Source organism: Camelus dromedarius, chromosome 6 (genome assembly GCF_036321535.1).
Source record: "Camelus dromedarius isolate mCamDro1 chromosome 6, mCamDro1.pat, whole genome shotgun sequence".
NCBI classification, from domain to species: Eukaryota; Metazoa; Chordata; class Mammalia; order Artiodactyla; family Camelidae; genus Camelus; species Camelus dromedarius.
This window is the reverse complement of record NC_087441.1, coordinates 47,054,477-47,126,321: the sequence shown is the minus strand read 5'-3', so window position 1 is coordinate 47,126,321 and position 71,845 is coordinate 47,054,477. Positions and strand designations below refer to the sequence as shown.

Here is a 71,845-nt window from a genome sequence, read left to right as displayed (position 1 = left end):
TAGCAGCCTGCAGCTTCTCTGCACAAAGCAGGCTTTCCAGTCCTAACCTGTATCCTGTGGGCTCAGGTACTGTCGGAATACATATCTGACTGAAGGAGCTCAGAAGGTTATCTCTTTCTTATGTTTTATAGTTAGGAGAATTATCATTAACTTGCATTTCATAAATTAAGAATAAAAACTCCATTTTTGATGTTAACATCATGGTGTGTGTCCTTTGTTACCTTCTCTACTCATATAATTATAGAGGAACATAAAGATATACAATATTTTCTATCATTGGTTTTGAAAAATCAGGTCATATTATATATCTTACTTTTCTTAATAAATGGATGGGGGAACCCTTCTAAAACTATATTACAGATCCATCTTCTATTTAATTTGTGCCTGGCAGTCATTGTCATGGCTGTTCTACAGTGTATTCAACCTTTCCCTGGTAATAGGCATTCATTTGGTTTCCCATTTTTTCCCCACTATAAACAACACAACATGCTAGGAGAGGTAACAGTAACAAGGATGCTGATATTGAACTACTTGGATTAGACTCCTCTTAATACCACTGACCAACTTTTTGATCTTGGGCAAATTTCTCAGCCACTCTCTGCCTCACTTTCCTCCTTCCTCAATGGGAAGAATGAAAGGATTTGCCTCCCATATCTCTTCTGCAGCAAAGTTGAGCACTTGCCTAGCCTTAGGACAGAAATAATTCAGTTCACCTGTTCAGCTCTCTGGTTGGAAAAAGGGGTCAAGATAGACCTTCAGGCTGTGTCATTCTTGAGAGGAAGGGATGGGCTATCCAAGGATCCTGTTTGGAGCCTCAGGACTCAGAGTTGGGTGTGTTTGGGGTCAAATGGGGATTCCAGCCAGATTTCCCCAGGCCTTTCCATCCAGGTCTTACCTTCAGAGAGGCAGAGCCCAAAGCCTCCCTTCCACCATCCAGCCTGCCTCGCCCCGGCAGTTGCTCCCTACTTGGATTTGGGTTGAGAGGGGAGGGCAGTAGGAACACTGCAAGCCACCATCTTCCCTAAATCCTGTCCAGAAGAAAACTATCTACCTAGACTTGGCTTCATACAAATATATTTTGCTGCTTAATAAATTAAAAAGGAATCATCTCCTTTCAATGCTGGATAATTCAATCAGAATAGACCTTGATAGTTATAAAGTTGTGGTAGCTAATTCTTGTAATACTGTGCAAGGCCTTGGATTGCTTGCACATGTGCTAGTATCATCAGAATAGATGCTTAATTACACAAGAAACAAGAATAGGAATGTTTCTTCTGTTGCATTTTGTCTCTCCTCCCCACCAGGTCTTTTGAGCTGGCATCCCCATTAATGTTACTATATGTCTCTGTTACTTTTCATTGTTGTTGTCCATTTGAGAGAATCTTCTGGATGACATAAAGTCTCCCCCAGGAGACTATCCTACCCACAATGATACTGTATTTTCACACTGCTGAAAGTTTAGTATTTCTGGCCAGGAGCAGAATGAGTTAGTTGAGGAAGATTCTAAAATTTAAAAACATATGAAGCACATCAATCTCAAATAATGACTGAGTACAAAGTCATTGTTTAGTGAACTACCGTTTACTATATTGTTCTTTTATTTCCATTACTTCAAATTGCATGTTTTTTCCTGAAAATTAAAGCATATATGCTAATTGTAGAGAGTCTGGAAGCTACAGAAAAGTATAAAGATTAAAATAAACCATCAGGTGTGGCTATAAAGGAATAGCATGAGGAAGTGTTTTTGGCATGATGGAGCCATCCTGTAACTTGATTGTTACTGGAATCTATACATGTGTTAAAATTCATAGAGCTATACATCCCCCAAGAAGGTTCATTTTACTGAATGGTAATTGAAAAACAAAATTAAACAAAAAATAGAACCGTCTGTAATTCCTCCACCTAGCTTTAGTCATTTTTTTTTAACTGAACTATAGTTGATTTACAATGTTGTGTTAGTTTCTGGTGTATAGCATAGTGATTCAGTTATACATATATATATATATATGTCTTCTTTTTCATTTTTTTATCATTATAGGTTATTACAAGATGTTGAATATAATTCCCTGTGCTCTACAGTAGGACCTTGTTGTTTTAGCTGTAATCATTTTTAACATTTTGATGTATTTCCTTCTACTAGCTCTCTGACTGTAACTACAGATTCATTTCTCTTTTACAAAATTGCTATATATGCTTATGTATATACTGATTTTAAATATCTTGAACATTTTTGTATCATTAAATATTCTTTTAAAATATTTTTATATAGTTGGATAATACTCCATCATAAGATGTAACTAATTAATGAACTGTTCTCTTATTATAGTATATTTTCACAACTGAGTGTGCAGCAAAAATTGTTAATTTAAGAATCAGTGCTTAACTTTTACTGGAAGAAAACCTGTTTCCCACTGAGAGCCACAAAGATCTTCCTGCTGCCGCAGCCACAGCTCCTGTCACTCACCCAGCCACAACTGGGGCCGTTCAGCCCCTAGAACTCACCGCGTGCTTCCTGGGCTTGGAGTGCTGGGATGCTTTTCTTCTTTCCATCCAACCTGGCCTCCTCCTTGGGCCTCCCCCTCCCTCTCCAATCTACACGGCTGACACCTTTCAGCTTCAGCGTAACGGGCCCCTCACAGAGTGGTCTTCCTGGAGCGCCCAGTTCCCCACTCATCCTCCCATCTCTCATGCAGCACCCTCTCCTTTCCTCCTTTTCTCTCACTTCCCACTTTCTCACTTGGTGATTACATCTTTACATTTTCTTGCTTCGTGTTAGTCTCTCTCTTGATGATAAGCTCCTAGGAGGGTAAGGACCATGTCCGTCTTGCTGACTGTTGGATACCCACTGCTTAGCACAGTGCCTGGTACCTCGTGGGGACTCAGTGAACCGTCAATGGCTGGCTGGCTGGCTGGTTGAACTGGATGAAGAGCTGTCGTGCTCTAGTAAGACACAGACCTAATGGCTACAGAGCTTACATTCAGATTTAAATATTTTTAATCAAATTAACTGCAAGTGGCATTGAGACTGGTTAGTGACCATCAGTGTATCTTACTTCTACATTGGAATGAGTATTTTACAATCTAAAGTGAGACTTTTTCTCACTCATACTTGTTTTCTCTGTTAATTTTGTGCCCTGCTCTCAACTTCTACTCTCTTCCACACACGCATGCACACACAGATTTGTTTGCCTGTGTGTATCTGTATCTATTTTTACAATTACCACTGCTTTTACAGTTCACATTTTTTTCTTTTTGGAAAAGGAAATCTTTCAGTTCTTTTTGTTTCTTCCCTTTTCCTTCTTTCCTTTTTGTTGTTACCTTTTTCCTATTGTTTCACACCCCCCCCCCCACCAAAATCTGTCAAGACTCATCTCTCTTCCTTTGAACTGTTTAGAAGATTTGAAGGTTGTAATTAAGTTGAATTACTAGGTAAACTTTGGCACTAAGTTATTGTGTGTGGGTTCACTTGTTTTGTTGTTGTTGTTGTTGTTGTTGTTGTGTGTTTAATAAATCACTTAGTATTTTTGGCCAAAGGAAGCCAGAAGTGAACCATCACTGCAAAGGATAAAGTCAATCCTTTCCAGGGCAAACATTTGGGTGTGCAGGGAGCAGTGTCTGATTCAAATCATATAACCTGTTTCTATCCTTCAATTCCTTTAATCTTTTACTAATGCTTCCTAGAAAAATCTTAATTGTCTAACTCCAAGGGGATCAAAGACCTAGAGTGAAATTCCTGCTGCTTTCCAAGCAGGTGAATGGAGTATTCCCATTCTTGTGATTGTGAAGCCAGGTATAAGCTGGGTAGTCATCAAAGACAGAGATAAATCAGGTTCCTTCTCATAGGACAGTCTAGCCACCTAGATAAGGTAAAGGAAAGGAGAAAAGATCACTCTGCTTTCCAGTGAGAATCAGGAGATAACGAAAAGGCAATGGACATCATTTTTGCTGAGGGTTTCTTTTTCCCCCTCAAAATGGAAAATATGGTGAATACATAGATGCCTTCAGAAACTTCACTTTCACTTTAAAGTGACTAGGAAACCAAATGGCTAGAAAAGTCAAATCCATGTTAACCCTTAAAGATTAGATAATTGGATACATTGTAAATGAAAAATAATGGCATTAGAATATATTTTAGGTGATTTTTAAAGAATACTTTTATCTGTCTGGTAAGTCACAGTAGCTAGAAAATGTAATTTCTCAGCTGTCGTACCAAGGTTCCAACTGATTCAGGAGCTATCCCGATAAAACGCCATCCTAATCACGACATCGCTCAGGTGAGTGAGAAGAGCCGTGTCGGTCCCCAGAGCAGTGGCTGTTGCACAAGTGGCAGGAGGGAGATAGCGAGGCTATTGGATTCAAAACTTGGATTAAGGGTCGCAAGTCCATGCCTTTATTGCTTTCCTTAAGATACGTGGTTTAAAAAAAATTGGTTTCGTATTAGACTGCTTAAAAAAGCAAACAAACTTTATTTAGTTTGGGAGATTTTCTTCCTGGTATGTGGAACTATGCCCTCATTTATTGTGGCTTATTCAAAACAGCATATTTTAAAGCAATAATTATAGTACAGATGATCAACCAGGCTAAATATATGTGCCATGCTAATCTCTGCACGCTGTTCTGAGAAGCCAGTGTTGTTCTCTTTTATTAGTGGCTGAAAGTAGTTAAGAGATATTTTCATTAAAACCTTGTTGACATTCAAGGTATTTCTATTCTAAGAAACAACGGAAGGGCAGAGGATCAATCTCCTCTGGCTTTCATGTGGTTATCGTTGGTTCTCTAAAATGTGATGGATAAAATAATACAGAGACGCACAAATCTATTTCTTTGTGCTTTAGTCTGATGAGGGTATGGGGTAAGATTTAAAAGAACTTGGATTTTTAAAACTCAAACTAAATGTAGTATTAACTAAGCAAAGGCTAAACAAAACCAATGTTTGTGTTCTAGACAAATGCTCTAAATGACAACCTCTTCTCCCCCACAAAGGCCCACAAGATAGAGGCAGAGCCTACTCCAGATCCTCATGGGTGATTTTATTACAAAATACACTCCCACATCCATTGCCACCAAATGTCTGATTTGTTTTTACCTTAGGCACGACTGAAAAAAAAAACAAAAAACCCACCATTGTTAGAGGAAAGGAAAGTATTAGTCTTGATCCTAGCAGAGCTGCTTTAGTGACGAAAACACACCACACACACACACACACACACACACACACACACACCCTTGGTAGGATGCTAATCAGGCCTATTCAGAAAAGCCCTAATTAATGTAATTAAAATCTGTCAGATCAAACTGATTAGCCTGATACTCAAGCTGGAGTAGAGGGAGCAGGGCTCATGGGAGGAGGGGAGGCAGGCACCACCGAGATGGGGTTAGTTTTCAGTAGAAGGAGGTGGTTGGTCTCCAAGGTGATCAAAGCAACTTGTCTTTCATTTCCACGGGATAAGGATTGTGGGCTCCTGGCCTCAGATCTAGTTTCCGGCATCTCTATTTCCTGGCACGTCCTTAACTGTTCAGGTGGAAGAAGCAGGTCCTTCCTGGGCTATGATGGAAGGCCAGGGAACAGGCTGCTTGTCTCCCCTCTTTGACAGCTAGAACACACACGTGAAGCATTTTTCATCTCTTGGCAATCCCCTCTGCAGTCTTTGGCCATGACCACTGACACACCGGCAGGAAGGAGACAAAGGCCATGTCATGTGATCGCCCCAATAGGGCTGTTGACACAGGCCTCTTTTGCAGAGCCACATTCTCAGGTGGGAGGGCTGCCAGTGGCCTCGGACCGGCCCTGGGACGGAGAGCTCTGCTCCCAGCGGCTCTTTCAGAGGTCCAGAGGAGAATTCCAGGCCGCTTGAGTGGAAAAGTGAGTATTTCACCAACAGTGGGAGAGGGTCTTACTTTAGCCAAATTAAAGAAGAATGAAGAACAAGTAAATTCAGGGTTAAAAAATTCTCTGAGCTTGTAATTGTGTCCTGAGAATAGATTCTTTCCCATAGAGGGAAAATGACATTCTTCCTCATCACAATTTTTCTGAAGTTTTGAGCAGTCATTCTAGGTACTTTTCACTTTTTTACTGATTAGGAAGTTTGAAAAGCAAGACTCACTTAAGAGACAGAAGATCATCAGAGGAAGTGACTTCTATGGTCCTTCCTGGTTTCTTAATAAATGAATAAATGCAGAGGACCAACTGTCCTAGGTCTTCATAATTCTCTGTGCACATTGCATCTATTTTGATTTCTCTGCTAACATCTACATCACAAATACTAGGAAAGGAAAAAAAAAACTAATGGAGGTGAGGGAAGAACTTGGAAACTTAATTTGTTTCCTTAATCATAAATACTACACATAGTGTACCCTCATTTTAAAATCACAGTTTATGCAATTTCTTTCGTCTTTTTTTATTTATATATTTTATTTATTTTTTCAGGGTGGGAGGTAATTAGATTTATTTATTTATTTATTTTTAATGGTGGTGCTGGGGGTGGAACCCAGGGCCTCATGCATGCTAAGCATGCGCTCCACTGCTGAGCTGTACGCACCCCGCCCGCAGCAATTTCTTTAGTTTCTGAGGACAGTGAGAGAAGTAGTTAATTTATGGACATAGTACATTTTAAAAATAGTCTTTAGTAGTGAAATAGGTCTTTGGTGGAAATGCCTGCAGAGAGACAGACACATGGATAGTCAGTCAAAAGATACATTGAGAATTGCCTGTCTCCTTTTCATTGTGTGTGGCTTAGCTAATCACACAGGAGTGGGATATAAGGAGGGAGATCTTTGTGATAGCAAGTTCTCTGGGCCTTTACAAGGGGAAGATGTGTACTAGGATGGCCACTTCTGCTACCCTTACCTTCACAGTTACATTTTGCTACAATCTCTAATAATAGTTGCAGCAAAGGAATAAGAATTACACAAACTTCTTTAACATAAAATTTAAAGACTAATAAAGAAAAACCTATTTGTGATAAGGGAGAGAGTAAGAGACTGGAGTTGAGAACCCTGGATGGTGGTCAGTTTTTGCTGTTGGTTAGCCAAGTGTGAGCAAATCTCAGTCCTCTCTGATCCTTGGTCTCCTCAGAGCTAAAGCACAGGAGCTGGCTGTAACAGCTGCATGGTTGTACAAGTCTGGGACGTTTTAATAAATACATTCAAAGTAGAGGGAGAGCCGGTTTTTAGCTACAAAACTTCAGATTTGGCACTTAAACAGCTTACGCCAGAGATTCTAAAATGCGGTGACAAACAGTAAATGAGTATTCTGTGTTTGTTTACATTGTATTTGGTATGAATAACTAGAATTTGGGAAATGCCTCTCCCTTTTCCAGACTTCTGACGGTACGAGTGGGTTCTGCATATCTCAAAAACATCTCTGGAAGAAGCAATGCGTGAGTGACAAGGGTAGGACCGGGACACTCAGAACTGACCACACTGCCTTATCATGATGTCCACAGCTTAGCCCTCTGTCCACAGCTATACAGATCAGGCCAGGCCAAGCCTCTGTTTGGCTTAGCCCACTTTTCTCGAAATTTCACAATTTTATGGCTCTTTGGGTTGCACTGATATCCTTGAAAAAGACAGCCTAGTTAGTTAGTGAACCTGCAGTAAAGTGTGGTTGCCTGGTCAGCACGGGGTCTTATCAGGAGGGAAATGTGTTTTATGGAATCCTGAAGGCCAGAGGGGTGGGAGAAAGCTCTTCTCTCTTTCCTTGGTGTTAACTTTGTCTTGCTTCAGAGTTAACCTTTTCCATTCCTTAGTATCTTAGAGCTCTGTTTTTCTAAATGTCAGGGAAGAGCTTTCCAACTTTATGTTGGCATTTAGGGGGTGGCAGAGTACAGGGAAGGACGGGGTGGGGTGGGTGAGTTGTAAAGACATTGATTCTAAAAAATAAACTGGATGCAGCCCTGAAAGGTGATGATTTCCACAGAGGGCTTGGCAACAACCGTTGAAATCCATAACCTCCTTTTACCAACATCTCTTATGTGGCTGATCTGATTTTATATATCTTATTTCTAGAAGGCTGCATCTTCCTTTCATCCCTTTGGTAAATAAACACATCCTTTACTTCCCAGTTCTTTACCCCAGTCTGAAGCCTTGGTCTTCACTTTGTCTCCTGGCTACATCTTTTCTCCCTTCTCCCCACCCCTTCAAAGTCTTGGCCAAAGTAACTTTCCAGACATACTTCCCACACGTCTGTAGGAGGCCTTCGTTTCAGCCAGAGAAGACGGGAGAAAGGACTGCACCCTGCCCTTTCTTTCCACCTCTGCTCTCAGCCTTGGCTCCTGGGATCCATCCTAGGCGTCACCATCCCCCAGCGTAGTTTTTGAGGCTCAGCTTAGATGACACCATCTCCGTCACCCTCTCCTGGTCACCCGTCCAATATTGCGCTTTCCTCTCTGCCTCTCCTGAATAGCCTTTGTAGCAGCACATCCAGCCTAGGGCGCATGCGCACGTGCACATGCGCAGTACCTTGCCAAATCGGAAACTTGCACACAGAAACAATGTCCTAAGTTATCTTGGCATCTTTCTCTGTACCTGGCACCAAGTCTGTGATAACTGCTGTGTGAATGAATATAGGAAAGAAGGATGAATGACTGCCTTTACCCTTCAATTCAGTTTGCATCCTCCTTTTCCTGATTCTCTGTCTTTATTTCTTGCCCTTCTGACCTTGGTAACCCAAATTGAGGTGATCAGGAATTTCAAACACACACTTCCCTCTCCCCTCACACAGTAATCTTTGTGCCACTTCTTCAGTTCTCCTACAAGCGCAAAATAATGAATTATCTGAAATCCCAAATTGTTAAGATTTGGTGGAGAGTAAGTTAGGAGATGGCACGAGTAAAGTGTGGGCTTATAGTCTCAACTCTGATGCTGGTGTGATGCGAATTTGGAGAAGTTATCTAACCTTATTGGACCTCTGTTTCCACTTCTGTAAAGTGAGGGGGTTGGACTGATACACCGTGGTTCTCAGGTATGGGCCTTTGACCCTCAGGTTGCCATCTCAACCAGATTTCTGCTTTATCTGTTCATTTGTTCAGAGCACTGTAAGATTCCAGCAGGTTTAATAGGAAAAATGCTCATCAGTGGTGGCTCCACTACTAAAAAAAAAAAAAAATTGTTTGGATACTGTGATGCTATACTACATTAGCTCTAAGTTTCCATACAGAATTCTGAAGTTGTGTGATTAAGAGAGCATGAGAAAGCTTTATTAAAATTAAAATGAAAGCCTAAAAGAGAATTATTACACACAGGAAATATTTTAACCAGGATTATTTATGGTACTTTAAAGATATAAAGTATTGAGATTCCTTTAAAAATTTTTAAAATTATTTTGCAAAAACAGATAAGAAAATAATGTATATTCTTGAGCTGTCATCTTTCCATGCTTGTTAGGTTTTCTACCTTCATCCATTTCACCTACCAAGACAAAACTTCCCTCTACCAACATATGGACTTGCTGATTTTGTGTGATAAATTACTTTTTTAAAAAACTGAAGTATAGTTGACTTACAATATTGTTAGTTTCTGGTGTACAGCATAGTGATTCAGTTATACATATATCCTCTTCTTCATATTCTTTTTCATAACAGGTTGTAAGCTATTGAATATAGGTTCCTGTGCTATGCAGTAGGGCCTTGTTGTTGTTTATTAATAAATTTCTTACAGAGTTACACCTTCTAAAACATATAAGAGTCATTACATAGGTGGATTTTGGTCATTCATTCTTTCTGTTTTCTTCCTTGAGGTAAAATAGAGCAAACCAATATACTCACACCTAAGCTGTTGAGAGAAGCACTATTCTGAAGTTACATGTAAAGGAAAACACTTTTAAAAAGTCATATCCTTAAAGAAAGAATTGTATACTTTTTGTACTTATAATCCAATGATAAGTTGTACTCGGAAAAAAATGCATAAAAACATATTTTTAGAAAAGGTACACTCATAAAATCTTTGCATCTGATTTGTTGGTTTTACTGCTATACCTGTAGTGTCAGTTTTCAAAAAGATTTCTTGTTGGGGAGGGTATAGCTCAGTGGTAGAGTATGTGTTTGGTATGCAGGAAGTCCAGGGTTCAATCCCCAGTACCTCCATTTAAATAAATAAATAAATAAGCAAATAAATAAATAAACCTAATTACCTCCCCCCCCAAAATAAATAAAATAAAATAAAATAGATAAAACCAAAAAAAATTTTTAAAAAGAAACAAAATAAATAAAAGCACCGAAGAAGAAGAAGAAACTCAAGATTCTCAGTGCATGGCAAACCAGGTATAAACTTTAAAAAAAAAAAAAAAATTGAGTAAAATAAAAACAATTAAGAATCTTGTAAGTGATAATTTAGGTTCAGTGTATCAGTTAAGAATAGATTCAGCTGTGAATGACAGAAAACCTAAAATAACTTAAAAAAAATCTTTCTAGAAAATTCAGATTTCACCTGTCATAAGACTGCAAGGCTATCCATTCGGTTTGTGTATTTTTTTTTTTGCCTTCAGAGCCTTCGGGCCCAACTGAAGAGAAACTTAAGGAAGATCAGAAAACAAAAAAGTCTCCTTCATGATACCTGGGAGTCAAAACATGGGGACAAGAAAATGTGACATGTAATATGGCCCCTGTTAATCGTTAACTCTTTGAGGTGGACCCGGCTCCTTAAGCAAACATAACCATGGTGGGACGGGCCCTCTCTCCCCTGGAGACCCAGGCTTGTGGACCAGGCTGGAGGACCGAGGCGGCCTCTTCCCCAGGTTTAGAGAGTGGACTCGCAGCAGGAGGGCTTTCGCTGTCTCCTCAAACAGGAAGGGCAGGCATCATGTTACTTCAACTGCTGTTGTCACATAAAGAAGGCAGAGAAGGGGGACTGGCTCTGTAAACGTCTTTCAGATCAGAGGGGAGCTGACCTGGCTTTCTCAGCTGTTATTTTGCTTGTTTAACTGACCCGTTGTCTGAACAGGTGTGTGGTGCAGCGAAGGGTGGCTTAGGATAGCTGGTGTAACTTTCTTTTCCGGGCAAGAAGTAGACCACAACATGGCTTGTCCAGGAAGATTCTGGAGTCTGAGCCCTTGAAGGGCGAAGTGATGCTGAAACCCAAGTTTTCTTTATAGAAGACAAAAATTATTTTTGAAAAGGTGAGTGGGTGGCCTATGATGGTTATATTGTCCTCTGGGAATGGTGTCATCTTTATATTTTCCAGGTAACAAGTTTTTTTTTTCTTTTTCCGTATTGGATAATTAAGATTTACATTTTAAAAATTAACATTATGATAAGTGAAATAAGCCTGACACAAAAGGTCAAATAATATTTGATTCCACTTATATGAGGGACCTGGAATGGTCCAACTTATAGAGACATTAAGTAGAATAGAGGTTACCAAGGCCTGGGGGTAGAAAGGAATGGGGAATCGTTTAATGGGTTTGGGGAGCATGAAAAAGTTCTGGAGATGGATGGGGGATGGTTGCACAGCAATGTGAATGTGCTTAAAGCCACTGAACTGTACACTTAAAAATGGTTAAAATGGTAAATTTTATGTCTATTTTACCCAATTGAAAATTTGCTATTATCAATATTTCTGAACAATAAATATTTGAACAATAAATATTGTTCAAAGGCATTTTTATTATAAGAGATACCAAAAGACGCCTGTAAAAATTTGGTACAGTGACTTGGAGATTAACATGCTTAAGACATAACAAGTGGCTTGGTTTGGTTTGGTCTGGTTTGGTTTTTTGTGTGAACTGAGTCTTTGGGTAATATTTTTTACTCAGTAGAAGGTTTTTCACATCCTGTACGTTAAAGGCATGGTCTCCTTGAATTTCTAGTTAACCGATGCCTTCTATCTCTTTTATGCTTATGTGCTTTACATTTAACTAACAGTTCTAAAAACAAGTATCAACTTGATGTTAATTATATATATTCTACCTCATCATATGGTCATAGTAAAATATCCAGCATCTGACGTTCAACAATTATATTGAATCCTTCATTGGAAGATTCACAGTCTCCTGACTGTTAGCAATTGATGATGCATCTGGTGGGATGGCAGATTTACACCCAAAGACTTCTTAACTAGATGTGTTCAAATCATACAACTTCAAAGATTCATTGAGGGGAGGGTATAGCTCAGTGGTAGAGTGTGTGCCTAGCATGCACCAGGTCCTGGGTTCAATCCCCAGTACCTCCATTAAAGATAAATAAATAAAAACCTAATTACCTCCCCCCAAATAAAAATAAATTGATTTATAAAAAAATAAAATATTCATAGTGATCATCCAGAGGTTATTAAAATTTAAATAGTATAACATTATTATTTTCTACAACTTTACTTCTTCAAGTAACTGTTTAGAGTAAAATTTTATTTTAATTAAATTTGAGCTTTAGAATAAATGTATTCTTTTATTTTCTTCAGTTTAAGCAAACTGGACCCAATTTTACTCCCCACTTCCCCTTCTGATTTTATTTACACCAGTTTTAAGAGCCCGGAGAATCCTTTCTATACTCTCCCTCTCTCCCCAAAGAAGAAAAGGCTTTTTGCAGTCTAGGATCAAATAACCTAATTTGAATTTGTAGTCAAAACATCTTTGAACCTGACAGAAGTAAGGTCTCTTAATAAAAACTAGAACTCAATTGACGATTAAAATTAAAACAGCCAAATTAGGATGAAGCAGAAATGCTAAGTACTAAGTAATTTGAGTAGCAACTCCCCTTTATATGTGCTTTTTCCCTGCGTTTCATTTACAATTTAAAAAATAGAAAGCACTGTTTTGACCCATACTAAAGTATAAAAATATTCTATCCTATTGTATCCTTCTTCATTTAAATCTCGTAAATATACTTTTTATTAGCACCGAAGAATGCTGACAAAACTTGAAAATACCAGCGCTCTAAAGACTCTTGCTCATTGAGACCTAGCTTTTGAGTACAAGAGTTGAAGTTGAAATTAGGTTCTCTGAACTGAGAGAGGCTCCCTGAATAAAAGTGTCTTGGCTAATATCCTTTTTTATGGTTTATTTTAGCAGTAGCACCATGCCTCCCCCAAATGTTTACAATCCCTTGTTTGGGTAGAAAGTTCATGCCTTCGAGCATCCTTAGCCCCTGGCTTACAGAGTGGTGAGGTAGTTTGAATGAGTGTCTAGAGTACAAAGGTTATGAACTACTTGTAACAACTTCCAGAATAAAAGCCCCTCTGGGGTTTCACTGCAGAGCTTGATCATTGGGTTGGTCTCTTTTTTTCATGGAGATTGAATTCTTGGATCATAGGTCATCTGCTGGAGCATCAGTCTGCCTGCTGCTTGGGGAAGCAGCTGACCCCAAGACTGATGGTGTCTCCAGGTAGCTGTCATTATTTGATTGTAGTTGACAAATAGAGAACGAGATCATAAACAAGTTTTTACACAAACCATTATGTGTAGAGAAAACTGAAGGAAGATACAAACTCAGGTATTTCACAAAAGGGTTTTTAAATGCCTTTTGATTTCAAGTACGTGATGTACCTCTTATTCTTCTTATAAAGATCTTTTGTGTGTGTGCCTGGTTATATTTTTGCTCTAAATTTGAAATCAAATTGCTACTTGTTTCCTTCTGTCTCTCACTTAAAACTAATTCTGAAGTGTGTGTATTTGGGGTGGGAGGGAAGCATGTCTTTGGAGACATGCAGTTTTCTTGCAATATTTTCTTTCAAGAATATGTCAAGTATTTAAAAGACCATTAGATGGATAATAAGCCAAGCCCTTCAACTTTTGTGCTTTGCAAACCAATACATGAAAGACTTGGACATTTCAGCCTAAGAAGATCAGTGTCAGATTAATGTATAAACTTCAAGGAGATAAAGACCATGTGCATTTTAACTTCTTCAGGTATAGCTAAGAATAGCTACATGCAGCTTGATCAATTATTTTATGGTGGTTGTAATGAATCATAGCTGTAGTTTCTAAGGAGAAAGAAGAGGGAAGCTTAATTTAATACTTTTCAAACTTTTTTGTGCCAAGAAAAGAGATGCATCTCTCTTTGTGGGACTAGTGTATATGTGTTCCTTTATAAGCAAAAACACACTACTTACTGATCTTTTGACAGAGGGGACATATATTTTGAATTCATAGTGAAGATAGGGTTTTGACATTTACATACACACCCTTTTTACTCAAGATATCACTATCATAAATATTGGCACTTGGTTTATAGCCTGGGAACAAAATCTATTGAAATGATCCGTACTGCTATTGGATTTTTGACCTGGGTTTTATCTACTAACTAGCACTTCTCAGTGTGGTCTGCCCCAGATTTTCTGAGCCAAGGAAAGACATCATTCACGTTCAGCATGGCTCCACCAGGAGTTTCCCAATGATTAATGGACTAGGACTTGGTACACCACACCCAAACTGCTCACCTCCCCGGGGAGTTGGTACCTTTGCAGAAGGGGTTGTCATGAAGGATGACCCTTCCCACTCAGTACTTCTGGGTTCAAAACATGCCGTGGAGTTTTGACCCAAGACTGTTCAACAGTTAAAAATTGCCACCAATTGAACCTTCCTAGAACTTTGGCTGGTAGGAGACTGGGTGGACAGCCTTAAATATATATCCTATAATACCCTACTCTGCAGTTTGGTGAAACAAAAGGAAGACATGGCTTTCAGAAGAATATTTTTTCTTTGATTTAGTTATATTTGTGTAGATAAAATGCGGTCATTATATCGAGAGGATACATCTATGCCCTGCCTTACTAGATACCTGAGATGTGTTACTAACCTGGTTGTGAGCCTGGTATGTGGTTAGCAACCTGGTTCACAATTATAACTAGTTGTTCATACATCTTTTATGTTTTATTTACTTGTTAGAACATTTTTAATGGGAAATGTTTGTTATTTGAATGTCTGAAATCTTAAAAAAAAGAAAGAAAGAATGAAATGTGTGTCCCTTTGAAAAGCCTGCAGATTAGATTATCAGCACTGCTAATGCTTCAGGGACCTTGTGTCTCCCTAACTTGCCAATATCTATTTGTTGAGTGTTGCAAGAGTTTGCTAATTAAACAATTCGCAAGGTATTTTGAGCAGAACTTGTGGACATTTCACCAATTGAACAATTTATTGCTGCAGTTGAAAAAAAAGTTAGTTGGTGTTTATTAACTAACTTTCTTGCCATGTTTATGGAGAATTATGGGTGCAACTGCTGGCCCCTGACTATGTTTTTAAAGGGTTCATGGTCATTGTTGACACTTTAGTTCCCAGGGTGCCTGTTGTTATTCCAAGACACAACCGTTACTTTGTTGAATTTGCAAATTTAGGTTAAGTAAGAAGACTCTTTTGACTGAGAGGCCAAGTAAAATTGAATCTGTACCTATGGGAGGAGGATTGGGAGAGAGTTTCATTCTTAAGAACAGACATCAAATTTTTCACTCAAGGAAAAAACACATTGTTTCTGATATAAAGGTAGAAATTGAGGTATTTAAGATGAAAAGAAAACCCTTTCCAGCGAAGAATATCCATATCATGATTCTTAGCAGATGAGGCTACAAAGCAGTTTCATTTCATTAGTTAAGTGCAAACTTCCATCACCATCTCTTTGTTGTTAGCCCAGCAGGTTTTAGGGTGTTGGCCTTCCTACTCTGATGTCCAGTGAGTGGGCGCTCAGCCGTGAAGTGGAGGAAGCACAGGGCATTTGGACTGGGCCCCACAGACCCCCAAGGGGTAAGCGTGGTTCTGGTCTCCCTACCTTCCTGCCACCGCTCCTGTGCAGGTGATTTGACTCTAACTAATTGGCCATTCCTAAAGTGCAATTAGTAGGAATATTAATCTAGGCTTGACAAGAGTGGAAAAACTGTCTCACTCACAAGATACCGTATCTAATCTACTCCAAAATGTATAAACTTGCTTGGGCTTGAATCCCTCAGACCCAATAACCCGATTTATCAGCTGTAGACGAACCGCTTAGAAGCACCAAGAGAAGCTCCTGCAGAGGAAGTGGGTTTGAGTCTATTTGCTCTTTGTTGTGGTCAGTAAAGGAACTGCTTGTGCTTTTTAATTAGAAGGGTGGGACCAGAATTTTCTTAATTGCAATTGGAGCTCTGGTGTAAAGCATTGAAAGAAGAATGCTTTTTATTTAAAGAAATGCATTTGTATTCTCTCCTTTCAATCTCTTGCCTTTTCTTTGAATGACTTCTCACTTTTCATGTTTTACTCAACCCCTCCGTCAGAATATATTTGGCTTCCTCAGTTCTGAATACGTTTTTGAAGTTGCAACACTGCTTGTTGGTTATTTAGCTTGTGAAGGTGCCCAGAACGTGCTGAGCCCTGGCTGGTGAGGATGCAGGAAAGCTGGGTGTGCCCTTTGTTTTCAGGATGGGAAGTCAAAAGTGCCCACAGAATACAAATTCAGCAGTGCATGTTTAGAATAGCCAGAAAGGATTCATCAAAAATTGCAGACAGCTGCTTGTGCTAAGTGGGATTTATCCTTAGAACTAGACAAGGAAATTTGTATTTCCTGTTTTAATTAGAAGGGACTTCCACAACACAAGAATAAAAGGCATGGTTTGCCCCAGAGACACGCATCTGCTTTATATAAAAATAAATGCATTATAAGTGTGAGAAATTGCTTGAAGATGGCCATGATATTGAGAATATGCTGTGTATTTACTTTATAGTCATCTGAGGTTTTCTTTTCCAGTAAGGTTAAGAACCTCAAGAATTTTTATGAGTGGTTTAGAGAATAGCATGTTAGAGCACTCGTGTTAAAGTTATATTTGTACAGAAAGATGAAAAGAAGCTTTTTACCTCATACACCTGCCAAATATATTCACATAAGAGCAACTTTTTCTTGTAGACCTGGAAAAGAGGCAATGGTTCTTAATTTTTTACCACAATTGTTGGTGTGGGATGCATCCTAAATAGACTGTAAGTTGATAGGAATGTGTGTGTGTTCTGAATTTGTAGGGTAATTTACTGGTTTATTGCACAATGTTGATTTTTCTTTTCCATAAATCAACTTTACATATATCAATGCCAAATTCACTGTGCTCCAAAGAAAAGCATGTCAAAGAGACATCTAAAATTCTTTGGAGTGACAGGATTTCTACCTAAACCATAAATCGTCGTTTTAAATGAAATGATGTGATGATCATTCGGCCCTTGGTTCTTGCTCTAGAAAAAACTCAGTTTTCATTTCTGTGCCCTCTTACTCTAAAACAATGTGAAATAATTCTGTTTCTTTTTAAAGATAAGGGAGATGGAAAGGGCAGAGTTTGTTGAGGCCCCAGGACAGCCACAGTTTGGTGCCTGGGAGGGCTCTCACATTCTTCTCCCCGACTCCATCCTTCAAGTGGGGTGACTTTGGTCCACACTCAGGGATGCAGGTGGTAGGGGCACTTGGGGTAAGCTCCACTACAGTCACCCATCAGCCTTGGACCACCAGAGTCCTTCTCTCATGGAAGCCCCTCCCCTCTTTCTGCTACTGTTTTACCCCAGCCCCAATTCAGAGCTAGAGAAAAACAAAACAAATATAGGTAAGTCTGGAAATAAGGAAAGGTATATTCTGAAATTCAGAATTCAACTATTGCTGTTAAAAGTGGATAGAACATGATGAAAATTAATTTTGAGTCTTAGGTTTACATTCTTAAAATGCTTTTTAGCTTTTCCTCTCCTTGGACCCTCCTTACATGACATACCATCCTGCAGCAACATTTGGCGAAAGTTCTTTTCCACTCTCAGATGCTTCTTGGAACAGCCTCAGGGCAAGTGATTCTGGCCTCCATCGGCTTCCACTTCAGTATTGGCTTCCACTTCAGTATCCTCGCACGAGGAGCTCACATCTTTCTCTAACTCCATCTTCATCGTGTCAGTGTTCCCGTTCAAGAAGTCACTGTGCTCCCCAATCACTTAATGAACCAAATTTAAATTCACGGCCTTCAAGTTCTCCATCCATTCATTCAATAATTCTCTTGTCCAACAAGTATTTCTTGAGTACCTACAAGTACCAAGCATTGTTCTATGTGCTAAGGATGTAGAAGTAAAAAGACAAAACAAAAGCAAAAATTACATTTGGTAACCTTAATGGGGATTGCATTCTAGTGGGAGAGACAGATAAATCAATAAGCAAGCAAGTTAATTAACACAATTTCAGATTTTGATGAGATAGTGCTCATCATGGTAGAATTAAGACAGAGTAAAGTCATAGAGAATGATGAGATAGGGTGCTATTTTAGACAAAAGTAGACAAGAAAGATCTCCCTGAGAAGGTGGCATTTGAGTATAGACTGTAATGAAATCAGTAAGAGATCCATGTAAGGTCTGTTGAGAGAGTAGTAGAGATTCAAAAGTGAGAATGACCTTGTTAGAGAAACAGCAAAAAGACCAGTGTACCCAGAGTCTGGAGAACCAGTGGAAGAGTGAAAGGAGATGAGATCTGAAAGAGAGAACGTGGAAGGTCTTGTACATCATGGTAAGTAGGTAGTTTAAATTCATTCTGAGGATGATAGAAAATGCTTGGCAGGTTTTATCATTGGAATGATGTGATCTAATTTATACTTTAACAGGCTCTCTGGATGTTGAGTAGAGAATGGACGGGAGAGGACAAGATGAGGGAGAAGACCAGCTAGTAGACTCTTTCAACAGTCCCGGCAAGAGATGTTAGTGTCTGGGGCTAAGGTAGTACTGATAGAGATGGTGAGACATGGTTGAAGGATTTGGGATATATTTGGAAGGTAGAGCTAGTAAGACTTGCTGATGGATTGAATGCAGTGGGAGGGGATAGAGAGAAATAGGGAATCATAAATGATTGATGATTCCTAATTTTGATCTTGGTGAATGGAGGTACCATTCACTGAGACTGGAAGACAGGGAGAAGAGTAATTTTAGGAAGAGAAAATCTGTTCTACTTTGGATTGTTAAGATGGAGATGTGCAGAAAATGTCCAAATAAAGATGTCAAGTAGATTGCTGGTTATAGAGGTGTAGTGTTGAGGGGAGTATTCTGTGCTAGAGATCTAAAATTGGGAATTGTCAGCATGTAGGTGGTTATTTAAGTCCAAGCATTAGATGCTGCAACTGAACCCTAGGTCACTCCACCTCCTTCAGGAGGAAGATGAGAATCCAACAAAGAAGACCAGAAGCATTGACCAGTGAGGTAGGAGGAAAACAGGAGCGTGTAGTGCTTGGAAGTCAAATGAAGAATTTTCTCAAAAGGAGGGCACAATTGTGCTGCTCAGAGATAAACAAGATGAGGACAGATAACTGCCCACTCATTTGGCAAGATGGAAGCCACTGGTGAACATTTCCAGTGCAACTGTGGGAGAGAAAACTTGATTACAGTAGATTGGGGAGAAATTGGGATAAAAAAAAGTAGCGTCTGAAGACATAGATAACTCTCTTGGGTACTGGAGGTTGGCTTAAGTATGACAGAAGAGGGACTATGGAGTTGAAAATTAAATGCAAGGGAGGCTAGATCATAGACTCAAAGTTGGGTGATAAAGGAAGTCAGAACAGGGGGTAAATATCAAGAGAGTGAAAAAGTAGGGCAACTGGTCATTGGACTAAAAGATCTGATGTAATTTGAGAAATTTTTGGAGTCAGGACAGTAAAGTCAATGCACTGGGAAGGCTGCAGAGGGAGAGACTGGAACAGAGGCTTGGAGGAGGTATGCTTCATGGTGCTTCGTGATGTGGTGCCAGTTAGTGGACTGGGAGTGGGTGGCTGGGATGGGAGTGAAGGGGAGAAAAGATGAGGAGATGTCAGAGGTAACAAGAAATAACAGTAGCAAGGAAGACAGTGAGCCAGGAATAAAAGTCTTAAGTCAATAAGGGGGCTGAACCAGGGGATCTGAGAAAAAGGGGAGCGAGCAGAGGTGCAGCAGATGCATGATGTCATGTCCTGCAAAAGAAGGGATCGGGGTGGGGAGAAATGATGTAGAAGCCGTCAAGAGAAGCAAGAAGAACCTCAGTCCCAATGCCACACCCTGCCCCTACCCACTCCTCTTTTTGTTTGTTTGCAGCCGATGTCCCCAGCTTTACCCAGACCAGTTAACTGGTTCCACTAACCTGGACTGAATGTCTTCCAGTAATTCATATCTGCCTTATCCTTCAACACCTGGCTCAGGAGCTACACCCTCCCCCACCCCCTGCCCCAGCCAGATGGCCCTGGCTTTCTTTCTGACTGAATTAATCTGCCTTGGGCATGATAATTACGTCCCTTAGCTCAGTGTTATTTCAAATATATTTTCCAGCGTGCAATTAGATTCTGTATTCCTCTACTTCATTTCTCCCATTTCTAGCAACAAGTACTGTGGTAAAAAGACACTTTTTTGTTTGAGTTGAAGGTCTTAATAAAGAAATTGAGGCTTAGAGACATTGAGTGATGAGCTTGAAGCTTTTAGCTAATTAGGGCCAGAGGTCTTCTTAACGTTTCAGAGGCATTGGGAGACTTCAATGATGTCCAACAGGCAAATTCAGTCCTGGCCCATTTACGATCAGTTTTTAACTTTTAGAGAATGGGCTTAGGACGTAGACCTGTTCAAGAGGCTGGAGGTGGGAGTGGGCAGGCTTTAAAGCACAGTTGCAGGATGTATTCAGGAGAGGATCTATCCTAATATACAATTAACCATTCCATATCATTTTAGTATCGGATTGGCAAATGTGATAGCTGAAAAATGCCAGTATGGGCAATGGTGAGGGAAAAACAACTCTCCGTGAAGCTGTAAATACATTCATCAGTTTTGGACAGCAAGTGGGACATACCTACCACCAAAAAAATTCCCTTAGCCTCCAATGTCTACATGTCTTGTCTTTATTACTGCCTCATGATGTTTACAAAGAGGATCTTGATCATTTCAAATTTGGAACTAGCTATAGAAACTTAAAAAATATGTTTTTGCTCCATGTGTCGGAACACATCTCTGTAACGCACAGTATTTCTTTTTATTCTTAAGATCTAAGTACCTAGGGTAATTTTCTGTGTCTTTTCATCCTATAGCATTCATTTTCAGTCTACTTATCTTCCTTCTCACAGGGAAAGAAAATGTGTAACCCCTTCCTTCATGAAGTTAATCCATAACACAAAAATTCGTATATTGAAACTGATTTTTCCACAGACGTATCTGGCAAAACAATTTCAGATGCATTTCCAGTGCTCCAGATACCACTGCCAGCACAGTCGCTTTTGGAAGTAAGAAAAAGCAGAATCTCCACAAAGTATTTGTAATGTGATGTGTACTAAAAATGTTGACTACACTTGGCCATTGCTAAAACTTTTATAAAGACTCGCTCTAAAGGAGTTATCCCTTACAGAAAAAGTTAGGAATAGCTTTCAAAATCTTTTACACCTCCCCTCTCCCAACGCACGTATCTTCTGATTGTGGGTTTTGACTAAGTTGTGTCTTGCCACTGCTTGGCTTGCAGCATTTGGTTGATGGAGTGGCTGCTACTGTGGGATGGTGTTGATTCTTCCTCAGTTGCCCCACGAGGGTTTGGTGGGAAGCACTGGATGGAAATGAATAATCGCTACCGGCTTCTGTTTTTCAGAGCCAAAGGAAATAGCAGTCCTCCCTCCTTCTACACCCCACAAAAAGCCTAATGAAGATGGATGGATTCCTTTCCCCTCAGAGGGTGAAGAGGATGCCCTCCATCTGCAATAAGAATGGTGGGCTGATTCTTGGGTCCCCGCAAATGCAGTCCTTTCCTTGTGCTGTTTTCCTGGGGCTTCCTGAGTGTGGCCCCTGCTCAGCTCTTAAAACCTCTACCTCCAGGTCAGGCTGAGGTTAATGTAAACTAACTCAACACCTTCTTTCCAGATCATTCTTCAAATGGCCAAAAAAAAAAAAAACCTTACCAGGAAAAATAACATGTTTGGATTTTCAAAAGCCGCCTTGTACACCAAGGATTTCACATCTTGGCTACAGAGCTGGTAGTCTTGGCACCAACTAGAATGATCTAAAGTCAGTAGTCTTTACCTGATATTAATCTATATTTTGCCTATAAATGTCCTGCAACCACGCCTGAGAAATGAGTAGTCATATTTTAAAGCAAGAACATGGATTACTAACTCATTTGGCGTGAGTTTTCTCCTCATTTTCTGGTATTTGAGAATTAGGTATGGTTGCCTGCTCTGAGTGATATATTTTCTCTAAAGCGTAACTTCATGCATAAAGATAATGAATCAATTTAGTAATTCCTGGCTCCTTGAAAAACAATTTCTAAAAAATAGAAAATATATGAAAGTGACATTATGATCAATCCCCAAAATAATTTTTGGTCAGTTCTGGAACTTCCATTTTAAGTTTACTACATGTTAAATCAAGTTCTTGATCAAATCATTTGTTAGCCTGAGAGTAAAAAGACAGAGTGAAGACGGCAGTTGAGAAGGTAGAAGGCAGAACTATGTCAAGAAGCTTGTGTTGTCATGTTGGTTAATTTCCCCCTTGTGGGCTAGTCTTGTTTAAAGTAAATTATCTTTTGTCATTGTGTCAAGAGTGTGGCTTGCAGGGATGTAGCCTATATTCTGTTGACTTTCCCGTTTCAGAAGAGTTCAGCATAAAGAGTATAGCTTTGAGTTTAAAACCCTTTTACAGAATTCAAAACTCATTCACTTTGCAAAAGGTAATAATGCCCTCGTGTTAAAATTCTACCCCAAATTCAGCATCTGGGATGGACCCAACTGCTGGAGGAAGTACCTTTCTTACAGATGAAAGGGAGAAATCACTGTCCTGTCTAAAAATAGCATTGTGTTTTCCACCAGTTACTATCAGCTGGAGGTAGGATTAAACAGTAGTTGTCTAGAAGAAAAAGACAATAATTGAGTATGACTGTTCCTGCTGCAAGGCCGGCCCAGGTGGTGAAAGTTAAGTACTGTCATGCAGATAAGCCCCCCTCCCCAAATTTTGCCTGAATGTCTAGTTGGCTGCTCAGCAAAACATCCTCTCTGGGTGTTGAGCCGTGGACAGATGCAATCCAGGCCTGTCCAGAGGGCTCCCAGGCGGTGGGGCTCCTAGGCAGTCGCTCTCTCGGGCTCTTGGTGAGGTGCTTAGCTGGCAGGGAGGCTGCTGGACCGCTCGAACACACCGGTGGGTGTTGTGCAATGCGTCCAAGTAAGAGACTTGAAGAGTGTTTGCCAAGTGACCTGAATCTGATGTTTTAAGGAACATCTGAGTAATTCTACTCCTGAGTGAAATTGGAGAAAGAAAGCAGTACAAGAAGGAGGGCTCGTCACCTGAAAGTATGCAGGCAGAACCCAATTCATCTTGACCTCGATGAGCAGGAAAATTCTCTCTAGTTTTCCTGGCAGTGCAAGCTGAAGTTGGGTCCTGATATTTCAGATGTTCCCAGAGCTGGTTCTTCTTAGTGAGAGGGAAAGAATGCACACTTAGCCGAAGTTCTCACAGATGCTGCATTAGAGCTCGCGTTGATCAGGGAACTTTCTGCTGGGGTGGGGCGGGAGGGAGAGCAGAAATAAAGAGCCCTTGGTGCCTCACAGATTCCAGTGGGTTCTGTCTCAGCCCGGTCCCTGAATCGCTCTTTGAACTTGGGACAGTAGCTTGACTGAGTCAGTGTTTCCTTACCTGCAGAAGAGAAGACGCTTCCTGCTGGGAGTCTAGCTGGTCCTCCATAGGACCTCAGCCAGCCATACTGCTGTTCATGTGACTAACCTTGCATAGAATGCCGGCAGGGATGGTTGAGGACACGCATCAAATTCTCATCTCCATAGTGCCTGGAGGATGTCTATGGCCTTAAAGTTTTTTTTTGTGGATCTTATCTATTATTTAATCAACAAATATTTCTTGAGTATCTACTATGTATAGACCTGCCCCTACACAAATCAGTCCACAAGAGCTAGACCATAGAAGACAGTACGTTTTCAGAGAGCATCCTATAACTTAGCCTCTTTTACAATCCCTTGGGGGGGGGTATAGCTCAGTGGTAGAGTGTGTGCTTAGCATGCACAGGGTCCTGAGTTCAATCCCTAGTACTGCCATTAAAAATAATAATAATAATTAATTGATAAACCTAATTACTTCCCCCTACCAAAAAAAAATATAAAAAACCTTAATTACCTCCCCCTACTTAAAAGAAAAAAATTTTTTTTTAATTTTTTAAAAAAGCAAAAAAACACTGTGTTGTGAATAAGCTGAAATGAACCATGGCTAAAAGTCTTGAAGGAGGAGATGGTAACCAACAGTTCACTTCACCTTATGTGTATTGTTAGCATTATGCATCATCAGTAATGTTCAGATTATTGTACTTACATATGAAGAGGGCTGCACTTCTGCTATGGAAATAGTTTTCAAAAGCCTGTTTTCAATTACTGCACAAAAGTTCATGTGTGACTAGGCTGCCTGCCCGATAATGTCATGTCAATATGTATTGTAGAAAATGATTATAATACCGTCTGTGGCATATCAGTTTATTTTAACTAAAAACTGGGTCAATAGGCCTTCAGATAAGAGGTTGGGATAAAAGAAGATTGAGACTTTATTGCTTCCATAGATTGAGCCTATGACTTCCAAAATCGGGGGCCGCCTGGTAATCCTAATGGATTGACTTCCAAAATTCCTTGGATTTTCCCTGCCGGACTTGTCTCTCAGGGGCTTAGCTGGATCCCTGCAGATAGATATTATGGTTTATATACAGTAATTCCACTTAGTCCAGCTGTAAATGTAAGTCTATTGTGTTACTGCAGCACTGAAATCAGCCTTGCTCGTGTCCGTGGCAGTGGAGTTTGTCTTCCAGACACGCTTAACAGAAAATCAAGGATTTTCAATTAGTTGGTTGAGAGGTCCTTGGAGAAACAGTCATGCTGTCTAACCACACATTGCCTATGGTTCCCGCCTGCTCCTTCCAAATGGAACAAATGAAGAGATTCCGTTCATGGTCATTAATGGGCAAGCTTTGGTGGGGGCTTTGTTCTTAAATGGGGGCTTTATCTTATCCCTGCTGGTTAAGCCCCTCCATGCACTCCTCACCTGTCATATCTGTCATACATTTAATTCATCACACGGGTGGACAGGAGCTAGCTAGCTGATCATGTCAAAAGGTGGGAGGGAGCCGGAGGAAGGGGGCTTGGTCAAGTCCGTCTTAAAACTTTACCATCTAAGATGATTACCAGATTTTAATAAAGATTTTTAAATAAAATTCTAATTGGAGGCAGTTTTATAAAGGAGAATTTTCTGCTTCATGATTCTCCTTCAAAGCAGGTTTTAGAATCTAGAATTTCTGGAGATAGGAGAACAAAATCTGTTCAATTTTAGGAATTCAAATTAAAAATGTGATGGGTAGTCAAAAAACAGCTCCCTTATCTAACTTTTAACTTTTTTTTCTGATTATAAAAGCAAGATTCATTCTTAAAGATTTGAAAAATCTTGGAAAAATGCAGAAAAAAATGAATTGTATTTCCACTACTTAGTTAGAATTGATTATTAAATTTTGTGTATATATTTCCAACTTCCTTTGGATGTATATGCACATTTCCACCAAAAATCATTATAGTAATGTCAGCTATAAATCCAAGATTTTCTCCATCTTCTGCAACACTTATTTACTACAAAATTAGGATATTCTTATTGTAAAGTATTCTAACCATACGTATGGACATTTATTGAGCATATTCTAGTGCTAGGCTTTTTTCCAGATGTTCTGTGTATATTAACTGATTTAGTCTTTACAACCTCTCAATGAACATAATACAATTATTATTTCCATTTTGCTTATGAAGAATATGAGAAGTAAAGAAAGTAATTAACTAGCCTAAAGTCAGACAGCATGAAAATAGTAGAGACAAGATCTAAACCCAGGCAGGATGACCTCAGAGCCAATTCTCTTAACCACTACCCCGAACAACCTCATGGGCTTTGCTTGTATAAATAATACCATCAATCTATTGTATATCACTGATCATTTATTTCTAATTTTTCAACTTTATAAACAGTGTCTATGTTCAATAACCTAGTAGATAATTATCTGGGAGCATCCACAATTACTTCCCTAGAATAAGTTCCTACAGTTATAATTTCTGTGCTAAAATATGTGTAAGTTTGCTTCCTTGAAAAGATAAGCAGAATTACCATGTGACACAGCAACTCTACTCCTAGGTATATACCCAAAAGAATTGAAAACAGGGACTTGCATACTTGTTTGCCGATGTTCATAGCAGCATTATTCACAATAGGCCAAAGACGGAAATAGCATGTGTCTATCAACAGATGAATAAACAAAATGGTACATACAAAAGATATATACAGGTTGATAAACAAAATGTGATCTATCCATACAATGGAATATTAGCTCTGAAGGGAACCCACTGCATGTGTGTATGTGGATAAACCCTAAAAGCCCTGTGGTAAGTGAAATAAGCCAGACCCAGGAGGGTAAAGACTATATATTTTTTACTTACATAGGAAACTAGAATAGGCAAATTCACAGAGACAGAAAGTAGGCTAGAGGTGACCAGAGGCCAGGAAGGGGAAGAGTGGGGGTGGGGAGTGAGGAGTTACTATCTAATAGGTACAGAGTTTCTGCTACAGGTGATGAAAATTTTTGGAAATGGATAGAGGTGATGGTTGTATAACTGTGTAGATGTAATTAATGCCACTGAATTGTGCGCTTAAATGATTAAATTAGCAAATTGTTATATATATTTTACCATAATTTTTTTTAAAAAATGTATGATAAGTTCGTCACATTGCCCTGAATTGAGATTTAGTGTATCTTTAGCAACATCATTTTTCAAAATGTAAAGCAATATATATTTATTTATTTCTAAATTGTATTTATTTTGCATGGGTAAATATATTCACATGTTCAAAATTCCAAAAGTGCCAAAAGAGTACAATGAAAACTGTACACACACTGCTAGCCACCCAGTTCTCCTCCCCAGAGGGAACAGCTAGTTTCAGCTCCTCGCGTCACCTTCCGTCTGGATGTCTGTGTGTGGTATCTCTGTTCTGCTTCCTTTTCACGTAACTTGTATCTCATAAAGCATTCACATAAATTTGTATTTATAGAAACCTCTCCCACTTCAATCACTTTTTTAAAGTCTGATTACATTTTCCCTCTCCCATCCATAGTCATACAATTGAATGTTGTTGTTAAGTAAGTTGCACTGAGCTGGGGGTTTGGGCCAAGAGATGACCCCCTTGTCTGGGAACATTATGCAGTCTCGGGGTAATCTTTCCAGCTCTAGATATGATGACAGCCTCATGTCACCTCCTGCAGAGAGAAGACCAACAGGGATTTTTTTTCCCCGTATAAAGAAATGAGCGTTGTCCTCTCTAGTTTGTTTTCTAAGGAGTAGAGACAAGCTCTTTTGGAATTGGCGAACGTTCTCTATTGGGGGCTGTGGTATGTCCCCCACCTTTGGCCATTGTTATGTCAGCATGGACAGAGCCTTCCTCAACGGCAAGTGACTTCCCATTGCTCAGGGATCCTTCTGCCCAATGGGCTAGTGGCACAGGGTTGCAAAAAGCATAGAGGGACATGGGAGCAAAGACTTCAGATGTGGCACCAGCTCTACCTCTGCTAGCTGCCACGTTTAGCAGGTCACTTAGCCTTTCTCATAAAATGAGGGAGATGACGGTAGACTTGCTTCTGGCAGCTGGAGTCTACTAAGTGTTTAGTAGCTTAGCACAGGATCCAACCAATTAAAAAACTTAAGTCGAAACATGTGCAACTTCGAACAAATTCAGTGACCTGGTTATGTGTAATTCCAATAATGTCTTTGTTTAAAAAAAATAAAACAGCAGTTCCTCAGAATGCATAAATGAAGGTGTCAAAACACCTTATAATGCAGAGTTTTGGTTTTTTTTTTTCTTAATCCCGGTTATCAAACATGGTTTCTAGACTCATACAACTCCATAGTGGTGTTAAGAGGGAAAAAATGGGAGCATGGTTAGAGTTTAGGGAAAAGATGACAGGTCTCTTCTTACACCAGCAATAGGTTCTGGGATAACCTTTCATTACTGTGTCAGTCGTGGAAAGAAAGCAAACCAGTAGCTGAGGAGAATGCCCATTTGTAAGTTCAGATCAGGTTGTATCTTACTGCGTAGGAGTCACATTACTCTTGGCGTTGGTTTGACAGCCCACTCCACTGCTCAGATACCGTGGAGAAAGAGAGACCAGCTTCTCAGATACTCTAAATGACTCGTGCCAAACACGTGGAAGGTAAATCCCCTAATTCAGTCCGATCTTCCAGCATTCTCTGGCAGCCAGCCAAGCTAAATATTTCTGCTGGATAAAAAATACACTCTTGTGCACTACACTCTTAACTAGTTGCCTGACTTCAGTGGAAGAGGTTGCTTTAGAGAGGAGAATGGGAAATAAGGAATTGGCTTCCGATGCCCTGAGTATGTTTTTTTTACCTTATAACATTTCTCTAAGCTATTTATGGGCTGTGATTGGATTAACTGCTGCTTGAAGGAAGGAGGAAAATTGGGAAACTAGATTTAATGCAATTCTTCCTTCTCCCCTCCCACCACCTCCCCCTCAATTTGCTTTTAATGATTATCTTTTCAGATTTCCTAGGTGGCTGTCGGTTTGTGTCTGTTGCATGTTCTTTAGCTAAACCAGTTTTCAAAGGCTGTTACATTTGGTCGACTTAAGAGGCCCAACATATGGACCAGCGGGTGCGTGTCAGATGGGGATTATAGTTAATTGTAATTTATGACAAAACTGCTGACTTCATTAAGACTAATTAGAGGAGTAGAATTGGGAATCAACTTTCATATATACCCTTCTAATTGTTTTAGATGTTTTTCTTTTACATAAAAGACAGGACACTTCTTATAGCTGTAAAAAAGAATACTGGTGGAACCATGCCATAGTTCAGTATTGTATTCTGCTTCTTTCCTGCAGGGGTAGATCATTAGCATTCTCCCATTTATTTAAAAAACTTTTTTAATGGCTGCATAATACTCATATCACGTGGCCATATCAGAACCTATTTAGCAATTTCTATAAATCTGAATATTCGGGCTGTTTCCGTCTTGTCATAATTCTAAGTAACCTTGCAGTGCATATGTTTACATACATTGGACTGCTCTAATTATTTTCTTGTCAATATATTTCCAGAAATACAATCATTTGACCAAAGGTTATGAATCTTTAAAGCTCTTGGGATATATTGCTAAATTTCTTTCTGGAAAAGTTACACCATTGAAGTATAGTTTGCAAACATCTGGGCATTTAGATTTAACTTAAAATTTCAAGAATCTCCATATTTTTCTCTATGTAACTATCGGTGACATTACTAATATTTGAAAAATTGCCCTAGGGCCTAATGCTTCTATAATTTGTTCATTTGACAAACATATCAGACTCTGGTTAGGTTCTAGGCACCATGCCGTACCCCAAATAGGTGTTCTTAAAACAATCTTCCAGACTGTTTCTTTGGACAATCATGCTTTATATTGATAGATTCAAACCAGAACATCTACAGTAAGAATGCATCTGGCTATGACCATCCATTCATCTTTTAATTCAGAGAATGATCAGAATCCAGTTTGATAGGCGCGGTAATATAAAGGCCAACAAAAAATTAATACACAAGGATGACAATACTGACCCGCTTTCAGGAGAACGTGGAATTCTCTGAGCTGATTTCCTGGTATCAGGTATGGCACTGGTATTTACCCATCCACAGTCTTGGTGGTAGCTTCCTTTTCCAGCCACAGTATGCATCCATAACTGGAATTAGGGCCACAATCTGTGGCCACAGATCCAAGCCAGCCTAAGGGGCCCCGGCGAGTACAGAACAGATCCTTGGCCTCATTGCCCCAGTTCTTTGCTAATCTCGGCAGCAGATTGTCTATTACCCAGTGGTCAACCCAAGCCATACATTCAGATGCCATTCCTGTGAATGTTCCACAGCCGTGGCACAATTTCCTTTACCAGGGGAAAATTGGGGAAGACAGTATTTTAAGTGTAGATATAATCGAAAAGGTGGGCATCTGATTAAGTAAGGTATTTGGTTCCCAAACTTGGCAGCACCTTGGAATCACATGAGGATCTTTAAAAATGACTGGTGCGGGCGCTGTGTCATTTAACTAGTGAGGGGGGCTGCCTGGCCATCAGAAGCTCTTAAAGCTCCCCAGGCCATTCTAGTACAGAAGCGTTTCAGGACCACGGGAGGAAGGCTTTTGTGGGGCATATTTTAATGACCTACTCTCTACTACTGATGGTGAGACCATCAGTGCTGCCATTCTCTGCTGCCCTTGCGGGGCGCTGCATCCACACCAAGTCAGCGACATCCATCTTCTTTACCTACTGGGATGAACAACTCCCCTTCATACTTCTTAGCTATTTCTTCGGGGGCAGGAAAAGAGGAGAGAAGTGGGGAGTAAATGTACAGTCTGAAAGGAAACAACAAACTAATTTAACCTGGAAATTATTCTGCAGGCATACTTGGGGGAGTAATATATAAGTCTTAAGCAGGATTTTGGATTATAAATAAGGCAGTTCTGGGAATGGTGACCTTTACCCTCTGTACACTGACATACAGCACACAAGTGGGTGTGCCTCCTCTACAACTAAGGTCTTTCACATTTCCCAAGCACAATTCCCCTATTCTTTGTTATAGAGTATGCACATTGGTCCAGTGCAGGGGGGCAGAGAACAGGGGAAGCAGAGAGAGGGAACAGTTCCTTCTTTCCCACAATTAGTCTGACTGTGAGTCTTTTCTCCATAACCCAGTTCTAGTAAAACTCAAGAGCCAGATTTCAGTGTGTCCTACTTGGAAGCCTCTGCCCAGATGTGAGCGCAGCTTCTCCTGCTGTCTGCAGTGCCGTCTGCATGGGGGAGCTTCGAGACAACCTTCTAACCATTGATGTCATGAGCCCTGAGTAAATGAGAACAGAAACATGGTGGGGCAGATTTAGCTCTTCCCTGGAAAGGGGATGGTTTCAATAGTCTCATCCCACACAGACTTCCAGGGGCTGCTTTGAAGGGAAACTTATGCTGGCAGGCCTTTGAGCTTCCCCAGAAGACGTGGCCTGTGTTGTGTGCAGAGTTAACTTCAGTGGGCCGGGGAAGGGGAAGCAGCAATGTTACAAGGGCGTGGAGGAAGGGATGAGAACTGGCTGCTGGCTGTTCTCTTCCCTGTGAGGCAACCAGGATCAGATGTTTGAAATCCCACTGGTCAGTGAATTTGTGCCTGTGTGCATGGACGTCATCCTAAACCCACTGCATCTCAATTCCTTTTGATTGCATATATTAAGGGCAATGTTTTATCCTAGCATAGCATAATCTTTGATCTAAAACATGTCTAAGCCATTTTATTGTCCCTGTCTCCTCATCAGCTGAACAGTATTAAGGAACTATTATTTTCATTTATTGTTCTGCCTACATAATGTTCGGCTAATATCTCATTATTGTTTAAAAATTATTTGTGATTCTTAAGTTTGTGTAAGAAAGGATTAAAACTGAGTAACTGATTTCAACCAATGTCTTTGTTGGGCTACAGTCACTGTACATGGAGCCGCAGGCTCAGTGACCAACTGAGGAAGGTGGCTCTGGAGTTGACCCTGATGCAAGCCCCTCTCCCTTGTCCGCATCCCTCAGGGCCAGGTGTGAGTTCGAATTTGCAACTGTTGAGACTTTAGAGAGGTGATATTTATGCGTATCCACTCAGGGAGGTGTTCTTAGTCAAACGTTAGTGTTTCTGCAGCAGAAAACAGCTTGATCTTTCACTAGTTAAGGCAAAGATGACAGATACTCTTAGGTGAGCAGCGGTGAGAGCCATGTAAGTTTTGGGGGGAGGCAAGGGTCACGGAAGACTGGGATTCAGAGCGATAATTCAGGTGGCCGTGATGTTGATGAAAATTGCAAAGGAGCGAAACTGGAGATGGAGAAAGCAATTCAAAGACCATTGTGATGAGAGTGGATGTGTAGTCGTGGGAATAAAAAGTGAAACAATTTTCAGAACTTTTTGGACTTGGGCATTGGTAGATAAGATATTGTGGGCCTTATACTAGTGACTAGGATCCAGAAAAGTTACCTTCACTGTTTGGGAGTCAGTTTTTTCCCCAATGACATTTAAAAGTTAGATAAGATTTCTAGGAATTGTAATTTTCCATGGACTGAATGCTCCTGAACTTCAGACTCAAATTGCTAACTATCCACAGCATTCTGTATAATAGTTTAAAAATAATTAGTGATGTGTGTTTGATGATTAAGTAAAACATGGCATGATTATAGGCACTTTGGAATACTCTGTGGCAATTAAAAATAATGCAGACACAGGAAGATGTTTGCAGTAATAAGTGAAAAGAGTGAATTATAAGACTATTTATAAGCTATTTAAGAAACAGTACTTGGATAGACCCAAGAATCTATACCACATGGTTAACAATGATTGTTTCGTTGGGGTTCACTTGGTAGCAAGGAATAATAAACCCACTGAAACTATGTCAGGTATAAAGCCTTTTGTTGAGGATTTATGAACAGGGCACACCAGATAACCTCATGGCCATCTAAAAGCAAATGCAATAAAATGGCTGTGATATTGTAAGAAATATTCATTTCTTTTTAATTTATAGAAATTTAACCATGAGCTTTGATTACTTGTGTTTTAAAAGGGTAATTTATTTTAAAGTGTAAGTTTTTTAAAACTTCTGAATATTTCCTTTATTAGCATCACTGTTGATCCAATTCTTAAGCAGAACCTTAGGAAACACTTTGCTTCTGGGTTGAGTTCTGCTAGTAACTCTTTGTTGTTAAATTTAACAGAAGCATTTCAAATAACTCTACCTATGGATAAAAGACATATTTTTGTATGTTACTCTCTTAACTAAGCATAGGTCTTATAGTTTTGTATTATATGTCTCCTTTTACCTTTTAGATCAGAATGTTTATTTTATAGAGTCAATCTTTCAAGTTTACTAATTATTAAAAATCATTTTTCATAGTTCAGAAGAATTGTGGACAATAAGAAAAAATTTGAATAATATTTTAAAATCACAGTGTCTTCTTGGTTGTACTTTACATTATCAGCTGCTTCAAAACAATTTATTACCCCAAGTAGGGTGATTTAGAAGAAATCAATTATTGGCTGATCACCTAACTAACCTCACTAGACCAACTTGGTGGGGTTTTTATATTCTCTGTACCCACTGTAAACACACTGACTGTTTACTCCCATGCTTCTCCAGTCAACTCCTTTCTAATAGTCCTTAGCATTTCTGCTTTGTATTTTCTGACTTGTGTGCTTACCAAGAGATGTTTGTATGTGTTCCCAAACTTGATGATGCTAGTTGTAATTATGTAATTTAATTAAATATGATATAAACCAATGAAATGTAAGTATGAAGAGCTGGTCCCATTAAAACCAAGTAGAGATCTTTGGAAAGACTTGATAAATACTAGTTGAAAAAAAATTCTATAATTGAAACAGATATGAGTGAGACAATTATAAAATATTGGGGAGGGGTATAAATCTCGGAGGATTTTTCACTCAGGTTACTGGGACTGAAAGGCAATGCATTATGGGAGGGTTTATGCAGGAAAGACACTGGGGACTTCAGAAGGAAGAGGTTCATTCCCAAACAGATCTTGGTCCTGTATCAAAGAGAAAGTTTCAAATACAATGTTTAAGGTTAGTGTTTATCATTATTTGTGAATCTCTGATTTAACTCAATATATAATTTTAAAAATGTGATGGGGCAAGATAGGAGTGAAGTATTAAGAGGAACAAACTACAATGTATAAAATAAATAAGCTGCAAGTATATATTGTACAGCACAGGAAATGCAGCCAATATTTCATAATAACTATAAATGGAGTATAATCTTCAAAAATTGTGAATCTCGATGTTGTACACCTGAAATTTATATAATATTGTAAATCAGCTATATCTCAATTTTTTTTTAATTTATAGGAAAAAAAATTGATCACAAAGGGAGGCTATAGCTCAGAGGTAGAATGCATGCCTAGCATGTAGGAGGTCCTGAGTTCAATCCCCCTGGTACCTCCACTAAAAATAAATAAATAAACAAACCTAATTACCCATGCTCCCCCCAAAAAAAAGAAAAAAAAGGAAGTTAAAAAAAGAAACACTGTCAAATTTTTTTTAGCCCAATTGCATTGAATAAAAAAGCATTAACTAACTTAGTTGATAAAAAAGGTAATTTTGACCATCATAACAGAACTTGGTATGTATTACCAATATCTCTTAATATATCAGCATATCTCACTTAAAAATTTATAAAGTAAAGTTTTATAAATTGAGCCATATTTTTAAAACAAGGACAGTTTGCTATTTAAAGGAATCCTTTAGTGGCTTCATTTTTAAAGGAAACTGATTTTCAAAAATCTTCATTTCCTATACTAAAATAGATTTCTAGAAGCTAAAGTAATATCTCATCATGGTTTTAGCTCTGATTTTTCACCAATTCTATGTATTTTGAGACAATTGGATTTTTATTTTCAGCGATCTGTGTCATTCAGAATAAAGCCATAGCAACAATGGCCCCTTGGGAAATCCAAGAGATAAACGTTAAATGTCCCTAGTTCTGCTAAGTCTCTTCCCTGGCCCTCCAAGCCTATTGTGTTTGTTTTCCTGTAGGATTATCCCCATTTTAACACATGGAGAATTTTATTACTGTCAGAAGCTCATCGGGACTTCTAGTGAAAATGAGACCGTACTTTTAATTAAATGTAGACTTTCCCTTTTCAGGTATAGTTGCAGAAAGCTTCTTTTTCCTTCATCACCATACTCTTATTCTAAAAGTCAAGGGAGTTGGTATAAGACTAGCATAAAAATCAGTACAGGTAAAATCAAATTAAAGTATATAGAACTCCAAATGTATGCTTGAAATCTTATGTGGCACTAGTATTGAAAAATAAGCAAAATGTTGTAAGTGTGCCACATATTTTGGATGTACAAAAAAAGGATTTTACAGTGATGGTGACTGAAAAAATAGACTTGAAACCATAGTATTTTGTGTAGAAGGCATTCAGGAAATTGGATGGTATTGATTATGTTTACATCCATCTTCCATCTCAAAAACACATAAGTGCTATTGACTTACTAGTAGAAAAAAATAAGGCATTTGTCTCAGAATCATTTAAAACTCTGTAACCCTGGAAAAACAATCAAAATTAGGTTCATTAGATCTGAATTAATATGACATGAAGAAAGCATATTGCTTAGTAGAATGTAGCTGAAATGTCATGGTAATTTTAGACTGCATTGTTTAAGACATGGAACTGGGTTTCCTACATACAATGGATTATATGCAAAATGGTTGCATAACTATTTATCTTTATTTTAAACTGCTTTGCACATCCTAAAACAATTTTGCAATCAGAAGTATCAGCCCACTAAGCAGCAGGGAGTTTGTTTTGTTAATTGCTCTTGTTAAACCTTGTTAATTACCGTGGGGTGGAGAGGCTGTGAAGGGGAGGAAGGCCCAAAGACTGGCAGGGGGAAATTTTAGGGAGATGTCCAGTGCTGGGATGTGCACATGGATGAATGGACAAAAGCAGGCCTCATGAGAAATATGTAAATCACTTATGCTTAGGAAACTCTTAAACGTTTGTTTTTAGCGGTGAGCTTATTTCCAAGGGCTGTCGTCAGAGGTAGGTTCCTCCCCCCTTAAATATGCACATTTTTATGTCTGTGGCTTCTGTCCAGGTATGTTTTTAAGCTCCTTGAACAAGGGCTGAGCAGCAGTATATACTTTCTCTAGAAAAAGAGACACTGTCCGGAGCCTATGGCAATGCCTCATTCACAGGTGGGACCAGAGAGCCATTTTTCACCCATTCCTGCATCACACGTTAATCAACCATTCAGTACTCGCCAAGCACGGTGCTGAGTGCTGGGTGTTCAAAGATGCCTGGGATGGCTCACAGGCCAGTAGGTAGCAGACTGCAGAGACCCTCATTCAGCGCATAGGTTCATGGGTAGAGGGTGAGCAAAAAAAGGTCTCCACGAGGAAACAGAGCCTAGGGCCACAGCCTGGACTGGAAGCCAGGTTTCCAGCCGTACCTGGCACTGTTAACCATTTTCCAGCTGCTCTCTGGAAAAACATGTACTTCCGTAACCCAACATCATATATTGACTGTCATGCAGGTCTTTGCTGATTGGGGCTTCTGAGATTAAAAATGTTTCAAAGAAGGTCCAAAGGCATATGAATGAATGTGTACACTTAATATGCATAACAATCTGAAGAATTCCTCACACTGTGTTTTCATTCTAATGATGTTTTGGAAAAAATTCTAAGGAGTGGAGGAGCATTATCACTCGAGAAAATTTTAATCTGGCAGAACTTTTTATATCTGTGTAAAGTAGATGTTAATGAAATCGAGGTCAATGAGGTGGATAAACCTTTGATTTGTTTAAATATATCCTGGGTAGAACATCAAGACGAATTGGTGTCACTTGTCTGATGAGTGGAAAGCTTTAGGAGAACACTGAGTTAAGCAGGGAGGTACTTGTGATGAGTTCTTTCTTGCTGGGTAAATGTGTTTACTTTTTTCCACTGGTATTTATACTAGTTAATGTGTTGCACCAGATAAATCTACTTCCTGAGTCCATCTTTCAGCTTGTTCTCCTCTCTTTGGAGCTGACAAATGATTTGAGTTTGACACAGTTTATCAGTGGAGCCCTTGCTGGGTGCTGCCAGCCGCTGGCTCAGAATACTGCGGAGAAAAAGTGAGTTATCTGCAATAGTTTGTTCCTAGTCCCTCTAGCTAGAGGAGGGTGCGTGACTCAGGAACCAAGTCGGATGGCTGTGAGTTGTTTTACATCCTGTACCATACATGTTTGCAGCCCAAGACAGGCTCTTCCTGGTAGGGTCACTCTAAAACTGAATCAATGAGGCACAATTTTCAATTTTATCAGAAAGGGGAAATTAAACCTGTTTGGTGGCTGTTATCATACCTCTGATGCCGAAGGGCACTAAAAATGCTTTACATTTGCCAAACACTAAAATAAGTTGTACCCCCAAATGATTGCAATCCCAGAGACTGCTTCTCTTGATGGGGGCAGGGGACAGGACAGACAGTAGGCAGCCTTCTTCATTTTGTATCAATGTGTCTTGATTTAATGTGCATTCACACTAACTAAAGGTGATAAACTTGAAATAAACAGCATCAGGCAGAACTTTAAAAGTTTTTTTTAAACCTTTTTAATTCTAAAAAAAAATATTTTACAGTACAAAAGGTGTAATGCACCCTATGACCCAGTTCAACAATTATCAACTCAAGACTTGGGTGGTTCCATCTGTACCCCACAGCCGCCCACCCTGGGGATTGTGAAGCAAATCCTGGAGAGTGTGATTTCAGACATAAGTATTTCAGGATGTATATCTGAAACATAAGGCTTTATTCAAAAAAAAAAATCACAAAATGATTGTACTTTGTAAGGACAGAGGAGACTGAATGGGGAAAGGTCAGAAGAGACGACTCTATAAAGATTTTTCAACATAAAAAATAAACCCTAAGGGTCAAAATTGTATGGCAAAGATAATTTTGCTCCTTCTGTAAGATTCTGGAAGGAGATCTTCTGGAAGGAAAGCACGCACATGCAGGCAGGCACCAAAGTGGCACTTAGAGCTCTGTCGTGTTGATAGAATTATGTGCTTTGGGTGAGAACGAATGCTCTGAGTAGCTGGGGATGGCAGCTTCATTAGTGAGCCGTCAGCCACAAATAGAATCACCGGGGCATAGAATCACCGGGGCATGTACTCTGTATGCATAAGCACATGCAGACTTGGCAGCCAGCAGTGATCTAACAGTTGGCTCCTCTGTGTGCCCTGTGCCACTTGTGGAGTCTAATGCAAAGCACGGTTTAGTCACTGGTGTGCCCGTGAGCATGATTAGCTGCTACCGATTAGTAAACTGTTGGAGGCCCCAGAGGTACTGATTTGGAGGAAGCGTTCTGTTCCGACACCCGTCTCCCCGCCAACACCCTTCCTTCTCCTCTCCTCCGGCGATGAGGAAGAGGGGGAAAGTAAAAGAGAAAAAGGGGTCCAGATGGGAAGAAAAGAATGCTGAAAAGATCCCGCAGGAAGTAGGTCAGGTACTGTGGAGATTAGAGCAGCATGCTTCATCCCTGAATGCAGGAGCCAGGGACAAGTAGCACACAATTAGGAGGGATTAGAACAGCAACAAGTAGCTTGGATTTATCAGCTTTAATTGTCTATTGTCAGGACAGCGCTCTCCTCCCGAGGATCATGGCGGTCTACATCCTAATACTTTTAACGGACCTCCATTGTGGGATTATCTCTCCTAAAGACAGTGCCTGTTCTTTTAAAAGGAGCTACTGGGAAGCCAGCCTGAAAACTGCAGAGCCCTGGCTTTCCCTGTGATTGGTCCCATTCTAGGGTAATGCAAGGTTGCCCTTCTGTCCTCAGGGGCACACCTTAAGGGGGAAGATGCCTATTGAACATTAACCCCTCAGTCCCAGCCTCCCCTGTGTACTTGCAAGAAACAATGGGCTGTAGATGGAGATCAGATAAGCCAGGGTTGCCGGCTTCACAATCTCCACACTATCTTCTTGTTAAAAGGCTTCCTGGCATATTCTTAGTCAACATTAGAGAGTTTTGCAAAAGATAAGTTTGTCTGTTAAATTAGGTTTGTCATTGTATTGCCTTCTCTTTCCTCCAGCACCTCTCAACAACTCAGGTGGAGAAGAAAGCTTTTAAAGGACCAGTCACAGGTCTCCAGGCCCAGGCACTGAATTTGGCAGGTTTAATTTAACATTGAAAAGGTGCTACAATAGGTGCGTCTCCTCCCCACCTCCCTCCCTAGCCCACCTGCACCCCAGCCCCCGAAGCTGCTTAATAATACATGAGCAGAGAGCCAAGTTCTGGTTTTGCTGTCTGCCTGTGCAGAGGCATGTTTGAGGGCTGGTATCGGCCAGGTTCCCAGTTTTATGTGAGATCCAGGTATTGAAGGAGGGCCAGGAGAGATGAGCTTTCTGCTTCCTGACCTCTGGCCCTTGGTTTCCTCTGCCGGAAAAGGAGATATTGGGCTGGATCTGTGGTCCTCAATGCAGGCCACATCTTAAATCCCCTTTGGAGCAGAACTGGAGGATGGGGAACATCTTTCTGTCTTTAAACAAATGACAAAGGTCCTTTTGCTTTTTTCCTGCTCTGTGTTTCATAGGGAGTTCAAAGGATTTCACTATTAATTGTCTTTTCTCTCCTAACTCACTCAGGCACATCAACATTGAGCCTCCATGATCTTGAATCTTTGCTTCGAAAGGATGAGAAGAAACTGTCAGCCCCATTTTTAATAAGCAGCCATTCTTCCTCCATCCTTTGTTGAACACTCTGGGCTTTCAGGGAAGTACCCTGTGACAGGCCCCACCGTGGAGTGCTTTTTCCTGTTCTGTGGGGCCGGCTCCTGCCCACGCCGGTGCTGCCGGCCTCACAGCTGCCCTTCCGGCTGCTGTGTCTTCTCATCAGTTCACCTTTGTTCTGAAGACAGCTCGCCCCTCTTTCATCTCACTCTGGTACCACACTCCCATCTACACCCTTCCTTTGTACTTCCACCTGGGATTCCACCCAGCCCACCCTGCCCCCAACCTTTCAGTGTGGTTTCTCCTCCCACTGGAAGGTGAGAGGAGCAAACTTCTGCCCCGAGGTCTTCCTTCTCTTGGGTGGAAGCCACTCTTCGTCTTCCCTCCATGGACAGAAGAGGTAAGAAAGAGAAAGCGGAGTTGAGGATGTGCACCTTTTCCTGTTTCTCTCGTCCTCCCTGACTCACAGTCCGTATTTCGCCCTGTTGGTCTGTTTGTTTTATTCCCTTGCCCCATCAAATGCAAGATTAGGAAATGTTTTCCAGAATCAGAAATGGTCTTCCTTCCTGTGTCCTTCCCTATAGCCTTTTCAGAAATGTAAATCCCTCTCTTGTCTGACTACTGGGTAAAATAGAAACATAATTAGGAAGAAAAACAAACATGGGACATCCACCTTGGTTTCCTCGCCAATCACATAGAAATGATTATCATGGCTGTTGTTATGTTTTAAGTTGGTGGATGTCCAACTCAATGAATAATTAGAATATAGGTAAATGGTTCGATCTGAACACAACTATCTGTCTGAAGGACAGGTTAAGAAGACCCTTAAGTCTGACGATACGGAGTTGGTTATAAATACTGAGACCTCAGACACTGTATGGGTTTTATAAAGTCCTCTGGTGGCACTTACCAGATCTTTATGCCCAGAGAAGGGACGGAGCTCGGCTTGGAGTCTTCAATTTACTGAATTTTTTTTTGCCCTTATTTAGGAAGTCAAAACACTGACGTCATTTCAATCCCCCTAGGATCACCACCCCAAGGTCTAGGCCCTGAATGTGTTTGTCCAAAGTGTCGAGGTGGTGAGCCGTGTCACGGGAAGGCAGGCTTATGCTATTTTTAAATGGATGCAACCCATGATTGGAACATATCATGCACATATCACACCAATGACACACACACTGCATCGTCACACCGCATGTGTCATACATACATTCTCTCTCACTCACACATATCCCTGCCTTTCTGGTCCGGCTTAAAAAAAGGCAGGCAGCCAGAATGCCGAGCTCAGTGATTTGAGATGAAAAGGCTGTTAAAAGTTTAAAAACCAAGAGCCCCTCTAGTGTTCAGCCTGGCCCTAAGACATGTGGGAGGGCTTCAAAGCTGCGGTGCCCCTCTTTTAGAGATCAGGCTTGCAGTTGGCCCCCAAATGTTTACCAGCATGAAGATGCCTGACTGACAGGAAGTGGGTGTGGGGGGTGAGGGTGGGTGGGTGGGTAAGGAGCAGGGAGAGGAGGGGGGTGTGTTCTCTTGATGTGGTTAGTCTGTCATTGACCTTGTTTGGGTAGAGCAGGAGTTGAATTAGAAAATGAAAACACGTTTCCTCTTAGGCACGAAATTTCATCTCATTTTTTACTTTCCTTCGGAAGAAAAAAAATGTCTTTGTTCCCAAGGAGAGTCAGGTCTCCAGGTTTGGTACTCAATTTCCCTTCACTCTACAACCGTCTTCCCCTCCTGTCCTCTGGCCGCCTACATGGCAATCCCCAGCCCCCTGAGGACTGGGCCGGGTGCAGCAGCGGAGCCTGAATGTCAGGCTTTGTCGAGCCGTTGTGAGGACACCATCCAAGGGAATAGATGGGGAGGTTCTGAGAGCTGGGCTGTTTGGATTATTCATGATTTGCTGCCATTGTGAACACTTTTAAGGAGAGAACTCTGCCTGAGAATTGCTGATTAATACAGGTAACTGAGGTTGGCTTTTTTTTTTTTTTTTTTTTGGTGTTCTAACAGGGAGGGAAAAAATAGAGTGACTAAAAACACACCAAGTTATTACTTAGAAACAAACACTTTGAGACTTGAGATTCCAGACAGCAGCAGCCTTAGATAGGTCTATGCACAGCTGTACCAGCGCCAACATCTGCCTGCTTGTCAGGATTCTAAAGGCTGGCTTGGGCCTACTAGAAGGGGTGAGTGAAGTTCGGAGGCCGCCTCCCCAGTCCCTTCCCCCTTAACACTTGTGCTGGACGATACCTAAATTGGACTATGTGAACATGCTTTTTCTTATAATTGGGGCCTGCTTCCTTTCCTTTATTCATTCTTCCCTTTTTGCAGCTTGCATTTTAAATTATATTATTGCCCACTCTTGACTACTATAATTACAATAAAAATAGTGTGCTTTGGTGCTTTTTGTATTGTTGGAAGGATTTTACAGTCCAACACTGTGTCTCAGAATTTACTTTCCTTAAAGTTCCACTCGTGGCCTTCTCCAGCTCAGCTAGGGCACCTGGAACTAATTTTAGGGTTGCCTGGCAAAGCCCCACACTGGTATTTGAAGTCTGCGTCCTCCCTAGACTCAAGCCCATTTCACCACCTCTGAAGGTGAGTGCAGGCTGATATTAATTAACAGTGAGTTGATTCACTGGCATCTTCCAGTCATTAAAGTAAATATTTGGCTTAAAATAGCCTCTTCCCATCTCAATTCTCCAACTTTGTGCTCCTTGCCTTACTCTACCGCAGTTGACTCACCAGCACTTGCGGGGTGTATGTGGCCTAAGAACAGAGTTTGATTCTAAAAGGGAAGTGAAATACTCTTTTAACATCTGCAGGCGAGACTGTTGGAACAGTCTGGCCTTCAGCATGACTACGTTGTTTTTTTGTCCATTGTGGCGCTGAGTCAGCATCAGTTAATAAACCCTCTCGAGAAGGCTGAATTTCTCTTGTTTAATTATCATCTTGGAGCTTTCTGAGAACTCTTGAAAGAATTGTTCATTCAGTTTTATACCCCTAGCACCTCTGCCGACTAAAAGTCTTGTTTCCTCTTGGCACCAGCGTCCCCTCTGGCAGAACATGCAACAGCAGGTCACCAGGCAGTGAGCGGGGGAGTGTGTGCTACTTATGTCCCCTAGTGGGAATTTAATTGTTCTGTCCTACAGAGATAGTGGAAGGAGTTTAGACACAAATACCATTTCCTGGGAAATCATCTTTTGCCTCCCACCTGCCCACCCCTAACCAAAAAAAAAAAAAAAATCTAGAAGAATTTCCTTAAAGAGAGAAGAAATTTGAAAGAGAAACAGACATTTTTTTGATGGAGTTGGGCTTTTGTTTTGCTTTGTTTTGTTTCTTCCTGTAAACAAATACTCACATGTCCACTTCATTGTATGACTAAGTTGGTATCATTAGGTTGGGACTGGGTGTGTGTACATGGTGGTGTGTGTGTTGGGAAGTGGGTGTGTATGCACACATGTATTTAAAATGTTAGAAAAGACACTGCAGCCTAAAGGCTGAAGGAGAGACGATGTTTAAAAACCATCACCTATGTGAGGGAAGCAGGAAAAGTGGGAGACTTGTGTTCCAGTGACCTCAAGGGTCCTTGAAATCGGGTGCCTGCTCTAAATGGACCCTTTGCATCATTGTTTCTCTGAATTAGAGGATTCCTTGCTGAAGGCACAAGACCATTGAAGGAAGTAAAGCATCTGGTTTGTTTTGTAATGAGAAGCAGGAATGCGAGGTCCACGCTCTTAATAATAAACAAACAGGACATTGTATGCCATCATCACAGGATGTCCTTCCTTCCACAGAGGGCTGACTGGGGCTGGAGGAAAAGCCAGACGGGGCTCCCGACGAAGAGCCCCACTAATTACTGCCTCCGTCTGCCTTCCACTTGCAATGATCAGTTCCACATTCCCTCTAACTAGGAAACTATTCATGCTCCACAATGCTCACACACTCCTCGGAAGTCTGCCTGTGGTTTTTCAGGAGGAGAGAAAAGGCGAAGAAATTTTAATCTGTATGATTATAACTTTTTCCTATTTCCCTGAAGAGTTGAAAGAGGGAAGTCAGTTCGAACAAATTTGGATGTGCTTTAGTTAGCAGGAGAAACGGCAGGTTACAAGTTTGGGGGGAGAAAACGCATATTTCACAGGCAGGAGCTGGAGGACGAGCCAGCTACCTCCTCTTCCATTAAAGGCAGAACTAATTGCTCTTTTCACTTGCTGTTTTCACGTAAGTGTCGTCTGTTCAGTCACTGTGGATCTGAGCCGAGGAACTACAACAATTTGGGGTAATTTTTAGGTTTCCCTTAATTGAAGGAATGTACGCCCCCTTATAAAGCCGCAGCAGGAAGGAGGGCGGTCTGGAGTATTTAGAATACAATACAGCCCGAGTAAACGCTGAGGTTCAGTGCCTTCAAAGGGAAGTAAGAAGATTCCAAGTAAGTGTTGAAATTCAGATACGGAGAGAGGAAGCTCTCGGCGGCACGGCTCGCGAGCCGGGGGAAAGCCCTGGGCTGAGCTCGGCGCGGTTCGGCCCAGTCCAGGTGTGGCCGGCCACGCCCCCACGTCAGGCAGCTGGTAGGAGTGAATCAGACGAATGGGAAATCTACAGCAGCAGGGAGGGGGAAAGGGCCGAGCCGCCGGCCGCGTTAACATAGACTGAAAGTGCTGCGGTGACACTCGGCCCTCCAGTGTTGCGGAGAGGCAGAGCAGCGCGGCACCTGTCCGCGCCGGGAGCTGGGACGCGGGCGCCAGCGGCCGGAGCAGAGCGGGCGCCGCCGCGGTGCGCGCCGGCCTCAACCCGGAGGGGACGCGGAGGACACGCGGACTGCGTAGGGATGAGCGACACTTGTCTCCGATGTTGGATATTTGCTTGGAAAAACGTGTGGGTACGACCTTGGTAAGGAACTTGATCTTGTTTTTAATTCTGAAATTGATCTGAAAACTTTTTTCTTTTTTTCCCCTTTTTTTCTTTCTTTTTTTCTTTGTGTGTGTGTGTGTGTGTGTGTACTAACATAGCAGCAGTAGAAACCAGAAGTGCTTCTGCTGTAGGGCACTTAGTACTGTCAAACATTTGTAAGACTTTTTCCTTATGAATCATTAACCGTTTCAGTTCTAGGCATAATTGTCAGTTCATTGAAATTTCAATAGTGCCTCCCGCCCACCCCCGTCAAAGTGACTATTCCGGGTTGGCTTAATTTTAAAATTTTATTTTATTTTAACATTTAGTTGGCAACATGACTGTACCGGTTGCAACTACATAGAAATAGGCACGGTTGTTTAAATCGTCACTGAGGGGAAAGACAACTTCAAATCCGACTTTTTTTTTTTTTAAGAGCGTCATATTCAGGGAAGAAATAGAAGAATATAAAAGCCACCTTGAAAGACTTGGACAGTGTTGTGTTTACATTTTAACTAGGACACGTTCTTACATGGAAATGATACCTACGTTCCTACTTTTCCCCCAACACATCTGTATTGGGAAAACACTGCAGACGTTTACTTTTCTTTTCTTTTTCTTTGGAAAGCACTTTTCCTGCGTGTGAGCGGGGATGTGCGGGAATACCCTTATCAGTGTGTAAGTGGAAGCAGAGCTTGTCTTCTGAGTCTCCTATATTGTTACAGCTTTAGTTACAGTAAACTGTAGCCCATTAGCCACTTCTGGGAATTCGTACACTTTCAGATTTAAATGGAAAGTGCTATTTGTAGCTGAGGGCTCCTAAAGGAATTCTCTCCAGGGAATCCCATTGAACAGTTTTATGTTTTGTTTTTGCTTTTTCAATTTAGCTTGAAATGCCCACCAGTCAAAAGAAACCGCCAGGAGTTGTGTCCCCTCACCCCTTCACCCATCTTTCCTCCTCTTTTCCTATGGTCCAGACGATTTCTGAAAAGCGGCAGCTCAGTGATGCTGGCAGGATGCAACCCTTTTCAGTCTTCCCTGCGAGAGGATGAAAGAGATCGCGCTGCAGCCCGGGGAGGGGGGGGGCGAGTTGTTTTGAAAGTTGTTTTGCCTTGGGAGCTGGTGGGAAAGTTCAGTCTTCCCCATTTGGAAAAGGCAGGCTGGGTTCCGCTCCTGCACCACACGCGCTTTCCATTTTTAGCTTCATTCAGAGGCAGACAGAGCTCCTTCCTCTTCCTCTCCTTGTTTGTGACACTTTTCTGAGGCAGCTTTTCCACAGCGCTGAGGGTCTGGCGGCCATGACCCCAGGCGTCCTGGGACAGAGGACTGAGAGCCCGCAGCATTTTCCTGCTGGGAGAGGTAAAGCCAGGGATTGTTTGGAGGTGGCTCTTTTCTTTCTCTTTCTTTTTTTTTTTTTTTTAACTTTTTCCCCCAATGAAATTACCACACTTTTTTTTTTAAACTAAGGGTAGGATTTTTAAAACCTTGCTTTTCCAAGGCATTTGTCTTTATACAGCTTTTGGCTCTTACTCAACTGTACCAGGCGCTCTGCATCTGCTTGCAAAGTCTTCAGACGACGGTATTAGTCATAGCCTCTCGAGGAGCCACAGGACAATGGGGATTAAAGGCCTTTCCCTTCTCTTCCAGGCTGCCCCCAAGTGTAGCTCCAGTGCTGTGAAGTTTCCAGGGTTGGCAGAGGGGACCATGAAAATGGACATGGAGGACACGGATATGACTCTTTGGACAGAGGCTGAGTTTGAGGAGAAGTGTACATACATTGTCAACGACCACCCCTGGGATTCTGGTGCCGATGGAGGGACTTCGGTTCAGGCAGAGGCATCCTTACCAAGGAATCTGCTTTTCAAATATGCCACCAACAGCAAAGAGGTAAGCCTCTGGTTTCTTGCCGAAGAAGATTGGCACCTGGCTCCAAATCTCCCTGCTTGCCCTTGAGGTCTCGTATATCTGTGAGGATCTGTAAGTATCAGTAAATAATTTATCACTTAATTCACTTCTTTCATTGCTCTCTCTTGCCCTAAGTCCGTCCCTTCTCATTTCCTCCTGCTCTCAACTGTTCCTTACTAATTAGTAAACAGTTCAATCTTTTGGCAAGCTGACCTGTCTTGGAAAAGCTGAATGGCAACATGGGGTGAGCAAAATTGTCAGCAACTTCCAGAAAGTTTCTGGCCACTTGGGACTCACTGGCTCAACAGCTTTTGAGGGAGAAAACTTTTTCTTTGGAAAAATGTGTTTCATGTGTCTTTTGTCTCCTCTTGGTCACGAGATGGCTTTATTCTTTTTTTAACGAGCCAGCTTTATTAGCTGGGTTTCTAAAATTATTCTCTAAACTTTGACGTGTTTATGAACTGAAGTGATGGTATAAACGGAGAAGAAGTTCATGTAAAAGTGTCCTCTGTTCGGATGACTTCAGAGCTAACCACTGTTTATCTGGGGCAGCTCCTTTGCTCTGGCTGGGCTGGCAGGCCGATTCCTTTTTGGCCTCTGAAGTGGGTACACTCTTTGTTGTTTCAAAGGGGCTGAAAACCCAAACTTGGAATGAGCAAAGGATTGGTGTTTACCTTTTTATATAATGATGATAGCTAGGCGTGATGTTGAGCTGTGAAATAACTTTCAGAACCACCTTCTGTTTTGAGAATGCAGCTGCTGCAGTTGCTCTGATTGGTCTAATGCCAGGCTGAGTTGAAGGAATCGACCCCTCCAGAGACTTCCCACCACCACCATTCCCACAGGTCACTGTTCAGTTCTGTCACTGCCTTCAGAAAGTAGTGACAAGGGGATCATTTGCTGTAGGAATCCAGTATTCGGAACTGGGGCTATTCATTACAGACATGTCAGATCACTTTCCTTCTTCCCTAAGGGACAGCATTTGAAGGAGTCAGAGTCTGTTTGGGAAATACTTTGTCTCTTTCCTGTTTGTGTGTCTGAGTTCAGTGTTTTGGGGGAGGGGGTGACATAGCTGTCGAAAATTAATAGAGCGACTCTGCTTTGCGTTTCATTAAAGCTCAACCTTTTTGTTTCTTTTTTTTTCCTGCTGGGAGAGAGGAGGCTGATTTCATAAAAAACAATATTTAAATTGTATATGAATGTTACCAAAAATGTCACCCCAGAAGTCGGCCTTGATTATACTCCTCTCTAGAAAATCTCAGTCTGCGGCCCATGGAATGTGTTTGGGTGTTGAAGGTTTGGCTGTGGCTTTCAAGTTGTACTTTTTTCCCCATATCAAATTTGACCAACTATTGGTCTGTTCCCAGCTTTTTTTTTTTTTTTTTTTTTTTTTTTGAGCTGTGTTGCCCTGTCCAGTCCCCAGGACTGAAATAATGACCTCGATTCTGTGGTCATCTTTACCTTTTTAGTTCTGTCCTGTTCTTACCCCCAGTTCAGCTCTTAGCCGAAGTTTCTCAGTTTTCATCATTCTACTTCAAACCGTAGCTAAGTGAAATACTGCCCTTCGATCACTAGTCCAAGGTTCAGGCAGATAGTCACTTAAGGTGTCTAGTGAGAGCCAGAGCCAGGACTTGGAGCAGAGTTCCTCTGACTTCCCTAACCAGCGCTTCTTGATTATGCTACACTGGCCCCTCTTGGTGTCACTGTGGTTTTATTTATCCTCTTCACATATTTCAGACCGATCCCTTATTAAGACTGCTTGGCGTTTTTTCTGTGAGTGTGTACCTCTCTATTTCAGTATGTTCAGCCCCCAAAAAGCACACAGTGCCTGTGTTCCTAAGGAGGGTCCTTTAAAACAAACGTAATAAGACACCAGGGCTCTCTCATTCTATTTTCCTGTATTTATTTAACTGAGACACTTGATCCTCAGCCCCTAATCATAAAAGCAACCAGGAAACCAACTTAACGTGTAACACTGGCTTCAGCTCACTCTGGAGTGTGTACCGGTTTTTCTATTTCTCCCTCCTTCCTTTTTGCACTTGGGGAAAGGACAGCTCCCTCCAGGTGGTGAAAGAGAACCATGGAATTGAGCCACTGAGGGTATGAGAGCTGCAAACCAGTTCTAGGACAGAAAAGCCTTCAGGATGGATGAAATGTTTATATTGTCATTATTCGGTTAGTTCTTTCAGTCCCAGGAGCTGAGCTGTGGAAAGAGGGAAAAAGCCTTTGTACGTGTAGTTTTTATCTGACTGATTTATCTTCCCCTTCTTTAAATGTTTTCATTTAAGTAGCAGAAGATGTTACATTATGTACTGTTCTGCTGACATCCTGGGGATTTTTTTTTTTTAGCAAGACCCTTTTTCACTATGAATTTGTGCTATGTGTCAGCACCTTTTTTTTTTTTTTTTTTTTTTGGTTTAAAAACAAAACATACAAACCGTATTTCTGATCTCGACCCTCATTTTTAGGTTTGCTTTAGAATCATTCTGTACCTTTAATGAGGCTGTTCTTACTTCCTATTTCCAGAACTCAAACCAAATATAGACAGACTATTCAAAAAACTTTTAAAGCATTTTTAACTGCTGGGTTATTCATCTAGGGGGATTTTCCCCTTGTCCTCTTGAAATAATCTTCTGTGAACACTTGAATACAGAAAGATCAATTTAAACATTTCGGTTCGAGAGGCAGTGGCCTGCACTGAGCTTGCTTGCGTCGAAGAGGCGCTGTGGCTCTGAGTCTGACCTCCAAGAGTCTGTGGTGATAAACATCAGGCCAATGTTGGAGACGCAGTGTCCATTTTGATTTAAGTCCATTATTAACTCAAGCCATCTGTAAAAAGTATCTCATCATAACATGCAATTCCCCCTTCTTACTGCCTTTTATTGTGGAGACAGTGGTACCGAGGCATTGCCACGTTTCCTTTAATATAAAGATAATTAAGAAGGAAGCCTTCCAGAAACATCTTTATCCACTCCACCCCCTTTTTTCAAAAATGGGGTGAAGTACAGGTTGAAGTCTTGGTCCACTGCAGAGCCCCAGTCATCTCAATGCAAATATCCTTGACTCAAAATAGAATTTTAATCGAATGAGTCATTTTTAAGAGGGAGGTAGGTGAGGGTTCAGGGAGGGGAAGAGATAGCTAGTAATTAAAATGATTTTAATATAATTTGGGGTGAGGATGCTCATACCATAGTTAGGCCTGAATGATGTTTCTGCTTAAAACCCACTGCTATGCATGTGTACTTGTATATTCCCTGAAGGGAAAATTTGCTTTAAAAAAAAAAAAGGGTTTATTCTCTTTGCTATAGACTTTCATTCAGCATCCCCACTCAACCCATACTAAGTTGTGACGGCTTCATTTGGTAAAATGGAAAACAAGCCCTGTTTTTTGTCTGCAAGCCCTGGACATCAGGGTGTGTTCTGTAACTGAAGCCACTGACAGACAGATCTGCCCAAGTGGTGAAAGGTTTGGCCTTGTGCAGAACACACACCGTAGCAGAGCTTCGGGGCGAGGAAGTGTCGCGGCCAGTGTCTTCTCGCTGGTAGGTTTATGGATGGCACAGCAGCCTGGTCCCAGCAGTAATTCTTTAGGACCCTGGTCAGTTCCAGTGAAGTTTCCTTCCTAAGCTAGGTGAACACATTCTTAATTAGTCTTTTTAGCTCTGTGAAATTCAAGGCACACACTAGGTTCCCCTGTATCATGTGCTTGCTCCAAGGATAGAATGTTGTTGGCTAAGACTGACACCTGGCTCTTTCCAGGGCCAGAGGGAGAAGTATGACTTGGTCTCCCACTTCCCATTAAAAAACTACCCTAGTTCCAGTTACCTGGCTGAGCACTGGAATCTTAAGAGTTGCAGCTCTCATGTCCTCTTTGGATAATGTCTTAGATGGGAATTTGAGATGAAGGTGCTGATTGTGTGTTAGAGTGCTGGACTGGGAATGGATAGTGATGGTTTATAAGCCACATGGTTCCTTCCAACCTTGAGATTCTATGATTTTGTGTCTCTATCCACATGTGTGAGTTTATATATACGCAAAGCTCTCTGCATAACAGAACTTAAAATATTAGTGTTCTGTCTCACTTGTAAAGATAAGCTAATACTGAGGCTCTTTTTATTTGTCTCAGGCTTGAGGACTTTCCTAGACCTCTCTTTCGTAACAGACCCTCCTCTTTTTAATTGTTCTCCTGTCTTGCTTGCCGAGTTGCATTTGTAAGGTTGTAGATGGCAAGAGCTGCTTTCGGTACTGCCTTAGCGCTTCCCCAATGACTTGCCTATGGCTGTGCTCAAAGATGTTGGAGTGGCTTATATCTTCTGCAAATTCCCTTGTAGGAACAAGATTCTGGTTGATGTCTTTTGGACCATGAGAGAGTGTTGTGTTTTCTTAGTGTTAAGGTTGGTAGCTGAATACCACGAGGCCCATTGGTTAAAAGAAAGGCAACTGAGAAGAAAAACCCTGACCTCAATGTAACGCCGCTCGCTGGTAATCAGGCTCTCTCTCCCAAGACACTGTCTGCAAGAGACTATAATTTAAAACAAAGTTGATGAACCAGTTGAGTACCTTGCTTAAAATTAGTGCTTTAATGTGGATATGTTGAAAATATCAACTGCTCATTATTGGTTCACCAGCAAATGACATTATTTGTTTTTCCTGTTTGTCATTTTAACATTATAGAATAATCACTCAGAGGTGAATGCCAAATGATTTGTGTGTCACAGAAGCCAATTCCATGAATTTTTCAAATTAATTAGGTTCAATAATGTGTCATAAACAATGAGCCTCTGGGTAATAAGTCTACTTAAAGCTTTAGTAAGTATTTTTATCTCAAGACTGTTCCGAAGTCCTCCTGTCCCCCATAGTTGAAGGGCCGACAATACCAATAAGGACAAACTGTTATTGAAAGGGCAGATAGATGTAAATGAAGGCAGAGGAGGAGGATGAAATGAACATCTGCTCTTTTCAGCTCTCTGCCAGAAATTCATAAAGAACCAAAAATAACACTCTAGCTCACCAACCTTGTTTCAACTTGTGTTAGATAGAGGAAATTTTCTTTTTTTCTGTTTTTCCAGTCTGGGTATGCTCCATTGGCTTGTATATTGAATATTAATTCTTTTAAATCATTGGCTGATAAGTCATGTACAGGAGAAAGACTGATCTGTCACAAGCATGCAGGTGTGTTAATTCCATGTCCATTTAGACAGAGGTTTCAACTCTTGGTGAGATTTACTGAGGTCTCAGTGTCTATCATATCCACAGTCTTTGCTTTCCACAGTGAACATTTTTTGATTCGTGTATTTGGGCCTATCATTTCAGTTATATAAGAGCCACCAGGGATAATAAAAACTGGAAATAAATATGTTTTACCTCCCCTCTTGGTCCATTTCAGTAAGGTGTTCAGTGATTTGTAGGTGGTTTGGGGTAAAAAGAAAATAAAAATGGGAAAGTGAGTGAATTAAAACCAAAACAAAATGAACTGTAAAATGTTGTAAAAAGACTGTTACAGAGGAGTTCTTTTGAATGGTGATGAATTGCTTCCTGATTGCTGCTGGTGATTTTTTTTTCCCCACCTCCCCCCCCAGAAAGAAATTTACGATCAAGGAGGAACTGGTATAGTTAACGGGTTTCTTTAGCAAGGCCCTACAAAGTCAAAATGTGTGATACATCCAGTTTGAGAAGGTCATTTCCTCAGATCTTAGAACCCACAGCTCTCCTCGGCATAAATTCCATTTCAGAGGAAGACTTTTGACCACTTCTGAGCAGAAGATGCTAGAGAAGAACCAAGTCGCTTAAAGGAACTTTCTTCTGTTAAGGAGAACCTACAAGTTATGAAGAAGAAGAAGGAAAAAAAAACCTCATCTGAAATGAAAAAAATATAATGTGTTTTGTTTATGGTTCCTCAGGCCTTTGTGGAACAACCAAAGAACATTATTTTGGTTTCTGAGGTTAAAACTATTTTATTCCCCTTAAACACACTGTGTTTATGGTTTGAGGGAGAAGAAGAAATAGGAAACTAGGAGCAGGCTGAAATGGTCTAACCTTGCTGCAGGATCCGAATCTCATTCATACAAAATAGAATGGTTACCTTCTCTGTTCTTCTAGCATAAAAAGTATTAATAAAAATAAAGGACTCTGTGTCCCCAGAAAATTAGACTGTTTCATATTTGGTTGCATATTGACTTATGATCTAGGAGTTTAACAGATGATCTTCCCCCAAAGTAAAGCTCTTTGTTGATTACGTAGACACCATCAATGACCGCGCTCCTTAGTATAACTTTGCCACTGTTGGTTGTATTACCATTTGACCATTCAATTCACTGAAATGAAAAGATCGATTAATACTTTACAGCTGCACTCATTGTTTCATGTTTTACCCTCTTTAGGTTATTGGGGTGGTGAGTAAAGAATACATACCAAAGGGAACACGTTTTGGACCTCTAATAGGTGAAATCTACACCAATGATACAGTTCCCAAGAACGCCAACAGGCAATATTTTTGGCGGGTAAGTACGGAAATTTTTCCAGACTCGTTAAGTATTAGGGGGAAAAAATGAAACTAAAATTGCTGGGTCACTTCCTTTTTCGACCTGTCCTTGGGCTCGCCACAAGTATTTAGGGTCCCCATGGACATGGAATTCTAAGCAAGGGTGATGAAACTGGTTAAATGTTTGGCCTGGGAAACAAAGCCTGGAGGTGGTCAGGGATGAAGCTCTGGTCTACACGTGAATCTTAATTTTTGCAATTCATTAGAGCTTTGTGATGAAAGGAAACAGTTTGCCGCTTGCTTCAAGGGTAAGTTCATTTGCATCTCTGTGCAAGGAAGTAGTAATGAGTCACCAAGCCTTAGATTTCACCCCTTCTTGATTTCTTGCTGAGTTAACTTTAATTGAATGGAAGAGTAATCATAAATGAATTACCTTGAAAATAAATGCCATTAGGAAGGATAGGTGGAAGAAGGTGCTCAGGGAATGGAGATGGACCACAAGACTAGTCCTGTTTAAATATATCTGTACCATAAAACTACTGGATCTGACAGTACAGAGATTACTCCCATCGCATAAGGAAAATACTTACAATTATTCAAGATGATGAACTTTCCCATAGCATCCAATCAGAGTCTGGCCAATACAATTTCCTTTGGAATATATCACGGTCAGAAAGGACCTCACAGGTGAACTAATTAGAAGGAATCCTTGAGTAAAAGACCCTGGATCAGGATGAACAAAGGAAAAATTGGACTGCTTTCCATTTCCCATAGATTTTTCTGGGATACTTGGTTTCCTCAATTAGAAAATAGAGATGTGTTACTAAATTTAAAAGCAATTTTTTATACATACTTGCATAAAATGTACATGCTTACTGGGAAACCATTGTTTCAATTCTTTTAGAAAACAGCTGCATGGCAACAACAAAAATTGTATTAAGCTTACTTTGGCCGGTATTTACCTAGAGTGCTTACATCTTTTGGACAAGTATCTTTATAAAAGACTTATATTTGGAGATCACTCAGACATTGTTCCTAAGAAACAAGCTTTTTTTTTTAAAATCCAAGAAGTTCTGTGCTTTTAGAAATTTATTTTACTATTTCTCCAAAAAAGAGAGCACTGAGAATTGTTCAATAAGAATTGTGTACTCCCAATTTTTATTTAATAATTACTCATGCTTAAAATATATTTAGTACATCGACTAGTAATGGGCAAACTGTAAGTGAGTGCATTTTTGCTTTTAGTGCCAATAAAATCTTCTCAGAAGTGACCCAGAGAAGTGTGTACTTCTTGGAGTCGAAGGACTGAATTAAGACAATCCAGCATAAGTCTCGTTCAGCCATGATCCTTTTGACAAAAGACAAGAAATACTTAAGAACCTCCTCTCTCTGTCCCAGTTCCCTGGTTCATTGAAGATTCACTATAAGTAACTGAAATGCTTTCCTTGGGAGGATTTATTTGAATCCGTCTTTCACATGCAAAGGATATTGTAGGAGCTCACTTTCCACATGTTGTTAAACGCATCCTGATTTTGCTGGCAGGAATGGGAACATCTGTTGTGAGGAAAGAAAAAGTTTCATGCAAATTACACAGTCAAAGAAGAGAAGGGATGTTCAAGTTGAGAAACCAGTGACATTTCTTGTAACTGTGCTATGAGTCAGCACGTTTTTAATCTTCTTGATAATATATGGAAATGCACTGAGGGTGACAGGGAGCAGTGTTCATCTGACGTATCACTATTTTATTTTCTTGTGGGGGTGTGTGTATGTGTGTGTGTATGTGTGTGTGACTTCATGGCATCGACATTTCTGTTTTTAAATGAGGATACAGTAAATCATAGTCTGTGGAAGGCTGACTGGAATCTACACACTCGTAGCTTTAGAAAGCAGTTTCCGCCCAGCGAAGACTGCAAGAGCGCTGGAACCCCATGTTCCTGGAAGTTTGCACATCACAGTAAACAAACTTGAAAACCCCTCTTGATAGCAGAATTCACCCAGCCTTGTTCCATTTTCTCTTAACAAAACACACCGCAAAAGCTCTCACAAGCTGCTTTGATGAAGCCACATGTATTTCCCCCTTCACAATTTACAGGAAGTTACTCTTAAAAGAAAGTGATTCTGGTGTTTACTGCCCGTGTTAAAGGGACAGAGTTCCTTTTTGTCTGTGATAACGTTTGAGCAAAATACAGAGACAATTCATAGCGTAACATAGTCGGTGACTAAGAACCAAGCAATAACCTGCTGTCCGGTCAGAGCAGAATTTCTGTAGGAACCATGCTGTCCTGCTTGGAGACCCCAAGTTGCAGATAATCAGGTACTCACTGTATGTGTGTAAGGACATTTCTTGAGTCTGAAGAAAAGGTGGGCACATCATAAAAAGAGGGAAAGAGAAACGTTCTGTGGAAGGCTAAGGAGTTTGTTTATAGTCCTTTCAGTGAGGATATGTATGTTTTAATTTTCCCTCTTCCTACCTCTGCCTTTTTACCTAGTGGCCTGGGGGCATCTGTTAACCAGAAGCAGCGTTACTACAGGGCAAACTTTGCATTCTTCGTACACATGCTTTGCCTTTAGAGAGCAACCTAGTTTCTTCCTGTTTTTCCAAAAACACAAACCCTGTGTCTCTGTGAGAGGTGCTGTAGCCAACCTCCTCACAGACAAGAGCGTTCTCTCTCCCCGCCTTTGGCTTGAAAGAAAAGGCGCAAGGCTGACCATGTTTATCAAGGGGAAAAGTGAATTCTCAGTAGACTGTCAGGTTCTGGCTGCTGTCCCGGCGTTCACTTTGTTATGGCAGGTAAAGTTCACCTTGGCCCCACCCAGCGTTTCCACAAAAAGGCAAGGTTCCAAGTATTCATATGAACAAGTGTTACTGCTGGACTTGGAGGCTTGGGGGTGGAGGATGTTTGCCTAGTTTAAGCCTTGGGCGGGGGTGTAGGAAACGGCGAGTACAGAGGCCATAGAAAAAGTCGAGAGACTCAGTTTGACGTACGCAGTCAGGCTGGTCTTCTACCCAGTGACTCAAGGCATTAAAAGTCAGCACAATCAGAAGTCGAAGTAGCAGCGTCGCCCGTGTGCCCTTCCCTGTGGTAGCAGAAGTAGGGCTCCGTGGCGGTTGCATCCGCCCAAGACAGCTCCTTAGACGAAAACTTTGTGTTTCATTCTTCTGTTATTTTCCCCCCAAACATGAAAAGACACTAAAACTGAAATGGAAAAGGTAACTGACAAAGTATGCCTTACCTGTTTCCGCCCTTACTTCTGCTGATTCAAGACAACTCCAGCTAAACTGATTTCCTTTTCTAACGAGGCCGTAGGGGACCAGCCATCACCCAGGGTACTGGCTGGGTTTGCTCTCAGAGGTGCCAGGGGAAGCCTTCTGTTGCTTGGGGGCTCTCTTTTCTACATCTGTCTTCTCTCTTGGACAGATCTATTGCGGAGGGGAGCTTCACCACTTCATCGACGGCTTTAATGAGGAGAAGAGTAACTGGCTACGTTATGTGAATCCAGCGCACTCGGCCCGGGAGCAGAACCTGGCTGCCTGTCAGAACGGCATGAACATCTATTTCTACACCATCAAGCCCATCCCTGCCAACCAGGAGCTGCTTGTGTGGTATTGCCGGGACTTTGCCGAAAGACTTCACCACCCTTATCCCGGAGAGCTGACAATGATGAATCTCAGTAAGTGGATTACAGAACCAAAAAAAATAAAAATGCCAGTAATGTCAGTTCTGCCCCTATATGCTAATAACATGTTGTTTAATTATATGGCTTCATCTGTTGGGCCAAGTAGGTGGCTTAAACTAGGGACTGGCAAGAGGAAAACAAATTTTTTTTAGTCTTTATTTCCTATAATGAGATGTGATCATTAAAAAAAAAAATACTAAGCTACTTTGAGTGTTCAGTTCAGAAAAGTTACAGGGAGAAATATACATCCAGTGCTAATCTATCAAAAAAAGGGGGCAGGTAGAATTCTATCATAGTAGGGATTGGTCCTGACGTACTGGGGATGCAAACATAGCTCCTTGTTTGTGGTCATTTGTCAGTGCCTAAAATGTGCATTGAAATATTGCAGAGAGGCACATTTGGTTATCAAGTTATGATCTGATGTGAAACATAAAAGGTGTTTCTAGAAAAACTTGGAGCTATAATTTTTCAAATCTTACTCGAGATAGATAACTAAAGATTTTATATCTTAGCTTCCTTCCATATGGTAAAAACCGAATTATCTGATCTCCTGATCAGTATTACAGTAACCACCTATCACTGTAATCTCAACAAATTCTCAGTTCCTTAGGTTTATAAGCTTTTACTTTTTTATTTGGTTAAAGTTGCTGTCATGACCTCTCTGCAGAGGGCTACTTCATTTTCGTCATTCTCAAGTGATCTCTATGAATGATTGAAGATTTACCATAAAATTCCAACCTGTTGTAACTATGGTTGTGTATTCTCAGATTGCTAAGTGTTAAAGCAGCTTTTAAAACTAGCTCCTTTTGGCTTAAAAGCTTCGGCATCTAAATGCCGTAAGTTTTGTAACCTTTTGTTTTGATCTCATTTCCAACTCCAAGAGAAGTTGCAAGAATAGCACAAAGAATTTCCAGGGACCCTTTGCCCAGATTCATCGATCGTGGTTGATATGCTGTCCCTTTTGCTTTATCTGGAGGCTCAGTTGTGTTAGTTTACATTTCTGCCTTTGAGACATTTGGAATGAATGTTAATATTCACATACATTAGAATTTAACTTAAACTTTAGGACCAATTAGCAAACTAATTACTTATCCTAGTTGGGTATAATCCAACTCTATTTGGGGCACAACTCACACTGTCTGGTTTACTTGCTCTCCCTGTGATCTCAAGACTATATTTGTAGTTTTCTGGAAAGTTGGGGCTATAAAGGCTTAAGGACCTCCACCATAAGGTTACCTTTAAATCTATGTTTGTGGTACACACACACACACACACACACACACACACACACACACACAGGGCACCCTTGAGCTTCAGGAAGAAGTCTTGGGATGTTTAGAAACAAATTGGCCTCCAACATGAGCCTGGTGGGTATAATCAGGTCCTGACTGACGGTGGTGATTCTTTTCCCTTCATCTCTTCCGCACTCCCAAGAGTCTCCATCAAATCACTAGTGCCAACATCCCGGGAGCCTGACAGCTGTTTCACCCTCTGTAGGTGCCAGGCACAGTGCTCAGGGCCTGGTGGTAAAAGACAACTTCTTTTCAAGCACAATGACTCACAGGAAGATGTGCTGCTTCCTCCTGACTTTCTCAGCACAGCCAGTCACTGCCTCTTGAGGGTCTCCTTACATTCCTTGAGTTTAATCATTCACTGATTCCGAGAAAGATTTTGACTTTGGGTGGGGGGGTGGGGGGGTGGGATCAGTAACTCCATTTGATTTGACCCACCCTGGTGACTTTGCACCAGCCACGAAGACGTTTTTCACATACGTCCCTCACCTCCTGCCAATCAAAGAAAGGATTTAAAGGCTGTGCATTTTCCTGCTCCAATTAAAGGCTCTGCACAGTATTTTAAGATTCAAATTCTTATTCTTTGTGTTCAGAAGCAACTTTCATGCATACTCTGAAATGATATCTTTGTTCCCTCCAATATCCCTTCCTGTGGATGCAGAATTTTTTCTAAAATGGTGATTAACCATTTTCAGTTACCCGTTCATTGTCCAGTTTTCACAGTAAAGAATGAGGATTAACAATAACCAGTCACACTAAGCCAAGACTCCTGCTCCGATTGTGAAACCAGCTGTCTTAGGTGTGGTAACTGATGATTGAGACGTTGATCAGGAAAATTTCCACTATTTCATCAGGCCTCATAAGTAGATTGTGTCTTCAAATGAGTTGTGTTGGGATCCATGCTTTAAGCACAAGAGAGACCTGTGTCATAATCTCGGTGAGGACTTTGAAAGGACAGCAGTGGTTCAACTGGTAGAGTTTTGAGGAGAAGAGATTCAAAGAAAATGGAGGTAAAGAAAAATAAGTCGCCAGAAATCACAAATAGGCATTTTTTAAAAATCAAAGAAAAGGAGTAGGGACTATTAGGTTTAACTCCTAACCCCTCCCAAGTTTTTCGGTCTTTTTTTTTTTCTATCTATCTAACTAACCCATCTAGAAAACAGTTGACCAAATTGTAGACTTTTAAATGTTAATCTGCTTTCTCAGTTTCAGTTGAAAACAGACTTTGTTTTGCCTACTGCAGAACTTCTAGGTTCTTTCTTGTAGTCTTGGGGGTTCTTATTATAGATCGAAAATGTGAGTCGGCATAATTAAGCCATTCAGAGCCTTCAGAAGCAGTTCACTCTTGAAATGACTCCGTCCGCCTACAGCCATTTAAGATTTAAGAACAAAAACAGATCTTGATTTTCTTTTTCATGTTAACTCAAGCTGCTGCTGAGTGGGAGAGTCCGAAATGACACCGGCTCCACTGATTACTCAGCTGCTGAAGGATAAGTTTTTTTTAATGTACCTTCATAGAGACTCCATGTTCGCCACCTTGGAACCTCTGAGGGGGCCTGATTTTGCCCTCCGGATATTGTTTTGTCATAAGACATAAATGTATTTTTATGAAGGCATCTGAGTCATCAAACATTTACTGTGGATTTATTATATGCTAGGCACCCTGCAGTCAGTACTTTGCATAGAAAATAATAAATTCCGACTTTCTTGTTTGTTGGCCCCATCGTTAGCTTTGTTTCAGGTCAGTAATCGAATTATTGAGGTGCTTTGTAAGAGGGACGGTGCTGTGGGCGGACTTAAACTTCTTGCTAATGGCTCTAACTTACTGAATTTTCAAACCAAGACAGTGTTGAAGCCACTGAAAAAAAATTGAGATTCAGATGTCATTTGCCACATAAAAATGGCAGAAAGTTGTGACGGTGAAGTTTCTGTATTTTCATCTTATTAGGGCGACATCTTTTATTTTTAATGTGGGCTGATGCAGATGCCTCCAAGTCATTCTTTTTCACCTCAGAATTCCTTCCTGTGGCTGTGAGATGCCTTGCCTGTCAGCTTTCCAATTTAGTTGTCTCTCTCCCCTTACCATTTCAGCTTTAAAAAACAAAAGTGACAATTTGAACTTCCTGCCTGCTGAGCCTCACTGAAAGACTGATATTGGCCTGATAAGGGGATATTTATTTGGCTTAGTGGCTTCAGAAATCCCTCTCCCTCAACAAGCTTTCCATCACTGCCCCATCAGCGTCTTCCCTGATAGCGTCTAGGCTGTGTTTACTCTGGGGCTGCGGGCTCACCCGGGAGGAACTGATAACAAGCAGCAGAGATAACATTCTCTGAGGGGCTCTCAAACTGGAATCGAATCCCTCAAGCTTGTCAGCCTAGAGAATGGATTTGAAGAGTTCGGAATCTGGAGTTCCACAGAGTTCATTTCTAGAGCTATCAGATAGCAAGCCTGGAGTTCTTGGTTCAATCAAACGGGGACTTTTTTTTTTTTTTAAGACAATGTATGATACTTTTACAGAGGCTTCAGCCTGATCCCCCCACGCCGTCCTCTTCTAACACCGAGGCCGAGAGCTCTCCTGCCTCTGGACACCGAGGCCTTTAACCTGTGCCTACGCCTCGGGCAGGTGTTCAGGCTGGAGTGATTGACCTCCAACAGCCAGAGCTCCAGCGTAGCAGCATATATTTTACTTTTGGTTTCCAAGGAAGCCTGGGCAGGGAGTTTTGGGTTTTCCCGAAGGCATCATTTGCTCTGTGTGTTTGGAGGGGCAGGGCTGGCGATGGCCTGGAGAGCCCGGAACTGTCCTCTTATTGCTGCTGCTCTTAAATGGTGTATTTACCAAGTAATAATATGCCGTCTTTGGGAATAAATGCTTTCATCTTCATTGCCTGTTTTCTTTGGTGCTCTAAGTAATTGAACTGGCTCAGGAAGTGCCTGTTGTGGTTTGGCAGAGATCACGATGTCACGCCTTGTGATTCCAGGGGACAGCATTACTGGGAGCCTGGTTAGACCAGAGAGAGCCTTGGTGACATTCTGGTGGTGTCAGCAAATTGAGGGGAGGGGGTGGCATCACCATGCTGATCTGTCTGTTTGGCAGAGGCAGTTTGAACCGACTTTTATCAAATTCGTATTAAACAAGAATCGAGGCGAAAATTGATGACTGCTTATTACTTGAAATGAGTTAATCTTTCACATCTAGTTCCAGGGTGTGTTGATTTCCTTTAGGTGAACTGTGAACGTTGAAAATGACTTTTATTAACCCAAAACACCCCCCACCCAATCTTTTTCCACCCCGTTTTCATGGAGGCGCTCCTTTACTAAGTCGAACAGAACTTTTCTAGCATGAGGTTTTCACCAGTGGAAACAAAATAATCTAAACGGTGCTCTTGGTTTGATCGATGCGGCCAGTGACCCGGTTTTGTTGAGGAGGAACGGCAGCGGCCTGAGCCTCTAGAATGAGTGGGTGTTGAGATGCCAGGTGTCCCTCTTGGGGCAGCTGGGGCTCAGGTTTGCTCAAGGAGAGAGCAACTTGGGCAAGGTCGCTTCGATTTTCTGTCTCCCTCTGAGTAATCGCCCTTTCTTTCTTTCAGCGCAAACCCAGAGCCATCCAAAGCAGCAGAGCACTGAGAAACATGATCTTTGCCCAAAGAATGGCCCAAAGAGAGAGTACAGTGTGAAAGAAATCCTCAAGTTGGACTCCCACCCCTACAAAGGAAAGGACTTACACCGTTCCAACATTTCACTCCTCACTTCAGAAAAGGACACGGAGGACTACAGAAAAAACAGGAGCCCCGAAATGCCCTTCTACCCTCGGGTGGTGTACCCGATCCGGGCCCCTCTCCCGGAAGACTTTTTGAAAGCTTCCCTGGCCTACGGGATGGAGAGGCCGACTTACATCACTCAGTCCCCCATCCCGTCCTCCACGACGCCCAGCCCCTCGGCGCGCAGCAGCCCGGATCGGAGCCTCCAGAGCGCCAGCCCTCACAGCAGCCCTGGGAACACGGTGTCGCCCCTGGCTCCCGGCTCCCAGGAGCACCGGGACTCCTACGCCTACTTGAACGCGCCCTACGGCCCCGAAGGGCTAGGCTCCTACCCGGGATACGCGCCGCCCTCGCACCTCCAGCCAGCCTTCGTCCCCTCCTACAACGCGCACTACCCCAAGTTCCTCCTGCCCCCCTACGGCATGCACTGCAACAGCCTGGGCGCCGTGGGCAACATCAACGGCGGCATCAACAACTTCGGCCTCTTCCCGAGGCTCTATCCCGTGTACAGCAGCCTCCTGGGCGGAGGCGGCCTGCCTCCCCCGCTGCTGGCGCCGGCCTCCCTCCCCAGCTCGCTGCCCTCAGAAGGGGCGCGCCGGCTGCTGCCGGAGCATCCCCGGGAGGTGCTGGTGCCGGCGCCGCACAGTGCCTTCTCCCTCCCCGGGGCGGCTGCCAGCCTGAAGGACAAGGCCTGCAGTCCCACCAGCGGATCCCCGACGGCCGGCACTGCCGCCTCGGCTGAGCACGTGGTGCAGCCCAAAGCTACCTCAGCTGCCATGGCCACGCCCGGTGGCGACGAGGCCGTGAATCTCATCAAGAACAAAAGGAGCATGACCGGCTACAAGACGCTCCCCTACCCCCTGAAGAAGCAGAACGGCAAGATTAAGTATGAATGCAACGTTTGCGCCAAGACTTTCGGCCAGCTCTCAAATCTGAAGGTAGGCACCGCCCCCCTCCCCGAGCGGGCCGTCTGATTGTCGCCAGAGTCTGTCGGGGGGTGGGGGGCGGACCACCGCGTTGGTATCGACTTGGCTTCCCACAGGTTGCAAATTGCGATTTCCCCAGTCCCCCAGCCTGAGATCTGGGCTGGCCATGGTCCTGTGCGGGTTTGACTTTGCTTTTGCTGCTCCGGCTGTATGGCTTTGGACAAATTACTTCTCCTCTCCTGAGTGTCCTGAGTAATAAAAAGGTGGGGTTGGGGTTGGAAGATCAGGTTCAAGGCCCTGCTCAGCCTGGGACTTTTGTTCCTTTAGCTCAAACACAACAGGATGTTCTGAAAACACTGGGGTCTGATTTATTCTGTTTAAGACTTTTGATGCTTTTCCTAAGAGGTTTGCATCATTAGTGCCTGGGTCCTTGAGCAGGAATGTTGGGTTTTGCAGCTGAGTAAGGGCAGAGTTAACTTGTGTGGCTTCTCCCCAGGTCCACCTCAGAGTGCACAGTGGAGAACGGCCTTTCAAATGCCAGACTTGCAACAAGGGCTTCACCCAGCTCGCCCACCTGCAGAAACACTACCTGGTACACACGGGAGAAAAGCCACACGAATGCCAGGTGGGCAGTATGTTCTGGGTAGAGCTTTTGACCTTTGTAGACAGTGTCTCAGGCATCGCCCTCCCATGTCCCACAGCCTGTAGTTTAAACCAGCCCAGGAATTCTGCCTGCCTTGGGCAGCCCGCTTCCAGTGGGTGGAAATTGGAAGGGGAAGTAAACACCACCCATGCGCCAGGGCCACGGGGAGTTTTCTTGCCTCCCTGGTTGCTGGGCGTGGGTTGTCAGCCTGCCCCTCCCATTGGCAGCCCTTAACCTTCTGGCCTCCCCGCCTCCCCTCTCCGCCCTCTTCCCCGCACTGCAGGTTTGCCACAAGCGATTCAGCAGCACCAGCAATCTCAAGACCCACTTGCGACTCCACTCGGGAGAGAAACCTTACCAGTGCAAGGTATGTCCTGCCAAGTTCACCCAGTTTGTGCACCTGAAACTCCACAAGCGCCTCCACACCCGGGAGCGGCCCCACAAATGTGCCCAGTGCCACAAGAGCTACATCCATCTCTGCAGCCTCAAGGTCCACCTGAAGGGGCACTGTCCCATGGCCCCGGCCACCGGGCTGCCCCTGGATGACCTGACCCGAATCAACGAAGAGATCGAGAAGTTCGACATCAGCGACAATGCGGACCGGCTGGAGGACATGGAGGACACCGTCGACGTGGCCTCCGTGGTGGAGAAGGAAATTCTGGCTGTGGTCAGAAAAGAGAAGGAAGAAACTGGCCTGAAAATGTCTTTGCAAAGAAACCTGGGGAACGGACTGCTCTCAGGGTGTAGCCTTTATGAGTCCACTGACCCGTCCCTCCTGAAGTTGCCTCCCAGCAACCCACTACCTCTGGGACCTGTGAAGGTCAAACAAGAAACAGTCGAACCAGTGGATCCTTAAGATTTTCAGAAAACAAAAGGTGTTTGGTTTTGTGTCTTAACTTATGACTGGGCGAGTCAGGGTGCCTGTAGCAAATGCTTGTATATAATTCCAGTTCCACAAAGCTCTCCTGATGGCAGGTGGGTCCCCTCACCTCTCTGGAATTAAAGAAGGAACTCCAAAGTTACCGAAATCTCAGGGCATAAATCAGGCAAAGACAATATATATACACATTATATATACTTAATTACACCCTCATCTATATATTTGAACCTGTGTATTTTGAGCATTTGTGTGAATATGTTTGCCTAGCCTTCCCATTGCTAAGACTATTGCCGTAATTATTTTTTCAGTGATAATCCTTCATAATTTATTATACAATTTATCATTCAAAAAGCAATAATTAAAAAAAGAGTTTACAATGACTGGAAGAATTCCTTGTAATTTGAGCTAAATGTTGTATTTTTGTCTGGTGGCCATTCTTTGTAGATAATTTCTGCACATCTGTGTTAAGGACCTACGATTTAGTCCACAAATTCATGGCTTCAGTCAACCTCCCTCTATAAGAATGGTTGGCAAATGAGGTTTTGGTATTGCCGGAGTTAGGCAGTTGATGTGTTAATTCATAGGATTGTGTCATTTGAACAGCATTGTATAACTTGGGGGTATGTGTGCAGAATTACTCAGTAATAACTTCAGTAGCAGAAATAAGAAAGGGAATCTTGTGTATTTCTGTAGATCGTTCAGATTTTTCCCCCTAGCCACAGATTAATGAGAAAGGTGAGAAGAAGGTTTTGCCCATCTGTCTCCCTCCAGAAAAATAGGGTCACCCCACCCCCACAGTCATGTGACCATTCAGAGTGGCCACGAGCCTTTTGCATCTAATGTCTTATCTGAAAATGTGAAGAAGACAGTATGCCAAGTTTAGAACCACTGCAAAATGTTCCCAAAGCACAGGTGGTTTTGTATGTGTGAGGTCTGGGGGCAGGAGTCTGGGTGTTTTTGTTGTTGGTCTTTTTTTGTTGTTATGTCAAAATTGCACAAACCTGGTGCTCTAGCAGGAAGGATTTGAGTTAGATAGGCTCAGGCCACACTTTAAAAACCAAAAAAGAAAAGAAAAGAAAAAAAAACAACCAGAAAACGGGTATTCTCGTTATCTTAGGGTCAAAGCGGGTAATGAACATTCCTATCTCCAACACATCAATGGTATTTTTTTTCTGTGCAACTCAGATTTTCCTCAGTGTTCGTGTTTTTACAGTTTATGGTTAATTTAATTGCAGAAGAAAGGGCATTGCAAAGTTGTTCAACAACAATTACCTCATTGAGTGTGTCCAGTAGTGCAGGAAGTGATGGCTTCTCTCATGATTCGCAACTCTAGACGAGAAAGCAGAGTCAGAAAGACAGAATGTGTCCCATTGTGTCTTCTCTGCTAAGCCCAAAGATGACACGTTGGCATTCAAGGTGTAGCGAAGAATGGTGTATATTTATAAATCTATTTATACCATTATACCATGTGTATATATAATATATTTATAACCACTTAAATTGTGAGCCAAACCATGTAAAAGATCCTACTTTTCCTAATGAAAAAAAAAAAAAAAAACACCCTTTCTGAGACTTTGCTTAACTAGCACTCAACCTCACAATCAAATTGGTGAGCTTGGGCCCCCCCTCCTCCACTATTGGAAGAGACCCTAAAACCTTGGTGCAGAGATGGGGAGCACGTAACAACCAGGGAGAAAGAGAGATACCATTTTTTACTATGAAGGGCAATCTGAGATGCCTGTATTTTTGTTTTGCCTCATTGTCATGATGTGGTTACGTCCAAGTCCCGGAAATAAAAATCCCAGCACCACTGCAGCTTTTCTCTCTCGTCCTCTTCCTCCTTACTAAATAACTGGTGTATTGCCCATCAGTGAGGTTTATATATTCAGCATTTTGTTCCGTGGTAACTAATATCAACCTGCAGAAGAGAACAACAAATTTAGGATAAGCCAGGGAAACCCAAAAGCCTTACTGGTCTGTTCCTTTAATGAAACTGACAGTTCTTTATGTACCAGTGTTTGACAGACAGTCCTTAATTGTAGGTAAACCAAAGCATCACAGTCCAACATTGATACCAAATACTTTCTATTCCCAACAGCTCATTTGTTCTCTTTTTCCTTTTTGTGCTTCCTCATATGTGGGAATTTTTACTGAGACCTTCACAGTGGCTTGAGACTTTCTGATTCTCTTTACCATCTGACTTTCCCTCTGAGGCCTCTTACATGTGAATGTTGAGCCCACAATCAACAGTGGTTTTATTTTTTTTTTTCTTCTACTCAAAGTTAAAACTGACCAAAGTTATTGGCTTTTTACTTTGCTAAAACAACAAACTATCTTATGTTTACGAACTGGTTTACATTGTTATTTATGTGCAAATTGTCAAAATGTAAATTAAATATAAATATTCATGCTTTACCAATGCCTGTCTAGTGTCTTGAGTGAAGGGTGAGTGAGCAACATCTTAACCTTAATACTGTAAGTGTGGCCCCAGAACAGATTCGGAACACACTTGCCTGTCTCCTGTCCAAGTCCCTACCCCACCCTCCACTCCCTACAGCCATGATTCCCTAATTTCCCTGCCTCCTTTGGTGATGACACTTGGGAGTGATTGGACAGTGTTGATCTCTTGTCTCTCTCATAATTCAGCAGTGTAAGATTATTTTCTTTAATGATGAGCTATAAAAGTGCCCTCGAAGGAAAACATTTCAAGCATTAGCCAGTAAGCGAGGAAAGATTTGTTTGCTTTTGTTGGGCTTTTTTGTTCGTTTCACTTTGTTGATGGCATGGGGTGGTGGCGAGGTAAGGAAGACTTGGATCCATTCCAGAAACGCCATCCTAGCATCAATCCCGTGAACCTGTGTGGAGACCCAGCCAGCTCATGGGTGAGGGGCTCTGGGGAAGCTCTGGGAACCAGAGGAGCACTTTGCCCACTGGGGACGTCACTTTTGCTTCAGTAGTTGGCTCTGAGCATCCCACAGGGGATCAGGGCTTTTGTGCGTCTGCAGTCTTCCTGCCCAGCATCCCACAGTATTTTTTCCCTTCACACTTTCACTCAGGAAGTAGATTTGCTACTTGTGCATTTAAAGCAAATTTCTAGAAAGTTGCTGTTTTACCAGCCTCTTGGCATGGTTAGTATGAAGCCCAGGGATCATGGTGGCCTGGCCATGTGGTCCCAAGGGTCATATGGGGGGAATAGATCTATTGGCTTGTCCACTGATGGTCCAGGCACTAAGTTGTCTCCAGTCACAAACAAAAAGACGAATTAATTTGAGTCTCATTTGGTAGACATGAATAGGAGAGATGCTTAATAGAAAAGTGCTAGTGCCCTCAAAGAAAAAAATCTAAAAGCCCTTTGCAAATGGTTTTCATGCTTGCCATTTCTTCCATTATCAAGTTCATGGTACCATGCGCATGCTAACTGCATATAAAGAAAAAAAATAATGCTCCTTACATTTGGACACTCAAAGCTACTCAATGCTTTTTAAAAATGTTTCTTCTTGATATTCACTTAAACATCTGTGCCAAGAACTTGAAATGCTGCCAACATTTAACTGTGGAGTTAAGAAAACCAGAACCCTATTGTCATAAACGTGCCAAATGGTGCCGGTTGCTCTACTAAATTCTACAGAACCATTGTGGTAATAATTTTTCAAAACAAAGCCCCAATCAGATCCAGAGTGTAACAGTTACTATCATAAATCATGGTTCTTTACTTGGCAAAGCATATCTTTTTTTCTTGAGAGTTATATATCTTGGGAACACTTGGTGGATGTAGCTGTTTAATGAAACATTACATGAAAACATAATACTCACTCTTAGCTCAAGTCTCCCCAGCCGACATCCACCCTATTGTATCGAGACTTCATGCAGCTGTTTGCAGGGCAAAGCAAAACTGCGAAGAAGCCATCTTTTTTTGAGTCTTTCCTTAAAATAAAAGCTCTGTTCAGAAATGATGCATTCAATTCACCACCATTAGAAAATAAACAGAATACACAATTTCCTGGGAGTTTACAAGCACACTAGTAAATTTTTTTCCCTTGGGGGACAGGAAACCAATTTAGGACCCATAAGTGTGTATGAGTGAGTTTATTCCTTAGTGTGTGAGTGTGTGTGTCTGTGTGTCTGTGTGTCTGTGTGTAAAGCTTTCTTTAAAAGAAGATAATGGGGAGAGGCCAGAGCAGAGCAATGAAAGTAATTAGAGGCACATGGTGGAGGATTTCTAACGTCAAACCAGGCCTCTAGGATAATGCGGTCTACAAAGGAAGGCTGTACCACAGAGAGTGGCAGCTGAAAACACTAATGAATAGGAGAGAAGTTACACAGAATGCGATCATGGACCCAATTTAGAAGACACTTCTGTTTCCTTTATGAGACCAAAGATTTCCTTGTCCATAACACATCGATTTCATTATTAGCATTTGGCCAGAGGAAATCAGCTCATTCTGAGCGCTGGCTACCTCTTTGGAGTCCACTTCTGGGCAGACAGCAGCTGTAAGAACTGTTTCAAGACCCGGGAATAGGCCTCCCATCACATCCTTTCTGAAGCTTCAAGTCTTCAGGACCCCCAAGTTCATTTGCTCAAAGTACTCCTGACAGCTGCTCCTTAAATAAGTGAGATGTGATTTTAACCTCAATACAGCCTTAATCATGTCATTTAGGCCAAAAACACAGCAAGATTCCAAAAAGTTATTTATTGCATAAAAAAAAAAAAACCCATTTATGCAAATACTCTCCAAGCCCAGTCTCACAGAATACCGTAAGCTACCCAGCCCTCTCCTGGTTTGCTCTTCCTTCCAGATTTGATACATAATGAACCAGAGCTGGCTATGTGCACATTTCCTTCTCTCTGAATTTAAGTTAGAAGTGTTACTTAGCATAAATGTGACAACAGTCCCCATATAGTATCCTCCTGCCCCCATCAAGGAAGAAAAGGAACCGACAGGTGAAGGCCAATGGGTAATTTTGGTAAGACATTCTTCAGTGTGTTAACACAGGGGGGTGTTGTCATGAAATTGTGGCACAACTTCCCATCCTTGGGTCTCTGAAGGATTCATCTGTGGATTATGGCAACCAGCTGTTCTTCCCTGGGTGAGGCGCAGAGCAGAAGAAATGAAATTAAACCACAGCAGAAGGCACTTTGGCTAAAATGACAAAGACTAACACCCACCTTTTGAGTGGCTAACACCCTGGAGTCCTTACCATGAGCAGGAGGAAGTAGAGTCTCCTTCCTGGGAGGGCTTAGAGAGGAGCCTGCTTATTTGAAAGCACAGGATATGCAAGATGCCCTGGCAAGCGCTTCCCAGGTTTGTAACTCAAAGATTTCTATCAACCTTATAAATGATGGTGCCCCTGGGAACAAGCTAGAACTAAGGCTCTGGCAAAGAACGTAAGTTCCGTTAATGTTCCTGAGGCGTCCTATGAAACTATATATATATATAAAACTCTGTATGGAAGACAGATCTGGAGAGCTTGTCTAATTCTGAGGAAGAGTCCATAGTTCCGTGAAATGAATTGTGCTGTATATTCTGTAAAATATTGGAAAATGTATTCTCTGTCTGAGTTCTTCCCAGGGATTCTGAAAGGGAATGGAAAGGGAGACGTGGTACCACTATCACTGAGCGCCCGGCACTCCATGGAGCAACGTCCCGGCCGGCAGCCTTTCAGGGTAGTTATTCCTGGGGAAGAAAAGAGACCCTCTCCACCCTCCCTCCTTCCATCGGCAGGGCTTGAGAGCTGTTTTCTATCCACACAGGTAAAAGAAATGGGGCACACCCTTACCCCTTTCCATGGAACACTTTCTTGCCTCCCCAGTTTTAGTGCAAGTAACCTGAGAGTGATTTGCTGTGAGACTAACCATGTAAGGACCGCAAATGTGGTGATTTAAGTCCTTCTGTGCTCCCTGGGCCGGAGTCTAAAAGTACCCCAAGGAGGGAACTGAGATTCTGAGTTCTTATTCTGGTAGAAAGAGCAGTGAATCAGGGGTTTGGACTCCTGGTTTAACCCCTCATTTACCTGTGTGCTCGCAAGAAAGTCCTGGAACTTCCCTGGGTCTCAGTTTCCTGATCCATTAGAGTGGGGTGTTCCTGGGCTTTCTTTGTGCTCTTTCGGAAGCATTACATCTCTTAATATGCTATGATTCCTTCGTTTTCTCTTTATTTTCTTTTGGTTTGTGTTTCTTGGAAATCTATTGCTATAGGCAGATATTTGTAATTTAGAGAGCAGATGTCAGAGAAAAATGGAAATGAGGGGTAGGCTTATACGGAAAAAAACTATTGTGGCTTCTTTTGGCACAAGAGAGTGGGCTCGCAAAGGTCCTGCTAATTTGTGAGAACCATGAACTTTCCCCAGGAATTAATATGCTCATCTGAAAGGAATCAAGATTCTTTTAGTGGAAATAGTGGGTTGTGCTTAAATCAAACCTCGGTTCAAATAAAGTACCGTGAATTCGAGGATGTTTAATTTAGTGGTTTTCAGTTTTTTCCTCTACATCTTTTTTTTTTCTTTAAAGCAAAGGCATACTTGTATGGAGACTAGAAAAGATTTCAGTTTATTGCCGCCAAAAAGGAAAGAGGGTCAAAAATATGGTAGTTCAAGGAGAGAATAAGAGCGCGATCAAGAGAGCCCAAGAAGACGGTGAAAGGAAGTGTTTTGGTTAGCAAGGATGGAGACCTCAATACGGCCCTAACGGTTCAACGTTTAAAAAAGGGAATAAAGAAAAATGAAGCAGAACGAGGGAGGAGGAGAGAGGGAAAGGTTAAGCCAAGACAGAAACTGTGAGTAGATAGATGTGAAAGGGGCTGAAAATAAGTGAAAAGTGAAAAATTGCTTTATGAATAAACCGTTAAAAAATAGTGAGTGAAAAAGCAATCGTGCTTCCAGTTATTACTGAATCACCAGCTCGCGGCAACCAGAGGCTGACCTGAGCCGCGACTCCAGGCTCAGCCTACATGCAGCAGTGGGTGCAGGGCTGCTCCTGTGGGCGGCCTCCGTTTTCTACTTGAGTGTCAGTTTCACTGTGATTACTCGCCGTCACAGACACATGTGGCCCATTTTACCGCCTTGAACACCAAAAACATGACTTGGTCATCTCTCTAACCTGCTGACACTACAAGGCAGGCGGGCGGTAGCCTCCCGCAGACACACAGGACCCAGGCCAGACAAGGAGCGAGGGCCAGGGAAGGTGAGCAGATCTTCTAAGGGAGGTTGATGGGGCCCGAAGGCTCAGCCTGCCTCTGCCTTTATCTGAAAATGAGAATGTGAGTTCATACTCTGGCCTCCTCATCATTCCTGATGGTGTGTCATGGCAGGGACCCGGTGGCCATTGGCGCAACGTCTTCTGTGCCAAGAGCCGACAGAAGACCCTTCTCGGGAGCACATCAGGGCTCGCAAACAAAATGCCAATCATAGCAGCACCGCCTCCGCCCCCTGCCTACTTGAGGAAGCACTGGGAGCACTAGGAAGTGGACCCGCCCTCCGAGGCTCCCGGAAGAGTGAGGACGGAAGTGCTCACTCCCACCAGAAGGCAGGGCGTGAGGAAGGGCTGGGGCAAATGGCACAAGCTGTCTCCAAAGCTGCGAGTGGCCCCCTTTTCATTCCAAGTGTAGAACACACTTCTCTCTCTGAACTGCCCGCGTGCAGCTAACTTGTGATTCTCTGTTTCAACAGAAAGGTGATGGGAGATGGGTGGTCACACATTCCAAGATAATTTGCCTGCCAGGGCTTTACAGGTTGTTTCTGGTGGAGTCCAAGGAGGCAGGTGGCCCCCAGGGTTCTAGGGGCAGGGGGAAGTCAGCCCTGGGGAACATTTGACCCAAGTGTCCCATGGGGCAGCTGGCCCATGCACACAGCTGTCTGTACAAAGAATGAGGTCCAATTTTAATGAATCTGTTTCATTTTTAAGAACCAGGCTAAGACCGTAGCTCTGTACATCTGGCCTTGTGCTGATGGAAGGTTTCAGGCTCTCCTCCTTGACTTTTTTTCATCTAGGAGGTAGGTAGCCATGTGCTTTGGGCATCTCCAGCCAAGCAATGGGAATATCAAGGCATGCAAGATCAGGAGGGAGGCCCAAGCCACCTGAGAAGTTGCGGCTGCACCTGGAAACTGAATCCAGCTTCCTGACTGCGCACCCTAAGTTAGCAGGTCAGACGATGCTGCTCTTCCTGAACGGGGCAGGGCCCACAGGAATGACTGATGCTGCTTGTGCTTAGGACC

General features: G+C 41.9%; 1 protein-coding gene across 5 annotated transcripts; it reads left to right on the top strand.

Moving 5' to 3' along the window:
- The first annotated feature begins 43,609 nt into the window (after positions 1 to 43,609).
- Positions 43,610 to 66,049, top strand: PRDM1 (PR/SET domain 1). Of its 5 annotated transcripts, XM_010989635.3 has the most exons (9): positions 43,620 to 44,070; positions 45,436 to 45,444; positions 45,543 to 45,607; positions 45,713 to 45,957; positions 52,356 to 52,475; positions 55,876 to 56,128; positions 61,015 to 62,123; positions 62,608 to 62,736; positions 63,038 to 66,049. In XM_010989635.3, exons 1-9 carry the CDS (start codon positions 44,009 to 44,011, stop codon positions 63,608 to 63,610), a joined length of 2,565 nt encoding a protein of 854 aa, XP_010987937.3. In that variant the 5' UTR covers positions 43,620 to 44,008; the 3' UTR covers positions 63,611 to 66,049. The 5 variants fall into 5 exon arrangements, with proteins under 5 accessions (XP_031311960.2, XP_010987937.3, XP_010987935.3 ...); XM_010989633.3 differs by lacking the exons at positions 45,436 to 45,444; positions 45,543 to 45,607 and having other exon boundaries at positions 43,622 to 44,070; positions 45,718 to 45,957; XM_010989634.3 differs by lacking the exons at positions 43,620 to 44,070; positions 45,436 to 45,444; positions 45,543 to 45,607 and adding an exon at positions 45,277 to 45,429 and having other exon boundaries at positions 45,718 to 45,957.
- The last annotated feature ends 5,796 nt before the right edge of the window (positions 66,050 to 71,845 follow it).

Coding starts and splice junctions, on each gene's coding strand:
- PRDM1 (XM_010989635.3), top strand. CDS start 44,009: ATGAGCGACACTTGTCTCCGATGTTGGATATTTGCTTGGAAAAACGTG. Junction 45,608..45,712: donor TTTTGGCTCTTACTCAACTG/TACCAGGCGCTC, acceptor TTTCCCTTCTCT/TCCAGGCTGCCCCCAAGTGT. Junction 52,476..55,875: donor ACAGGCAATATTTTTGGCGG/GTAAGTACGGAA, acceptor TCTCTTGGACAG/ATCTATTGCGGAGGGGAGCT.